This window comes from Ipomoea nil, unplaced genomic scaffold, assembly GCF_001879475.1.
Source record: "Ipomoea nil cultivar Tokyo-kokei standard unplaced genomic scaffold, Asagao_1.1 scaffold0869, whole genome shotgun sequence".
NCBI lineage: Eukaryota > Viridiplantae > Streptophyta > Magnoliopsida > Solanales > Convolvulaceae > Ipomoea > Ipomoea nil.
In genome coordinates this window covers 152,959-225,047 of record NW_017617297.1, presented here as the reverse complement: position 1 = coordinate 225,047, position 72,089 = coordinate 152,959, and the positions used below count along the sequence as shown (strand labels likewise).

The following is a 72,089-nucleotide window of genomic DNA, read 5'->3' as shown; positions in this document are numbered from 1 at the left end:
AAAATGAAACTATAATGTATCTAAAATAAAATTGAATGATATGTCTCACATATTAAATATATATTACGGAGTACTATATCGTCAAATGAAATTATATTTGAATTGAAATGATATTTAGTTGTTCTGAAATAAAACTACATGTATAAAATGAAATTAAATAACACGTCTCACATATTAAGTATATGTCGTCAAATGAAACTGTAGTTGAATTGAAATGATATTTTAATTGTGCTGAAATGAAACTACAATATGTATAAAGTGAAACTGAATAACAGTTTCACATATTTGAGTGTATAATAAGAATGCAGTGTGTATAAAATGAAATTCAATAACATATCTCACATATTGAGTGTATAGTGTCAAATGAAACTATATTTGGAACAAAATGATACTTCATTTGTACTGAAATGAAACTAAAATGTATACAAAATAAAAATTAATACGTCATACAAACATAATTAATTAGACGGAACATGTGCCGTTAATAGAAACGACACCATTTTGGACCATGGTCCACAGTAAAATTTGCCCACAAGCTTAGCGTGACCTCGTGTTACGTTAAAGCCTTAGAATTTGGATTGTGTTGGGCTCCCACTGAGTCGAATCAGTTAATCCGTCAAAAGTTCACATGGACAATTCAACTGGTCGCGCGGAGATAAAATTTGCCACAAGATATCAATAATCGAGTCTCACCAGCGACAATATGGGAGCAACATCTCAAAATGAGGGTGGCTCCGTGTACGAAGTGAGTAAAAGTCTAGTCTCTATTAATCAGTTGAGTCGCCATGATTTACCGCTTCACAAACTATGAAACTAAGATGTGGAGATACCTGAAGTGAGCGATTCTATCTTTTGTCACAAGTTAAACCATGAAATTAAAAAAAAAAAAAAAAAAAGTGACTGTTTTAATTTATTCTTACATTCAGCAAGTGACAGTTTTGGACTTTTGGTCACCCTTTTCACAAAGCCTATACATATTGATAGAAATATATTTTCTTAGAGCATCTTTAGTAGTTGATCCCCGTTACGATTTTAGAGGAATTTTATAAATGTGATTAAGAAAGAAAAAAAAAATATAAGTGAAAAAGAAAAAGAAAGAATTAAACAAATTTTGACTTTAAAAAAATGGTAAAAAGGGTTCAAAAGCCAAAGTGGCCGCCGTGCGCCTGTTGTGGGCACAAGGTGAGCGCCAAGTGTGCATCAGTCTTTTCCTTTTTATTTTTTATTTTTTATTCTGACATGATTTCGTTCTTTGCAGAAGAATAAACTTTGAAAATAACTACACCTCACATCTAGAAAGAACTCCACCCAAATCATTTGACATGACATAAACCTTGTATTATCCTCTAGTAGGGATGCTCTAACTAGAATAAAGTCCACATTTATAAGAAAAACATTCCTTCATACTGGAACTACAATTTAAGATTTAACACTCACAAGAATTAAAATGTCTATTACAACTTTGTCAATTCTTAGTATACTCCCATCCAAATTAGGAAATTCCCTGGACTAATTCTTAACCTTCATAACTCTTGTCCAAGAGTCGTTGGAGGAAGTAAATCGTGAGTCTTCCCTAAGCAAGCTCTCAATCAATTTCTGTCGTTGACTCTGTGTACAAGAAATCTGTCTTCACACTTCCGCCAACTTTGGGAGCTCAATCTCCAACTTAGGGAGGAGCCCAAATTCTAACTCTGGAAGTTCAATCTCCAATCTAAGGAGTCCAAGAGTCCAAACTCTAACTTTAGGAACTATAGTTTTAAGATGTTGCTGGTGAGAGTCGAAATCACATTCTACTACTGAAGTAGTGACTTAAGGTCAAATGGTCTCTCGCTCTCTACCACCTCTCATGCATGTTAGGTTGACCCTACTTTTCCTTGGCTCCACTTCAGTTACCTAAGTCCATTTTTACACTACTATAGCCCACTAATACTCTTGATCTAAGTTCAAGAAAATCCAAACTCATTACTCAATAGTAAATTTTAAAATATTAAGATGTAAAAAAAAAATAAAAAAAAAAAAAAAAAACAAAACAAAAATGGTCCCTGGCCTCAAACTCATTCTGTGATACACACAAACATATATACGTAATATAACTAATGGAATACAATTCAACTAGTCAATCAATTCAAAATAAGTTCATAAATTTTATTTTGCTTATAGTCGCATTCACAAGTCACTTAAGACAAATCTTGTAATCTATCTCCCCATCAATTTTTAAGCAAAAACGATATGAAGCTATACATAATACCTATGTACGTGCACATAAATATGTGTGTATTCACACAAACACACGTTCTTTGTGTGTATATTGTCTAAAACTAGGATATATTTTTGTGAAACAGCAAACTGACTCTTGAGTTATTTTAAGGGAATGGAAATATATTAAAAGGCCACCAAACAACCTATTGGATATTTTTTAAAAATAGTTTTCAAATGGGATTAAACAATAATATTAGTCAGTTGTTATACCATGGACTAGCGGACCATGATCCACCTTGCAAGGACCAGTATTAGAATTGTAAACATATAAAATATAAACTATGTTTCTAAGTTTTGGAAATTTGTGAATACAATGGTAAATTGTGAACTTGTAGTCTTTTCTGAGGTTTTTTTTTTTTTTTTTTTCACAATGAAATTCAAACTTAAGACCTCTCATTTGAGGGGTCACAACTATTCCGCTCGACCACAAGACCTTTGGCACATAATCTTTTTTGGTTTTAATTTGCTCGTAATCAAAATCCATATGCATGCTTAGTCACATTTGACCTTCTAGAAAGAAAGTTGAAACAATATTCTAAGCAATTGACTGATAGAAAACGTTTGAGACAGATGAAGGGGTCATGTATTAATTTGTTAATAAAATAATCAATCATTAATCCACAATTAATCAATTCAAATACATTTAAAGTATTTTTTTAATTCACCAATTATATATATGATCTGTGAAATGTTGCTTATACCTCGATGAGTGGGATCTCTTGCTCCCATATATACATGCCCGGACATTAGTGGCCTTCTCACTAAAATTGTTTTGTTTTCATCCTATGTAGCATGGAAACGAAAAATCAGGAAATAACATTTTCAAAAAATATTAGAAAATAAACGTGAGGGAAATATGTAAATATTTTATTTTAAAAAATGAAGTATATATGTAAATATTTGTTTTTTTAATATGCATAAATATTAATTATTTTATAATTAAAATCTTGAATTAATAAATAAAAGTAGTGCATCAAATCACTACTAAATAGTTAAACAATAAAATATCAATTATCACAAAGTTAATTTAAAATAAAAATATAATATCAAAACTTTAAAATATTTTAAACTTAAAGACATTTTTTTGAGAACAAGCAATTAATTTATTAAGTCAGAAAGAAGACACGCGAAAAGATAAAAAGGAGGATCATCAAATCACTCCCCGCAATCTAATTCAGAAATGACTTCCTAGCAATGCCATTTAAATATTCCAATTGTTTATGTTTTCATTGACATCTTTATAAAAGAAAATACAGATCCTAAATTATGTCCAACCAAAGATAAGTTAACAAATTGAAGGAATCCAAAGTTTTCTATGTTGGCGAATTTATCTTCCCAATGTCTCACATAAATTTTCGAACTAAGAAACACATTTCCACGTTTAAAAAAAAAAAAAAAACATTGGGGAAGAATTTTTTTTTTTTAAGGAAGGGTGGTGAAAAATGCATTTACAAATTTTTTATTTGGGTCAAAAAAATTTAGAAATTTTTGTTAGAAATTTGAAATGAGTTTCTAAATGTTTGGTTATTTATGAGACAACCCAAAACTTTTTTAAAAATTTGTGATTAATTAATAAATTGCATGGAAATGTTTCTAAACTAGTTTCGACAAATTTTAAAGATAAAATATTTTCAAAATAGGGAAATTCTATCTTCACGAAATTTTAATGCAACATAGTTTTCATCTATGTCTTTGAGCAATTATTTACTCGAATTCAAGTAAAGATAACATCAGAAAATATAATTGATCCAACCCATTTCACCAATTTCATTATATAATATTTATTGTTATAATTTATATAATTGTATATCAATCTAAATAATCTTAAAATATTATAACAAATTCATTTCATGTAACACGGATGAAAATACTAATTTTATGTAATAAATAAAATATAAGTGTTAAAAGAACTTTCAGTTAAAGCTAGATGGAAGCTAAATTTGAAAGAAAAAAAAAATCGTTAAAACTCATTTTTATATGATTTTCACTCTTTGTTCATAATTACTCTACAAGAACAAGATTTATGTATGACAACTGAGATGCATTAAAGTACTCTCATTGTGTTTATGCAATGAGATTGTGACTTTGAAGATGGAATTGTGTAATTTTGGAGCCTCGCTGCAATTCTGACTAAATAAATAAATATGCAACAAAACACTAACAAATCAGAGTGGCGCAGCGGAAGCGTGGTGGGCCCATAACCCACAGGTCCCAGGATCGAAACCTGGCTCTGATAAGAGTAGCTTCCTATTGTTTTTGCACCTATATTTATAATAACACATTATATTTAAATTTAGTTGTAATATAAGCATGCAATGGGGATGTAGCTCAAATGGTAGAGCGCTCGCTTTGCATGCGAGAGGCACGGGGTTCGATCCCCCGCATCTCCAAATCTGTTTATGCTGTGACGTGATTGGGCACTTCTCTTTAATCAGTTAATCACATATTTATTTAGAATTTTTATAACATGTATTTTCCTTTAAAAAATAAATGATTTAGTTATTATATAAAAATATTTAAGATATATTTACATTTAATTATTATTTTAAAAATTGAGTTTTCTTTTTGTGCATTTAATTTATACTTCATTAGTTTTAATTTATTTATAAGATAGAAATTGTAAGTATTAACAATGACAACATAAAAGTATATGTGAGTTAAGTTTTTTAAATTTACACTTATGTGTGTGGAATGGAGGCAAAGAAGAATTTTGATATTACAAAGGGGAATGGAACGGTGAATCTAGTAATCTTTGATCATATATGCCCATCTTAACTTTTAGGAGTTAATACCAATTGGAGTCCTTCAAGTTAATACTTGGAGTCTAGCAATATAAATTATAATTAAGAAAATTATATTATAGACTTTGCCTAAATACATGTTAATAAATTTATATACATATACGATGTACTATACAATCATATAAGGAAATTTTTCAAATTAGAATTTAAATTTTACTCATATAAACTTTAAATTTACATCTTTTTTTTTTTTTTTAAAGTAACCAGCTTGGTTGGCGTGAGTGGCCGTGCACTTTCATCCTTAAGAAGGTCGAGAGTTCGAACATTCTCTCGTATGAAAAAATTAATATGTCCAGCATTTATGAGAATCAATCTGAGTATGGTACGTGCTTAATCTCATGGCATGACAAAAAAAAAAAAATTAGAATTTGTAAGTGTACAACAAAAATTAAGCATAATGTACAAGTTATTATTATAACATTATTAACAACTTAAAGGGAAAAGAAAAAGAAAAAAAAAAGGTAAAAAAAAACTCCGAATAAATGTACAAGGAAATATTTATAATTTATTTTAACATTATTAACAACTTAAGGGGAAAAGAAAAAAGAAAAAAAAAAAGGTAAAAAAAAAAAAAAAAAACTCTGAATAAATGTACAAGGAAATATTTATAATGTATATACGTTAATATTGCATTATGAACGGGGATTAATTCGAGTGTGGCAAACAATTGCAATAATTAGTGCTGGAGAAACTAATATGATCAACATTTTGTCTAATATTTAGGTCGGGACGGTGTAAATAAGAATTAGTATGTGTTTAGTACGAGCTTAAAAGTACCTTTTATAGTTAGAGTCTACTCAGAACAGCTCGTAGTCTAACAAAAAAAATTGTAATATGCAAAATCATGTCATTCACTACGAATTAAATCGATCATTTGATACAATATTTAACTAATAAAAGGAATTAGGAAAAACAATATTTTTCATCGCTATATTTATATGAAATTGGGATTTTAGTCATTCAATTACAAATGTGAGCATTATTGACATTTCAATTTTTTGCAAAGTGACAATTTTAGTTTTTTTTTTTTTTTCAACTGTAAGAGACCATTAAAGTCCATTACATTTATATTACACCCTTGTTAGTCAATATTTTTTTTTTTTTTTTTTTTTTGTGAGGAAAGAGAGGCTAGGCCTCACTTGTAAGTCAATATAGGAACAAAAATATAATTCACAATTTTAAACCATTAAAGTCTCTCTTAACAAGTTGATGAAGAACCAAAATTGTCAAAAATTTTACCTCATGAAAAAAGAGACCAAAATCTCCACATCATAAAAAATTAGAAGGCCAATAATACTCGTATATATATGAACAATTGAGGGATTAAAATCGCTATTGAATATAAATAAAGGGGCGGAAATGCTATTTTCTCAAATAATTAATGAGGAATTTTAAGGTGTTTATTGATATTAATGCCCTTTGTACTACATACAATAATACATGATATATTTAATTACATTAGAAAACAAATATTAACAATATGTCAAAGAGTTTATGGTCAAACGACATAAATATAATTCTCTCGAATAAAAAATCAAATATTCGAACCTCAGTGGGCCACTGACTCAAATAACATACATAATTATATTATACTTAAAACAAAAGCACTAATATTTATAACATCTTAAGATTTGTCATAATTTATATACAAAATATCTTCACTTTGCATATTCTGGTGTGTGCAGTGGTGGGACAAAATTAAAGGGAGGTGCAAAAACTAATTAAGTGGGGGCAATGTCACTCCTTTCCAACAAGGCAGTCAAGTTGTAAAAGTATTTGCTTTTCTACATTTAAAGCATAATAGAATATAATTATTTTGTTAATATTGGTGGTTAATGAATTGACCACTTACCATGTATGTTCTACCTCCAGGCCTATTTCTTTTTAATTCTTTTTCATTTTTCTCTTTTAAAGCAAAGTCCCATTGGAAATTGGAGGATATATATATAATGGAAAAGCCTCCAGTGGAGGAATGATTTGTTTACGGAAAATAGTATGGCCCTATTTGGAAAAATAATTAGCCTATAAGTTTATTTTAGCTTGTTTGACCACTATTAGCTGTTTAGTTTGGTTAAATAATTAATATGAGTGTTTGATTAGTTAGATTTTTGTAACAACTTATTGCTGCAAAAAGTTGTTTAAAGTAGTTTTTTTGATCAGTTTTTTGAGAAAGTCATTTTGAATGTAATCAGCTAATAGCTAATTTATCAAACACTTTTCTACGATCAGCTAATGCTATTTACCATACTCACTAACTCAATCCGCTAACAGCTATCAGCTAATAGCCATTTACCAAACACCCCCTATATGTATTCTTTTTTTTTTTTTTTAATTTGTTCCATCATCATCAACTTTTTTTTTTTTTTTTTTGTTTTGAAAAAAGGTTCATCTTATTTAAAACAAAACGGGAACCGGACAGAGTCTTGCCAAGGCCCAAAAGTGACCAAGGCACCAGAAAAGAAAGGACAAGGCCCAAAGTGACCAAGTCAACAAATAAAACAAGAAGGACAAGGCCCAAAAGTGGCCAAGTCTACAAATAAAGCAAGAAGGCATAAAGGCAAACAAGTAAAGGAGAAACTCTAAACTACAAAGTGGGCCCAACACCCATACTGCAAACAACCTGGTACTGAGTGAAAGCTAGACAATTCCCGGGCGTCATGCCCTACACTCAGGGTGGGAACGATGCTCCAACAAACTATGACGAACCAATTCCACCCTCAAGCGTCAGGTCGGTCCCCCGCGGTACAGAGCTCTGCATTTTTATCCGAGGGGACCTATATGACCATCCACAGAAGCAATGAAATCAGCCGCCAAACCCAAACCACCCTCATGCGTTGGACAGATCCCTGCCGGTACAGATCTCTGCATTTTATCCGAAGGGACCGTGAATAGTCCGCCACATGAGCAATGGTACTCACCTCCACCCACCCTTGGAACCCAGGCCACCCCCGTACGTACAGAGCTCTGCATTTTTATCGCAGAGGGCTTCAACGGCCCAAGGTCCCAAGCAATGGCTCCCTAACCACTGGTGCCAACATATATACCACCCTCAAGCGTCAGGCCAGCTCCCACGGTACAGCGTACTGTATTTGACCCGGGGAGCCTATATAGCCATCCACAAAAGCAATAGCATATATGCTAAGTACCAGAACCCACCTCACACCCTCCCAACCCTTAATATAAACAGCCAGCCTTAATTCACCAAACACCATAAACGCAGATATATATATACAAACAAGACTAAAGGAGCACTCCCACCTCAGAGTGTACGCTATGCATGAAACCAACGAATACATCCGGCAAACACACAGCAACACGCAGAAACAGGATAAGCATTGAGAACACAAAGCAGAAAGAGAAACCCGATACCAGAATCCCTTTATGCCCCATGCAAACAAGCTATACATGCGAGAAAAAACTAGCCACAAAATAAAATAATAAAAGACGAGAAAATAAAACGAAAGAGAAATAAAGGAGAGCACCGCCCTCAAGGCGGGTCCGCAAAGTCGAAGAAAACATAGGGCACGTCATCATGGATGAGGACAGCACGCACCCTAGGTGGTAAGGCAGCAAATGTAACGAAGGCAGTCTCCCCAGGTGTATCAAGGGCCCAATCTGCAAGAGCCTGAGTCGGGAGATTCGCCCGGGGAGGACATAGCATGAAACTGATAGTGCCGCAGGAACAGAGAAAATGCAGCCTGGAGACCACGTCATCCATATACCAAGGTGTGGTGGCCGAAGCATCAAAGTAAGCTTCCAGGTCAAGGACAGAGGTCTCCACCACAAGAACCCGATGACCTCCGCAGGAACCCTATATGTATTCTCATTCTCTACTTCCAACTTTTACTCCCATGCTTAGAATTTAGATGTAGACACATTTACAGGGGCCCACATGAAGAAAATAACCTATCAATGTCCGCCACAGAGAGTAAATTTGAGGAAGTAAAATGAACACGTCAGGGAGTAAATTTGAGAAAGTAAAATGGACACATTAAGAAGTAAATTTGAGGAAGTAAGATTTGAGAATACATGTAGTAAAATTCTTTGTTTACCATACATATTGGGGGGGGGGGGGGGGGGGTTGAATGCTGAGATGAGACTGCACTCAAATATGCCCTTCATTCACTTGCCTAGCTTTGACGGTTTATTGTACTATATATATTTACTAGTATTTGTCCCGTGCGATGCACAGACAAAATTTTATAGGTATTGTTGTAATGTTCTAATATTAAGCAGAATTAGTTTTATTAAAAATATAAATATAACTATACAATGTAATATTTAATATTGTTAAAAGTTTAATTATGTTATTATTATGTTGATTTTAAAGTTTAGTGTTACTTGTATTATTATTTGAATTTGAAATAACTAATTTAATTACATAGCTAGCTAGCGTATTTAAATAAAATTTGTAAATAAAATAACATGCAATATTTGTTGAAAATCTCCACCAAAAACTTATTAATTTGAAAAAGATTGTTTAGGTGAGAACTATGTTTATTTTATATCTAATTTCTCCTTTTTATATGAGTGGTAATGTGGAGTCAAATTAATTATAATTGAGGTTTAAATGAATATATACACAAATTATATTAAATATATAAAACTTTACCAATAAATGTGAACATAATAAATGCATTCATATTGCTAATTAATCTCATTTGGCGGAAAATTTTTTCACTATCTCATTTTGCTTTAATATATATAGAGATAGAGATAGAGATATAGAGATTTTAATTTCGTACAACGCTATATAGCTCTTGCATAGGAAATAATTTGATTTAGATATTATACTGATATTTTCATCTCGTAAAATAACATTAATCTAGTTAAGTTTTGATAAGACATATTAGGAACATTTGGTTTTAGTATCTATGAATGAAAAATATGAAGAAAATAGAGGAGGGATCAATTGGGAACATGCTCCTAAATTATTAAAAAAATGAGGATTGATTTTATTTTATTTTTTTTAGTCACACCATACTCAAATTAATCCACATTCACACCGAAATATTATTATAATTAAGGAATTAATTCTATGTACTAACGGGTCGAAATTACCTAAATCATATATAGAAACAAAACAGTTCTAAATCAGGTAATTTAAAACAACATTAAAATATAGTTTGATTCCAATTTTTTTCACAGCATTAAGGAATTAAGGCTCTGTTTGGCAAACCTAGCTGAAAAGCTATAAGCTAGGAGCTGATAGCTGAAAAGGAGCTGAAAGCTGAAAAACTATAAGCTCGGAGCTGAAAATTGAAGAGCTGTTAAGCTAGCTGTTATGATTGAAAGTGTTTGGTAAAATTAGCTTTTTGATAAGCTGATAAATGTAAAAAGACTAAAAAGGACATCTTCATAAAATTTAAATTAGTTTGTTTACATATTAAAATTTAACATTTCGTCTTCCAAAAAAAAGTAAACATATTTTTAAAATAAAACTATTAGCATGATCATGATCTAGCATCCCATAATGAAGTAGCAATATTGTCATTGGTTGAAGCCATATTGCTAATTTAAAAATAACATTAATAATAATAATAATAATAATAATAATAATAATAATAATAATAACAATAACAATAACAATAACAATAACAATAACAATAACAATAACAATAACAATAACAATAACAATAACAATAACAATAACAATAACAATAACAATAACAATAATAATAATAATAATAATAATAATAATAATAATAATAATAATAATAATAATAATAATAATAAGCTAAAGATGAAGGGATTGACGTGAAAGTTGGGATAGGGGAAGAGAAATGGTTTTAATTCATAAGGTTAAAATATGTCATTACTTTAAAATAATAAGGATAAAGATGGAAAAAAAGTTAGGAAGCTAGTAGCTTATTTTGAAACGCCACCTAAAGTAGCGTTCTAAAATAAGCTCTTATTTTAAGCTAGGAGCTTATTTTGAGAACATTATCAAACAGAGCTTATAGCTTATTAGTAGCTTAAAATAAGTTATAAGCTCCTAGCTTAGGTTGCCAAACAGAGCTTAATGTTTTTGTTTTTTTTTTTTTTTTTTTTTTTTTTTTTAATTTTTTAATTTTTTTTTATAAATTATTTCCCCCTTTTCCCATATTTATTTTAGTAATAATATAATTTCCTAAATCATATGACAATATCGATTTTTCCAAAATAATTGCAGACAACCGAGTCATATATTGTTCAATTAATTGGGTGATACTTTTGCACTAATCTTATAATCAAATAAATGTACACTTTCAAATATTAGAATTATTTATAATTTCATCTTTAATTTTATTATCAAAATATATAATAAAATTTTTTATCCGTGTAATATAAAATGGTAAAAATTCAACAAGTGATGATTCTTGATAATGGAACTAGAGGAGTGACTTAGCTTGATGATCAGTTGGTGGGTAGTAACAATTACACTAACCTTCAGCTTCACAATATATGAAGAACAGGCTAGACTGAATAATTCAATAAATTCTTAAACAGAAAAGAATGAAATAATTAAGTGGGCAAATGACAGCATGATGCATATATGGTTAGTCAATATTTGGAATTTAGCCATACATTAGGCATGTGGTGATGTGAATTGGTTCAAAAAGTTTCATCATTTTCCACAAAATGACATTAAATAAATATAATATAATATAATGTAGTTGTATAACACATAATCATGGCCGCAAGAGGGGGGAAATCTTGAAGAAATCTTGGGGAAGAAAGTAACAAGTTCAAATGAAAGCATATATAAGGTAGTCATTAGTCATGATGAATATTGGACAGGCCTGACCAAATTACATTAACGAAATCATATTTACTTTTTGTCTGTTAGTTTCCTGCAGCTATCTCTCTATTTTATTTATTTATTTAGGTAGTTTAGCTCATTGGCAAATTACCAATTTGCATTTAATTACAAAACATTCTACCAGCTTGAGCTAGATTTGGTTGGAGGGAATTTAAATTCCATTCCCACTTAATTCTCATATAATTCTAAAGGTCACTAAATTTCTTAGTTTTGTTGGAAGAAATTGCAATTTCACGGAATTACAATTCCCTTATTTTCATAGAATTAAAATCTCATACCCCCTTGGGATTTTAATTCCATAAATTTTAGAAAGAAAAAAAGATAATGATGAGACAAAATTACCCTCCCCTTTTTTAACCTAAAATTGATGCCTAACAACAACAATGGATATTTTGGACTTTATAATACTTATTCACTTTTCAATTCCCATGTATACCAAATATTGAAATTGAAATTCCCAATAATTTTATTTCTGTAAACCAAATACTGGAATTTAAATTCCCACTATTTCCAATAATTCATCTCCTATGAAATTGCAATTTCTTTCCCACATAATTTCCTCCCTCCAACCAAACTCCCCGTTAACGGTATATTAGTTAATTAATATTTTAAGTGAAAAATAAAAATAAAATAAAAAAAATGAGAATTTTATTCAAAAGAAAAAGAAACGGTTTAAAAAATAAGTCTTTAATCAGAAGAAATTGTCAATCCAAAAGAAATAGTCGACCAGAATAGGACTATTCCAAAAGACTTTTCAATTAGCTCTAAAGACAAATGGACTATATGGTGTTTGGTAGTTAGGAAAGTACAATTTTTTTCTAGGTATTTAAAATGTGGAAAAATATTATCACGATTGATGTAATTTTTGACTTAAAAAAATTCAGGTCAATGAAAATCTAATTGCATGATATTAGATAAATTAAATCCCACCTAGGGAAGGTAAGATTCATTTTTTCAGGTGACTGAGAATCTATCAAATTTATTTAATTACGTATTTATTCTTATTGACGACATGTTAAAAGTCTTTTAAAAATATAAAAAAATGTGTATCTCCCACTATTACGAAGGATAACAACACTATTTAGGAAGAAATTTTTGTAGTCTCCACAATTGTAAATCATTAAGAAATACACCCTCTATGATTTTTGGATAGATACATTAGTATCTAAATGCGTCCTAGTCAATTGATTATCATCCTTGCTGAATTTTCTAACGATTTTATCAATATAATGAGATTTGCTTAACACAAAACTATTTTATCTTCTAATAATTTTAATCTCAAAAATTAAATTAGCCAAACTCATGTCCTTTCATGTCAAATCTCGAATCAAGACAACCAATCTACGCCCAAGGAAATTAATATGAGGAATCAGCTAGATTGAACAGCTGGCAACCTCTTTCTTTAAATAGAATTGAAACCCAACTCTCTAATAAGTTTCTATCATCCTTACAAAAAAAAAAAAAAAAAAAAAAAAATTCTATCACAAATTAAACCATTAAATAAAAAAAGAGTGTAAATGTCATTAGTCTACATAGATATCAAAAATAATTTGGAAGAGCTTTAAAAAGAATTTTGAAACTATTTGACTATTTCTTTTTAACAGTTGACTCAAATATCATTTTGAAATTAAACACTTAACACAAAACTCACTTGGACAAATCTATAAGAACATTTTGGATAAAAGATGAAAAACAAATTTTGCTCACCAAAGGGTATATAGAAGATATGTTTAGAAATATTGAGCTCACAAATACGAAATATAAATATTATGTATCTGCATTAACATATTATGTGCCTTCAATTTATTTACAAACACATAATCTGTTAACTGTAGACACATAATATGTTAACTGCAAACACATAAATTTTGGATTAAAATCTACAATGCTAGGTACCATGGTATAACAATTGAACACTTAATATTGCCTTTAAAAAAAAAAAAAATCCTTTCTCCAATGAAATCATGACATATGCCCACTGTTGCAAAAATCGCGCCTAGACGCTCTAAGCGCTCTAAGCGGTCTCAGGCGCCTAGAGGACGCCTAACGATTTTTTCAACATTGCATATGCCTTCAATCCTTCATGAAAATACATTGAGGGAGCCTTTTGTTCAACCATAGAAATCATAATAGGAATTAGAATTGAACTAATACTTAGTAGTTGGAATGAATTTTACTTTAGTAAAAGTAGTTTGTTCATTTGGTATACAAATTGAAATCAAAATTTGAATTTGAAACAAAAAAAAAAAATGTAAACACAAAAGTTAATTTTTGCATTATGGATTTCAACAAACAAGAACGGCGATGGTTTTTTTTTTTTTTTTTTTTTTCTTGTGATTTTTCCTTATTTTTTTAAATTTCAAAATGCAAACATGAACCTTACCTTTAAAATGAAATTTAATTATTTAAGGGGAATATAAAAATGCCATTTTAGTACATTAAAACTAGACAAATAAACATAAGAATCATATTTAAATACGACTTTCATGTTTAAAAATGGTAAACTAAACACCCCTAGCATTTTCCTTTAAAAATTAATGAAAAAGGATTGCCATGCATGCATTCCTATCCCAAAATAAGACAAGATTTACTCAAGTTGAATTGTGTCAAAACTCAAAATCTCCAGCATCATGCAATTTTTGGGGAAACAACAAAAAACAAAATCCTTTCAAAAAAAACAAAAAACAAAATAATACTATGCGACAATATAATATAATGTTGCATTGTTATCTCTATTATCTATAATTCTAATATTGAATATATGAGTTAATTTCATTTTTGGTCCTATATTTATATATGACAATCTACTTTAAGTTCCCTTTTATTAGAATACTTACTTTTGGTCTAGTATTATTGTGACATTACTATTTTTGTCCTTTATCAACAAAACAGTTTAAATGTCATTAAATAGAATGACATTCTAGTCTTCAGTTATGAATGTTTTTTTTTTTAAATAAAAATAAAAAATATAGTGGTTCAACCTACTTTGTATAAAAAAAAAAGATTAAAATGTCTTTGTATTTCAACAATTTTGTTGATGAAGGACTAAAAATGATCATGTCACAATAATACTAGACTCAAATAAGGATGTTCTAATAAAAATGATTAAAAATAAATTATCACCTATAAATTTATGAGCAAAGATAAATTAACTCATGAATATATTTTAAGTCGATTTTGTTAATGTATACACATTAAAACAAACGCTCCCTCAGCTCTGTCCTATCAACTTCTTTCTGGTATCTTTGTGTCATATCAACTTTATGGAATACGAACAATAATATAAATACAGGAAAATTACATTTTTGTTCTTTAATTGTTCTCCATTTAAAAATTGATATAATTCCTCAATTTTTAAATGATTAGATGTTGTCCCTCTAAATTTACTCAAATTGATTTTTTTTTTATTTTTTATTTTTTTTTTGGCAATGAGCGAGGAAACTATAACGTGTACATTGAATAAATCTTGTTCCTTTATAATATGCCAGGTTCAATAAAGAGAGTGTTGGCAAATATAAAAATCATAATCTTTTAATATAATCGATAATAATGTTTTATCCATTTAGGCACCCCTTTTGTGCCTCAGATCAAATTGTGAATTTGATTTCTTAATTCCATGCATTTTTGTTTTTATTACAATAGTTAGGCAAAGGGATTAAATTAATCTATCTACTATCTACTATACTAATAAGAGCCAATAAAGTTAGACCTATAATAAGAATTAAAAAATGTTCGTCCAATTATTTGATTGAAAGATATTTATATTTAGAAGAAGTGAATTTAAAGGTGTGAGAAATCAAGTTCACAAATATTTTTGCAGAGTGTGATATGACTGACATCCTAAGAATTATTGGCGATTTCAATATGGTTTATACATTATTATAATTTGGTTCTAAATATATAGCTTGAAATCCAACAAGTAAAACATATTTGAAAGCAAATGAGTTGTTAGTGTGGGACTATTTTTTTCTCAAAAAGAGGGAGGGAATGAGGAAAAGAGTTTGGCATTGGGCGTCCCCCACAGAAAAGGTGGTAGTGCCAAAAAAGTTGTTTTTGTACAAACTGCTATTATGGTGGTGATGATGATGATGATGATGCCTACAACACAATTTTACAACCCATTCCCTTTCTCTCTTTCCCTCTCTCCATCCCCCTTAGCTTTATATTATCTTCTCCCTCTCTTCTTCTTCTCCTTCTTCTCCTTCTTCTAATCTATCAACCCAAATGAGAGAGCAAGAGGCCATGGAGAGCAAGTGTGGCTGCTGGGCTGTTCTTCGGCGCAGTGTTAGAGGTGCCTGCAGATCCTCTGATTCCAAGAACTCTCCCAACTCTATACCCAGAACTAGTCTTGTCTATGATGCTGGTAAATTTTTGTAATTTTTAGTTTTATTTAGTGTAGTAATGTTCAAGAATCTTTTGGGTTTGTCTCAATTTGTGTTCATATTCAGGAATTTTCTGCTTAGTTTTAACGCTTAACAGGTGGGAGTGAGTGAATTGAATGATTTCATATTTTCATTCCTATTGGTATAAATGTAGAGTTTCTCTCACTTGCCTTTTATAGATTTGTTGCCTTTTTCTAGCTTCTATGCCTCTCAGTCTCCATTTCTTTTTTAACTTGTTTTTTGTCACCATATATTGAAAGATGCATAAGGAAAGCTAATAGCTATAGTTTTTGGCAAACTGTGGTTACTTGTTTTGAACTTTCGACATTAGAACAAGTTGAACAAGAAGATCCTAGTGCTAATTAACTCTTGGCAAATGATGTAGTGATAATTGAAGTCTGATATCAAATTAAAGTATGTGCTCATCTCAATTAAAAGTTTAAGCTGATAGTTGGATTGCACATTAATGGCTATATGCTCAACAGTGATGACTGCTGGTTGATTTCCATGAACATACCAAGATTTTCTTTACATTTTTATTTTATTTTTACAAATTTTACAGTTATGATTCCTTCAAATTGTAATTTCATTTTCACTAAAAGAGGGTAGAAATTAAAGGATGAAAGTGTGTGGAATACTGGAATTTCGAGTTGTTTACTAGGATGATTAATTGTGATACTGCAGCAACCGAGACACGATATCTTAATGCCAGCAACAGGGAGATGAGTGCACCAGATGAAGCCCGAGACTCTTCTGATAATCAGGCACCCGAGGCGAAAAACAAAGTGCCCCGCAAATTACTTGAGTTCAGCTTTCAAGAACTTAAATCTGCAACGGGGAACTTCAGGCCGGATAGTATTCTTGGCGAGGGTGGATTTGGGTATGTCTTCAAAGGGTGGATAGAGGAGAACGGGACTGCTCCAGCGAAACCGGGCTCGGGAGTTACTGTGGCAGTCAAGAGTTTGAAGCCCGATGGCCTTCAAGGCCATAGAGAATGGGTGGTTAGTAGACTATATGACTCGTGGTTAGTAGTTGTAAGAATGTTGAGAGGAATAAGTAAGATGGTTAGTATACGTCGGGTAATGTAATGATTTTAGTGCAGGCAGAAGTGCACTTCCTTGGACAGCTTCACCATCCCAATCTCGTGAAGCTAATTGGATATTGCAGCGAGGATGATCAAAGGCTGCTCGTGTATGAGTTTATGACCCGTGGAAGCCTCGAAAATCATCTTTTCAGAAGTGAGTTTTACCGAATGTTCTTGCTTTATTGTCAGTGGCTTAATTATTAGTTTTCGTTTATGCAATTTGTTTGAACTATTGAAGGGACCATACCTCTCCCCTGGTCGAGCAGGATCAAAATTGCCCTCGGTGCAGCCAAAGGTCTAGCTTTTCTCCATGCAGGCACTGAACCCGTCATTTATAGAGATTTCAAGACATCAAACATTTTGCTTGATTCGGTAAGTGCTAAATGAATCATATATGGCGTTAACATTGTAGTTTCGTATGACAGAATTTATATCTGCAGGAATATAACGCCAAGCTCTCCGATTTTGGCTTGGCAAAAGCCGGTCCTCAAGGAGACAAAACACACGTTTCAACGAGAGTTGTTGGCACATATGGCTATGCTGCTCCAGAATACGTGATGACAGGTAAGGGAACCAAACTGTATTGCTTCTCTGAATCTGTTCTAGAACGTAACCCTGTTTGGTAAATGGCTGTTAGCTGATTGGGTTGGAAGGTATGACTAGTTGATAACATTAGCTGATTGTAGAAAGGTGTTTGGTAAATTAGCTGTTAGCTGATAGCTGTTTGGTATAATTTCTTTTCTCAAAAAGCTAATTGAAAAAGTTGCTTTAAGCAGCTTTTTGAATTTTAACATTTTGGAGTTACAAAAAGCTGATTAACCAAACAGTTATAACCAAGTCAAACAGCTAATAGTGATCAAATGAACCAAAATTGGCTGATAAGCTAGCTATTTTACCAAACAGGGCCAATAGATGAACTGATTTTTAGCATTTTAGCTTCGATTTTGAATGTTCTGAGAACAATATATAGTAAGTTGAGAACAATATGTTGTGCAAATTTGTGTTTAGGACACTTGACTGCAAAGAGCGATGTTTATAGCTTCGGGGTTGTGCTATTGGAAATTTTAACGGGCAGGAGGTCGATGGACAAGAAGCGGCCGAGTGGAGAACAGAACCTCGTTACATGGGCGAGGCCATATTTAGCTGACAAACGAAAGGTGTACCAAGTAGTAGACCCCCGGCTCGAGCTCAACTACTCGGTTAAAGGGGTGCAGAAGGTGTCACAGATAGCTCACGTATGTCTAAGCCGGGACTCCAAATCACGCCCTTCAATGGAAGAAGTCGTGAAGGCCCTCACCCCGCTTCAGGATTTCAACGACCTGGCTATTCTGTCCAACAACGCCCGCATAATTCAGTCGGGAAGGCGCAAGAAGAAGCCCGAAGGGATGCATTCGCAGCAGATGAACTATAATAAGCAATGCAGGAGCATAAGGGAATCTCCCCTCCACTCTGCAGGTAGGCATCCTTGTAAGTAATGTATGTATGTTCTCCATAGGGGTGAGATGAAGCCTCAAAGCTCTACTTTGAGGGAAACATTATTGTCATTTGAAAACCTTAAAATTCTATTCTAATTACTGATGTGGAATGCTTAGCTTTCTGTGTTTCTGTCCGGTAATTGGAACTGTAGTTTTGGATTGTAAGTACACTTTTTGATCCATATTTTGAGTTTTTTGTGTCCATTGTTTGGAAAAGGGTTAAATAGGCCCGGAATGTTACTCAAGAAGTCAATTAATCACTTAAACTTTCAAAGGTTGTAATTAAACTCTTAAACATGTTATTTTAGAGCATTGGGACCCAAAAATCGGTTGGTGACTTATAATTACAGATCACTAGGTTCCGGCAAACCTCTGACGGGATTTTGATATTATTCCGGCAAAAAACACTAGTGAAACTGTGGCCAGTGTCATTTGGTTGCCTTCTCCAGCGAAGGAGAAGGCAGACCAAACCATTTGGAACAACTTCCTTGAAATCAAAGCTAAGCATATATGTACAAGAAAGCATAACGGCTTGTGCACAGAGTGTAAAGACAGGGGTGAAAATTGAGGATTAAACCTCATTCAGCGCCTTTTTGCATGGATTCTACGAGTTTAAGATTAGTTTAGCATAAACTGTGAAACCATATATTAAAAAAAAAAAACGCTTAGAATTAAAGCAACCCCCATCAACAAAATCCTCAAATGATGTCTGACAACAATTCAACTCTAAATTAGTTAGGAATCGAAAAATCAATCTATGAGATATCGTAATAACTTAACTTTGAATTAGTTAGAAAGCAGTCTATTGATTATCGGGGTTATGGTAAAAAAAGTGGAAAAGGAAGAGCAAAATTTAAGGATATGATGATGTTGTGGCATATATGTCTGGGGCAAAATTAAAGGGCCGACAACGTCATAGAAATTGAGCAACTATATGATGTGAAAAGCATATAATGTTGTTGATGGTGTGATGCTAAATTAACGATCAGTCTGTGGAGACAATGCATTAGTATCGCAAATATAATATTCGATCTGCTAAAGATTCTAATTAGTGTGAAGTTGAAGCAAGAATCACGACTAACTTTTACATGCATACATATATCTAGAATATATGTTTTAAGTATATTTAGCTTTATATCGAATTTACAACACATGATGATGATTGTTCGTTTAAGGTCAAATATAATATTCTCCTGAATCAACTTGTTTTGTCGCCAAAACATTTTGTTTTCTTCCCCCATTTATTGAATTTCTGCCTATCAAAGTTACATTTGAAAATGACACTCCAGAATAGACTTATTAGCTTAGATTTTGATTGACTTAAAGTCTCTGGATCGGAAATAGTGATCCGAGCTAAAGTCATATACATAACATCTCCTCTTTACACCGCCAGTGGCCTCCAACCACAACTCTACATCCGATACATCAGTCAGAGTTTGTCTTAGCTCATTTATTGTATCCTATAAAATAAAACAAATTAAAGAATTTTCATCTGCTAAAATGATTCCATGTAATAATTTTAATAGAATTTATTTTAGAAAGATTTATTATTACAACAACTTTTTGAGCTTTTAGACAAACATATGCTCCACCTCCATTTTTTGTTTTGTTTTGTTTATGAGTCTATTGCTCTTGTGGTTTGTGTTTGTTATTTGCCAAATCCTCCCAAACCTCCCGAAAATGGTCTGTAAGCTACTTTATAGTTCTTTTCTCAAAGATTCGGTGTATGAAGGAAAGAAAAAAAAAATTACTCGTTTGAGTATATTAGGCTCTGATACCCTATGAAGGTTTGAATGAGAATGTATTATTGAAAGAGAATAATACAACATAATATATAGAGCTATGCACCAGGAATCTAAGGGAAGTTACAGCAAATTGCATGCTCAGTCTAAGACTAACAAAATAGAGAAAGAGTAGGACAACATCATATAAATAATACTAATTATAATTAGTCCTAAATAATACTAATTATAATTAGTCCTTAATACGGTGTACAATATCTTTCTCTAGTAGATCCCATTGATAGCTTTTCTATCATCATCAAAACTCCAAATTAACAAAATACAAGTAATGTGCAAATTAAACTAAATATACAAGACAGTAAACAATGCACTTCCTAATGTTTCTTTTTCATGTATGCTTCCTTTCACTATATAGTAACTAAATCATTAAACAATACACTTCCCTTGTCATCCAATTACTAGCCTTAAAAAAGACAAACTATTACCTATAGAGTGAGATATTCTATAGTTTTGTCAATGAGCACATGCAATACTACGTTTTGCAAAATGCTTATGCTATATATATATATATATATATATATATATATATATATCATGGTACATATTAGTAAGGTGTTTGGTTTGTAACTTACCCTAAACTCATAAACCCACACATCTTTTAAATGTTGATGAACGTCGTTAAAAGATTTTATAGCCAATGGGAATATCCATTGTATGCAAGAGATGATCGGAAGGTGTGTTGTATGAGGCAAACTATGTTGTCTCTTTAACTAAGTATGTATCACATATCAACCCTTCAACATATTTCTTATTTTTCATTTTAGATTTGAGATGATTAATGAACCTTTCAAATAGATACATGAAACGATATTGGACTAGTACACGTAATTGTGTTTCATTATATTGGCCAAAGTGTATAGGCAAGTGCTCTATGCAATCAAACATTGCCGGCAGAAAAATACGCTCAAGCTTGCAGAGTATAAGGACAATGAAAATATTTATTTCATTCAATGTGTCGACCCTGAGAGAAGTTGAGGATAGACTTCAGAAAATGTGCTTAACTCAACTAAAGCTTGCCAATGTGGTTTTGGTAAAAAGAAAAAGACAATTGGCAAAAGACACTACATAAAAATGTGGCAATCATTGAGTTTTCATCCCACATAATTTTGAACACATTAAATCAACACAGTTACGTACTTTTATTTGGAAAAAAAAAAAACGATCATGTAACTTTAGAGTTCTTAACCACTAGTAAATAACAATATGATGATCTCGAGATCGGCTCAAAGTATAGCTCGCCTTCGACATAAGATATCGTCCATTATGTTCCACCAATTCCAGTGTGACATATGACATAAATCCTTTATATTCAAACGAGGAGCTAGACCTCACATATATTTATATCACAAAATAACTACTAAAAATGTCATTTTTTTCTAAAATTTCTTACAACTACTACACATGAAATTGTTGTGCTCTAAGCTGTGTACTGAGTTGTTATATGATTCTAAGGATCCAATAGTGTTTACTCGCTATTGTTGATGTACTTACTATACATGAAATTGCTGTGCTCTAAGTTGTTTGCTGAGTTGCTATCTTATTCTAAGGATCCAATGGTGTTTTCGGATGGAACTTCTTTTAATTAGTTTTTATATCATTTTTTTTTAATATCTTTCACTAATTGAGACTTGATTATGAAAGGAATTAGTTAAGTGTTTTCGTGATCACAATTACTTACAAAATGATGAATAGTTAATTGTTGTCGGCAAATTATGCCCTGGACCCGTGTCCACAGTGAATTGTGGACACGGGCCCAAACCACGTCGTTTTTCAAAAAAAACGCGTCATTTAGTTATAAAAAAAAAAAAAAAAAATCGCGCACGTTTTGTCGTTAACGGCGTTATTATTATTATTTTTTTTGGATTATGAATGTACAGTTATGCCGTTATGAATGTACAGTTATGCAATTATGAAATTATGAACACAGAGCTCTAACATTATGAACTTACAATTATGAACATATATAGTGATAAAATTATGACCATGGAGCTTTAAAATTGTGAATATAGAGCTTCGAAGATTATGAATGTATAGTTATGGAGTTATGAATCTACAGTTATGGAGTTATGAATCTACAGTTATGAGATTATGAATCTACAGTTATGGAATTATGAATGTACAGTTATTGATTGAATTATGAACAAAGAGCTCTAACATTACGAACTTACAATTATGAACATATAGTGATAAAATTATGAACATAGAGCTCTAAAATTGTGAACATAGAGCTTCGAAAATTATGAATGTACAATTATGGAGTTATGAATGTACAGTTATGGAGTTATGAATGTACAGTTATGGAGTTATGAATGTACAGTTATAGAGTTATGAACGTACAATTATGGAGTTATGAATGTACAGTTATTAATAATATAGTAATAAAATTATGAATATATACTCCTATAACAAAGCGGTCTGAAATTAAAAAAAAAAAAAAAAAAAAGAGATAACAGTGCCTAACGGCACTGTTACCCGTGTCCAGCAAGCATGCTGGACACGGGTCCAACGCATAACGATTGATTGTTGTCCGCATGGACAGCCAACTGGTATAGAGGTAAAGTTTGAAAAGAATGAATACTTAATTGTTGTGTTCATATATTTGGGATTTGACTAAAAAAATTTAGACATCAGAGCTATAAAATTTTGGAAATAAGCCTAAGTTGGATGGGCTGGTCCATTTCAAACATATCAACTTCTTACACTTCTAGTTTTCATTGAGTTTTAGCCCATTTACTCATATCTCAACAACAAAAAATATTGCTAACTCCAATAAGTCTACGTGCAAATACTCTGCAAATGAAAGATGAACAATACCTACCCTCTTTCCATATAATCTATATAGAAATTCATGTGTGGTTTGCTGACTATTACACAAAAGCGGAATTTATCATCAATTGTACGTAATTGTAGGTTTTCTTCGTCACCCCCTCCTCCCAAAAAAGAAGAAAAATATGGTGTAGGACTTGAATCTAATATCCCAACTAATAAAGAGACATATGCATGCCACCTCCGGGGCAAATTATAACAACTGTGTGGATCATGGTTCAAAACGACGTCGTTGAATTTTATGAGTTAGAATAATGTACATTATGTGTTAGAATAATGTATTTTATGTGTTGAATAATGTAAATGTGTTTTTAGAATAATGAAACTTCTAGGGTAAAATAATGTATATTATTAATAATGTATATTATGCTTTAAAATAATGTACATTATGAGTTATAAAATATATGTTGCAGTGGATCGCGTGAAAAAAATACATGGAACGACGTCGTTTTTGGGCCGTGGTCTACGATCCATGTAATAACTATTTCACCTCATGGGTGTTGGCAATGAGGCACAAATCAATAAACCATATATATAATTTTTGTTTTCTATATGGAAATTAAAGATTTGATGGGAAGTTGAAACTAGTTATCAATATATTAGCAACACTATAATATAATGATTCTTGTTAAGTAAATCATAAAAGTAAAACAACTGCAAATTTGCAATGCTGCTTTTGCATGCAATTATAAATAGTGAAGAAAAGGGGGTGGGATGATGCAGGAAGTATATATGGCCTACTAAGCTAAGGTTGTATTTTAGGTTTTATATTGTATATTCTCTGTTTTAGGGTGCATTCTGTTTTGATTTTAAATTTTATTCTATTATTTTATAAATTAATTAATTCATTATATCTTATGCCTTTTATATTTATTTAAAATAATAATAGTATACTTACCATTTTAATTTTTTTTTAAAAAAATAAAGATTTGATATGGAAATGAACTAAAAAATCAATCAATGTATAAACATTTGGTATAGAATAAGTTAAGAGCCAAAACTTGTATGTGGAGTAGTTAAGTTGATTTCTAGATTCTTTGATTACAAAAATATTTTAAATTTGAATATTATTTTATATTAAAAATATTATTTGTGGTCCTTCCAAGATAATCTTTTAAATAAATAGATTATAAATCACAATACTGCCGCATAAATATTAAAGCAAAAAAAGTTAAGCGACATTATGTTGTATTCCTAACAGGGGCAAAGCTTGACATAAATATTAGGTGGATGTCACTCTATATATATAAAATTCAACTTTCTTACAAATACTCAACAATTAGTATATTGTGCATCAAAAGTTATATCCACTATTGTAAAAAAAAATTATTTATCTTCGTATTTTTGTTTGATCAAGTTAAATAAATAAACTATCAAGATCATTCCAACTCCTGACATGCTCTAATATACCAATTGTTAAATCAAGAGCGCTTACCACTACACCAAAATCTACTGCTAGTAGTGCGCGCGCACACACATATATATGCATGCATGTGTTTAAATACTTAGCTTGTTAATGTAGACAAATGTGGTGGAATATAATTGAAGAAATTTGAGACGACCATATTAGATTCTTAAAAAAAAAAAACAAAAGAAAAAAAGATGAGAAACATGTAACATTACCTGAGAAAGATATGTATGTCCAACTCGAAATGCAATAGAAAAGTGATATTGGCGCGGCTCAATCTGAGATGGATGTTTACATAAAGCAAGTGTAAACTCGTCTTCGGATTGAACCTCACCAATATCGCTTTATTCCTTAATGTTGCCTCATTTGTATGTATAGTAGGAACCATTGCATGCGCTGTCACCAAAACACTTAGGTTGCTGCCAGCCAAAGTCGCATGATATATATGATGATGTTCGCAGGTTTTGCAGCCATTTGCGACGTCCAGAGATTTTTTGGGACGACATGATCAGTTTGACTTGGGAGGGAATGGTCCCATGTTGTTTAACAACACAACAACAATATGATCCTAGTCTAAACAACTGTGGGGACGAGAAATATCTGCACGCAAGCTTTGTTCCTCGTTGGCCAGGGTATGTAGCCACTTTTAGGGATAAAAGGAAAAATAATGATAATAAAGTCATATCATTCTAGGTAGGGATTGATCAAAATAAATATATCTTTTTGAAAATATGCTTTTAGACCATGGATTTTAAGGTTGGCAACAAAGGAATTGGATAAAACAGTAATCCATTTGATTTTTTTTTTTTTTTTTTTTAAAGAAAGTAGTACTATGTTTGTGTGTATCAAGAAAGTCTCATGAACTTTGATGTAAATGGGTGAAAAACATTGTTTCCAAGAGATCATTGTCAAAACATGGAATAGTTAATTCAAACCTAATACCCAACAACAAGAAAGAGAAGTATTATATTGCTAATAAGATGAAGAGAACAACTTGTTTTAATTTGAAATGGAAATAATGGAAAGTTTAATTTGGGAGAAAGATGTAATAGATGAATTGACTATATATCCTCTATTACTAAATATGTCTTGCTGAAATACATGCAAAACCTTTTATGGACAAGAAAAGAGAGACTTATCACGAAGAAAGCTAAGTTAGCGGGCGTAGCAATCTTTAAATACATGAATGGACCGTTCCTGAAATTGATAAAAATAGAGAGAATCGTACCAGTAAGATCGAGTAAAACTGATTGAAAGGGAAGAGAGGTATGAGAAGAAGCTATATAGGAAAGAAAGGAAAGGAAAGGGTGTATATATGGAGATGATGAGAGTGAAGTGTGGAGCAAAGAGGGGAATTGGAGATTATAAGAGAGATGAAGGGCAGGGTTAGGGTTTGCCTCGGGATGGGAAGGAGAAGAATGTGAGGGGAATGATGTCAAATGGGGAGCAAACTTTTGCTTTTAGGGTTAGTAGTCATGCTTAGTTTGTACTCAAAAACTTTCTTTTTTTTTTTTTCTCCTTTGGGTCTTTAATTTGCGCATGCACCTGAAAATATTCTCCACACATATCACTACTCTCCCAAACAACCACTTTTCATCCCTTTCTGTCCATTGGAATTCTATAAACCAAGCTTTAAGATCATGCTTGCATTTTGTTAATCATGTTTTCAGACCACCAAATACTTGTGTTGGCTTATTTGTAACTCTTATCATGCATAACTTAATCATCATTATATCCACTTCTCTCTCCCTACTTTTGGTGCATTGAATGATCAAAGTAGCTAAAACCCAGTTTGGTAACATAGTTAGTTTATTAGCCAATTTTAACTTATCTGACCCTATTAACTGTTTGACTTGTTTAAACAATCAATATAAGTGTTTGATTGATTAGTTTTTTGTAATAGCTTATTGCTCCAAAACGCTAAAATTCAAAAAATTGCTCAAAGTAGGTTTTTCGATAAGCTTTTTGAGAAAATTATTTTACATGTAATCAATTATTAGTTAACAGTTAATTTATCAAACACTTTTCTACAATCAGCTAATGTTATCAACTAGTCAATCTATAAGTTAATTTATCTCTAATATACAGAAGTCAAATATTAAAAAAAAAAAATTATGAGTCACTAATATATTAAATTAAAAATAACATTTTGGTAAGCAATAATTTAAAGCGGTGATTTTTTTTAAAAAAAATTTATTTTGGGGATGATGATATATCTTCACAACCCCAGTGATATATGGAGCTAGTTGATAAAAGAACAAACATGATTGATTGTGTCTCGGATAGTGGTTGCCAATCGACCAACCAATTCCCTAAAATCTAAAACACAGCTTAACACTCTTGCCTCTTGGCAAAAATATAATTAGAAATGACTCAAATGTTGACCAAACAAAATTGAAAAACAAGATTTGCAAGTTGTGTTGTACACCTCCAACTCACTTACTCCTTTAATTAACTAATATTATATATATATATATATATATATATATATATATATATATATATATATATATATATATATAAAAGATGTACTCCGTATAAGATATTTAAGTCAACCATCATATTTGAATTGGTAGTTCAGGTCTTTGTCCTAGACAAAATTTAATATATGAGTCTATAATTGGTTCAGATAGAACTTTAAAATCACAATCTTATATTACTCGACTATAAAGTTATTTGACTATATGAATAAAAATTATATTATATCACTATATATAATACATATACAAATAAGTCTTATGTAAAATCATTTAGAAACATCTTGTGTAAAGTTGACTCACTGTGAAACATGTAATACTTTTTATGACTGTAAAAAAATATTATATTTTAATTAAAAAAATATTACACATCTCATATTAGAATGACTCGTACCAGAATTAGAAGAATTGAAGAAGCTAAGAATCTTGAAAACATGAGTGCAGAATGTCAGCAATGGATTTGTCTAGAAAGAAGATTGTAAAGAGCGTGTAGTACAAAGATGATTTATTTGATATTTAGAAAAAATTTAATTTATTTGAGTTATTATTATTATTACACAAACTTTTGTTGCAAGCATAAAGAAATGTATGTTGTAATAGAATAGAGGCAAAGCGGAGACACCGGCGCCAAAGGAGCCTTGCCTTGGGCCTGCCTGAGGAGACACTCTTCTTGGTATGCTACCCATCCACCCTCACAAACCCACCTTTTTCTATGGCCCATCCTTTGCCTCTCATGATTTTGGAAGTCTCAAAAGCCCCTTCCATGCATGAAAATATGCTTCACTTTCTACACTCAACTTGACTCATTCTTTTATTAATTTCAACTTTTTTTCATATGCGGAAAAGAAAGAGATAATACCCAATTTAGTCCTGATTATAATGATTTTTTTTGATTTAGTTCTAAACGACTCTCTGCTTAATTAGGTCATAGACTTTGATAGTTTTACCCAATTGAGTTCTCGACTGTTAGAATCAATGACTGAATCGAGAAAAATCACTATAGTCGAGGCTGACTTGGGTAAAATACTATAGTCGATGACTAAATTGAGCATTAATGCATCTTAACATAGAATTCAATTGAGTAAAACCATCAAATTCGAGGACCTAATTAAATACAAAAAAGTCGTTTAGGACTAAATCGAAAAAACTCACTCTAATCGAGGACTAAATTGGGTATAACTCGGAAAAGAAATATTAATCGAGTAAAAGCCTATGCAAATTCAGGCATAGCGATGCCCACAATAAAAGCAAACAATATCGGGCCTACGTTTGCTAACGTGAGAGTGGTTATGATGTTTCTTCCAACAAAGTAATATATAGTTCGCACAGTATAGGTCGGCTTATGCCATGACTCTTATTGCGAAGATATATACAACTATATTCTCTTATACTTGTATAACAGTCAACGTCATATTTCGATGCCAAGATATTAGACTTTACCCTCCAAAACTCCACCTAACAATATATAAAATCACATAAATACTCTCCCAAACAATTTCTCACAACTCTTAAGTGCAATGATTCCCAATTACAGTCATACATATGTTGGGTTGGTTATATATATAGAGGTTGGTTTTCTTTAAATAAAATCTTTAATTTTCTAGTTTTGTGAAATAACAAGTGTTGAGAAAACCTTTATAAATGAGACTCAAGTGCAACTTATCAATTAACTCTAAATTTGACTATTATTGAATCAAAATATTGTGATATTGTGCACACTGGTAGCTCAGTTGACCTCACCTAACTAATAAGTTGTTGAGTTGATCACCATTATTTTGTCCTTCATAATTATAAGGGGTTGGGAGCATAGTCTTTGAGGCGAGAGATTTTACTTTTTGTAAATAAAATATTGTGATACCAAAAAATAACATCCAAGATTTTGTTTATAAATTCTTGGCAAATTATATAGAAATCACGTGGCAAACTCAACTATTCAACTGTAATAAGCCGACCACTCAATCTTACATACTCTTATAGACTGGAATGCATTTGTTCATATCATAGTGTGACTTTACAAAGGCAAGATGACACTTTAGTTTTCTAATTGTAATTAATATGTAAATTTAGTCATTCAATTACTTAAGTGTAAATTTAATTCCTTAATTATTATCAAAATGATATATTTGATCCCTTAAGGACTAAATTAAATCAGTCACTTGCCAAGGACCTTGTAGTCCAATGACACCAAGTTGCTCCTTTATAAGGAGGTTGTGGGATTAAGTCTCAGTGAAAGCGATTTGATCATGTGTCATTTTATGTTTTATTCATAGATCAGTGAATAAGTTTGCATGTTTTAGCAAGAGAACTTTCTTCTCAGTATGGTCCTCGTATTTGGTTTTCAGTCTATTCGTCATGTATTCAACATTTATCCTTATCCATCATGTATTCAACATTTAGCCTTTAATAATTAATATATCTGCTCATTTACCTTTCAAAAAAAAAAAACTAAAAATAATTAAACAGCTAATTTACCAAACATTTTGCTATAACTAGCTAATACAATTAGTTTGGCAAACCAATCAACACAATCAACTATTAGCTAATTGCCAAACACCACATTAATCTTTCATATGTAATTTTAAATATTTAAATTTTATTCTTTAACATTAATTAAATATTAAAAACAAATTCCAAATATCTACAATCAAACTTCATAATTGAACACACGCACAATGCTTCATTTTTTTACTTGCACATAGCTTATTTACTTACACGCCATAAAAAGAATATTGGTGCTAATTTAATATATATGATATTCCTAACATAAGCAATATAAACTAAAAAAGTAATAGTAAATTAATAATAAAAAAAATTAAAGCATCCATCTCATGATTTGGATATAAAAAGTAGGCGTGCCACCAGCCAAACTGATTCCCCCACGCCTTAAGACCATTCCATTTCAGCACACTTGATGGATGCTTTAATCACCAGATCCCAGGACACTACTACTTAATTATTTTTAATTTACTACCTTTAAAAAAAAAAAAAAAAAAAAGCTACTCAATTATAATTGTTGAGGATTTAAGAAATATGATTACTGCTCCACATACTTGATATTTTGGTGGTTACATTCATATATAAATAATAATGAGTAATTACAACCAAACTAGATATATAGCCTAGCTAGGTGTAAATGTATTGATTTTATCAATATATTTTAGTATTGGCTTCTAGCAAATATTAGTTTGTATTAGTAGTTTTTATTGGGTCAAAATATATGTAAGTTCTCCGTATTATATGGTTTTATGCAATTTGTTTTTTTTTTTTAATGTTATTAACTCTATTACAGTATCTATTCATAACTATTTTTTCAACCTACTGAAGTAGAGAGAGTCAACACATAACCTCCCACATGGGAGTTCAACTTAGTGCTATTGAACCAGAAGGTCCTTGGCACAATTTAATTAATTACGTGTATTTTAATTTTATACAACTTAGTTCATGTTCTTTTAAAAAATTGTATAGTTAAAGATAATTATTAACAGTGTTAAAAGTGACACGTTAACTCTATTAACGTGACATTAATGTCATCAGTGCTACATCAACATTATAGGATGTGGCATGCCAATTCATATCTCTAATTCAACAATATAAATAATTAACACACTTCTCATTAAATACACACCATCATCTAGATAGATCATGTAGCATATATAGACAATAGACCCATATCTCCGAAATAAATTACAGTATCAACTATCAAGACTAATATTTAAGTACTTTTACTTTTATTAATTTAAAGTACATAATATATTGATTGCATGCAGATACATAATCTGAATGTTCTTTTGGATCAAGATCCACATGCAAAATAGACGACCATGATTATGTTATAACAATTGCGTGATCTCTATTAGAATAAAAATTAAAGAAAAAAGCAAACATGATTTCTTAACTTGTAAAGTCCCACTCAAAAAAGAATAAATTGCACTACCTTCTCTTATCAATTTTCTCTTTTTTCCTCGACAATAACTACTCTCTGGGGCCTAATTAAAGGTATGTATGTATTATTGTGGATTATCCTTTTGTATACACATAAAGAGGCTTGGTAGGATCAAGTTTTTCCCTATTCTTATGCTTCCCAACAAAAAAGATTCAAATGCAGTTAAAACATAATAATTCTTCGCACTTCAAAGCTCTACACATATAATGGATTTCTCCTTTTTCACTTTTTTTTTTTTTTTTAATTAAAGTAGTTAAGTCTTATTCGATATCCATTATATGATAAATAGAAACTCTTAAGGAAGACTATTTTTGTGTGTTGGAACACATTTTCATATTATAAACTTACCTGAAATTTCTCAAAACAATTAGATAGAATAAAATAAATAGTATCTTGTGTGAGTAAAGGCCTGGAGAGTCAAATCTAGCATTATGCAATTGAAACGTGACGCTAACTGTTACATAAGTATAATGAAATAAAATTGTACGGTCATTGCTTATTATAAATTTTGACAGTACTAAACGATTTATCCTAAAAATTGATATCATAGCAAAGCATGATGGAAAATGAATTATCTTTTGACATAGTAATAAGAAATATAGTATATATTCCCTAACTGTACTCACTAAGTTTTCAATCTCCACCTTGTACTACATCCTTAGTTTGAAATGCCACGATATGCATGCCCTATCAACTGATTTTTGTGGTATTGGATTTACAAGATAAACATATATACTAGTTAACATACACAAAGATTTGTGTGTGCGTTTTTTTTTTTTTTTTTTTTTACTAATTTTCAAATGCATATATCAACTAACTTAACTAATTTTACAAAAAACATTTGAACCCCAATCACATAGTCTAAAGGCTTTCGATCTTCAACATCTAATTGTAAAGTGTAATAGTAGTAAGTTTATGGATTGCATAGAAAATAGTAATTAATATATAGCCGCAAGATTAAAAAAAATGACTACTAGTGTAAAAAAAAGTTATCAAGAATTATATTGTGTTAGATTTTGAAGATGTTAACTCTGGTAAGATAACGAATTAGACTCTCAAATTGTATGTAATCTTTCATTCTATATAAAATTATTTGTAAAGACCAAAATAGGACTTAACTCTTTTATCAAGCCTTTTTTCAACAAATCTTGTTCGGAAAGGTACACCCTTTAGTAAAATCTACCATTGGAAGATGTTATTCGACATATCACTCAGAAGGATTCTAACAAATCTTGCTAGTTAGTCCGACATATCTTTTCAACTGACTCAATCAGAAGATTCTAAGCTTGCTATAAGCTTTAGTCAACATCAGACCACATCATTCATATGCTAAGGTTTTCCGATAGATGTTTTATCATCTGATATTAGTTGGAATCAGAAGAAGTATCTAAGTTAGGGTACGATAGATCCTCTTTGAGTAGCAAATCCAAGATCTACTGGCAATAGTACGATAAGTTATTACAAGGAATATATGCTTGTCCCTTGTGAAAAAGAGTTTTTGGACACATCTCTCAAGATATCTTGACATCAAGATATGTTATGATAAGACGCAGACATACTTTTACGACAAAATCATTCCTTTCAGCTAAAGACATTTTGGAAAACCCACAGGTCAATTACATGTAACGGAAAAGGTAGAGATTGCAGGTTTTGTATACCTACCATTTTAGAGGGCGTCGACTGGCAAATTTAAAGACATTCAAATTTTTTACTCGGTCTATAAATAGAGCTCAGTTTGAAGCAATGGAAGAACTTGATTAACCTGAACTTTTGCGTGCAAGCTAAAGTTATTCAAAGTTTTCCAAAGCTTCAAGAATCATCTAAATTATGTCTAGTAGTTTTCTAAAGACAAACACCAATCCTTCATTGCAAAGTTAGAGATCTTCTCTCTAAACAATTTGGTGGACGACTCTTGACGTTGAAGATCAGACAGTGAAGAACATGCAACTTAGTGACCAAAGTCATTTCTAGGACTGTCAAGATGGGTTCAGCAAGTACCTTAGTTGGCTTAGTTTTGTTAGTTTATAGTATATAAAAATGCTACAACTCAAATTAAACAAGGCAAGCTAAAGTCTTACCCACATCGTTTTAAAGAAAATTCACATTATTTGAGAAATATTATTAAAATATGAAGAAATTTAAATGAAAGATGCAATGACTACTTCTTCTTCAAGCATCAATTTTGGATAAAACATCATTTTGGGAAAATATGCATTATTTTACACTAACGCACATTAGGCTGACTCATTTTATACACATTATTTTAGACCAAATACGTACCATCCAGACTTGCTCTGTTTCAAATTAAAGATGCAATATTTTAGGCTAAAAGTTCATTAGGTTGACTTCTTTTAAAAGCATTGTTTTAGTCTTTTAGACTAAATATGCACAGTTCAAATACGCATTCTTTCAGTCAAATATCCATCATGTTCATCTAAATACACATTAACTGATTAGGAAGTTCAACACACTCATCATTTTTATATTTAAAAACAAAAATCTAAATACACATTATTTGGGATAAATATGCATGATTTATTCATTTAAACTTCTACTTATATTTATAGAAATGTTATCATTTTTAAGGAGAAAAATGCTTTTTGAAAAAAAAAATGTAAAATAATCTCATACATTCATCTTGGTTGATTAAAAGTTTTTTTTTTTTTAAAAAAGAGAAATAATGTGGTAACATTTTAATAATTATTTAGGTGCACTAAGCAAATCAAAGTTTCATAGAGCACTCGCTAATATATTACGGTGCATCCAACTTAAGTACATTTTTACAAATCATGAGTACATTTTCACATATCAGTGAATGCACTCTGTAACATTATCCACTACACCATAATAATCATGAAAATTCCATCGCAGCCTTTTTTTTTTTTTTTTTTTTTTTTTTTTTTTTTACATTTTTCATTATTTTCCCGCCCTTGAACCACCTAAATGGACAAATGAGATTATTTAATTTCATATTTTTCAGGAAACATTGTTCTTATTATACGATCCTAATTCTGTACACACACATATAGGAGTGAGTTCAAATGAGAATAATTTCCAACTGTAAAAATTGAGGACTGATCATAGCTGCTTATCATGGTTCATTAATAGTAATTATTGAGAGTTTTATTTAGTAAAAATGCACGGAGCTAATTTTATAATTATTGTAAACTTTTAAGTTTGCAATATTTTATTTTTTTTTGAAAATAAGTTTGCAATATTTATTATTAAACTGACCCTACCATTTTTTCTTATTCTTCAACAACCCTCAATTATTTATTTTTCAAATAAATAGGTCAGTTTAATCTTCACTTTTTACCTTGAAGCATGTTCGTTCTCATCTGATCCCTCTCATATATATATATATATATATATATATATATATATATATATATATATATATATATATATATATGAGTTGTGACATGACATAAGGGCTCATTTTGTTCGCGGAAAATATTTTAACGGAAGTGGAATTGGAATTCCATGGAAAAATAATTACTAGGAAGATAAATTTTATTGTTTGGTTGGTGGAAAAAGAATTACTAGGAATACTAATTCTATTGTTTGGTTAGATTTGGAATTGTAAGGAATAATGAGTATAAAGACCTATATGCCCCTACAAATTAATAAAAGTAATATAATTAAAAAAGAAAGCAAGGGGCATTCAAAAAAAAAAAAAGTAAGCAAGGGTAAAATAGGCAATCTAATCTTTCATGGAAAACAAAATCCTTGGTCCAACCAAGGATTTTGTTTTCCTCAAATTTGAGGAATTTATTTTCCAATGAAAAATGAATTCCATGAACCAAACACTAGAAAACAACATTTTCCTTCACTTTAAGTAAGGTTGGAAAACATTTTCCATGAACCAAACATCCCCTAAATGTTGAAATACTACATTTTCCATTTCCATGCTACTTTGATTGTAATGATTATATCAAACAACATTAACCAAAACGATGAATCTGCTGGTAAACTTTGAAAAGCGCATAGATCTGCATTAATGTATGTTCCTTCAACAACTCAGAAGAATGAAATCTGTGATCACAGGAAAAAGAAAATAGAAGTGAACTTGAAAGCACTGTAAAGTGGAGTGTTGTATGTTTCAAATGTAGATGGCAACTAGGGCAACATAACTTTGTCAACTTGTGGAGACATCAAAAGACATTTCTCCCTTCACAAACTCGAGTTGCTGCAACACCCACCCCACCCCACCCCTGCATGCACAAAAAAAAAAAAAAAAAAAAAAAAAAAAGCAGCTAAGTTTGATCATTATTTATATTGTATGTTCCTACAATTATATATGCTATCTTTTTTCTTTGCCCGTGAATCCAGACATTTTACCCTCCTAGAATTGTGCCCATAGTTGTCAAAATCAAGATTGAAATTACAAACCTTGTAATTTAAAGGTCTAGCGCCTAAGATTTACATCCGTTTTCAGGAAGAGATTGTTGAAAAATTGATATAAATTTGGCACATGAGTATTCATTTTGAAATATAATGTCGATTTTGATTGAGTTAAAGTGAATCCAGATTCTCTTATGTGAGGAGATGAATTGCATATATTTATTCATTTTAATTAATTTGAAAAAGTCTTTGTCCCACAATGAAAATTAAAGAACGTGGATTTGACGTAATTAATGTAAATATGAACCTCTAGTAATGACTTTATATATAAACCTAAATTTATACTAATGACTTTATGAATTATGAACATAATAGTGATTTTATCAACTTACAATAATGACTTTATGTACCTGTATTATTTATTTATTTATGTATTCATTTATATTTAAAAGATCTCAATAAAAACTTTTTAATAATATATTTTTTAAACATTAAGTTTATTTGTTCAAAAAGAAAAATGAAAAAATAAATTGAAGTTTTTTTTTTTGAAGAAAAAATAAATTGAAGTTAAATAGTTAGGAAGAAAAATTATGGATGACTTGGATTCATGATGCAATATGACCCTAGTCCATGATATAATTATTGTTGTTTAGTAAACAAGGCGACTATATAACAAAATTGTTTAATACAAAAAACTTGCTGCATGCCTGCATATATAATATGATGTATGTAAAAATTTGTATATTATGATATAAAGATTTACAGGCTGGGTTAAATCAATATTATAGTTATTCAATACAATTAAAAAGTTTGTATGTTGTTGTGTAAAGACTTGCACATTCATATAAGAAGTTGCACGTACTTAATACTATATTAGGTACAATTCAAATTTGCACATAAACTGATAAAAGTATCCATCGTTATACCCTACACCACGGCGCATATAGCATTGTGCACCGCGCGCCTCTCAAAACGACGTCGTTTTGGGGTCGTTTTGGGAGGCGCGGTAGGAAGTTGCTGGGATTATGTGTATTTGTTCACACAGTTATGTGTATTTGTTCATACAATTATGTGTATTGGTTCATACAGTTATGTACATTTTTTATACAATTATGTACATTCTTTTTATACAATTATGTACATCCGAATCAGAAAATTTGTGTGTATTATGTTAATAGTTGATGTGTATTATGTTAAAAGTTTATGTTTATTATGTATTATGTTAGATTATGTGTATTATCTTTTAAAAAGAGTATGTATATTTTGTTATATAATTATGTACATTCATGTATACAATTATGTGTATTCTAGTATAACATTATGTACATTCTTGAGCAGCGAGTTTTTTTTTAAAGAAAAAACTACTGCCATTCACTGGGGCAGAAAATTTCAAAAAAAAAAATAATAATAAAACGACGTCGTTTTGCATCTGGACGCATAGTGCAACGCGCGCCGTGGTGTAGGATATAAATTGCCTAAAAGTATAGTTGTCTACTTTGCGCAACAATATGGGTTGAAAGTAATTGGACTTATTTGGGCTGATCTTTGTTTTTTTTTTTGGAACAATTTGGGCTGATCTTTTAACAAATTATTGTGTGGGTCTAAAACGACGTCACTTGACGTTTAAAAAATATTTTGTGCTCCACACACTTATGTGTTAAAATAATAAACTGTTCAAGGTAAGATAATGTATTTTATAAGTTAGCTTAATGTACTTTGTGTTAGAATAAAATTTCTGATATAAGATAATGTACTTTAGGACTTTATTAAAAATCGGTTGAAAAATATGGTTACTAAAAATCAGAAGTTATCTAAAGTTCTAAACCAATTAAACCGGTTGAAATAAAAAATAATAATAATAAAAGAAAAATATGAATAGACAAAATGCCCTTACTAAAAAATAGAAAAAGTCACGAAAAGGACTAAAAGTGTCCAAAAAATAATAGTTTGGGATATTAAATGACAAAAATGATAGTTGAGACTAAATTTAAAATTGTCACCAAATAACCTCGGGTGGAAATAGGGATGGCAATTTCAACCCGCCCCGCGGATATCCACCCGAATCCACCCCCCATGGATCGGGTTTTTTTGGGTGATAATGGGTGGTGGGTCGGGAGTGGGTCTTAAAAAAGTAAACGCGCAGTGGGTCGGGTTGGGTTCGGATTCTATGTACAAAATCCGCCTAGAACCCCACCCGACCCACCATGTGTGTGTGTCTATATATATAATAATAAAATAAGTACTAGTATGTAATTATTTATAAAAATTTATATAACTTTGTGTATCTTTTTACTATTTTTATATCTAAACTATTAAGTTTATTTTTAAAACTTAACAATTTAGTTATTATATTTAAATATTTATATTATTTTATATTTTAGTACCACTAATGAATTTTATTATTTTATTATGTGTAAGTAATTTAAATATTATTTTTTGAAAAAAATAATAAAATGATAAGTGGTGGGTACCCATAGTGGACACCCGCACCCGGTGGGAGTGGGGGTGGATTTTGAAAAAGTTCACCCGAGCGGGTTGGGGTAGAGAAAATGTAAGGTGGGTCGAATGATGAATGTAGCCCTCCCCGACCCACACCCGACCCATTGTCATCCCTAGGTGGAATTAATAACTCTTTATTCAATTACATATTTAATATTATAATAAACATAACTCTTTTTGCAATGGATTCATAATGAAAAGAAGCAACTTAACTCTTTGTATTAATTTATAAAATTTCTCAAGGCTTACAAGAAGCATCATCCAACAAAAAATGCAAATATTAAAAAAAAAAAAAAAAACAGAATTAGGCTAATGAGTTATGGAACCTCAGGAAGGGGAAAAAAGTTTGCAATTTCTTTAAGATTATTGCCTCGATCAGACAGAAATGATGATGAACAGCTGAGCAGCCCTGCCTGCCAAGAATCTATTTCCCTTTGAGCTTGCAGTAGGCATAGAGACCAGACCCCATAAACCCCATACATTGCCCCACCACGTTCAACTGGATAAGAAAATTTATATTATACACCACACATACATAAATACCCAACTATATATAAAACTTTGTCCTCACCAGATCAAAGGGCAGCCCTCCAAAAACCAGCCACCCAAATCCAATTGTAAAGAAGTCCTAAAAACAACAACAACCATAACATCAGAATCACAGGACTACAATCACTACTCAAGGGTGTGCATTGAATAAACTCTATCTTGTAACCCTATAAACCAGTCTAGCTAGGTTGTCCATAGCTGACCGGCTCAATTGCTCAAACCAAGAAGGTCAATAGGCCGCTCCCATGAGGAGTTAACTTATAACCTTGTGGTTACCAAGTCAGCAACCTAACCAATTTGGCTGGCGATGCCCTGTATGTGATGATGTGTTCTAGGAACTGATATGTGTATATATATACCTTTAGGTTTCCACAGATTGTCTGTGTAAGAGCAGAATTGAGAGTTGTATTCAGATACACACAATAGTTTAGGAGGAAAGCCATGGCACATGATAAAACCATCAAAGCCTGCAGATTTATGTAAATTTTCATGTACCTCATTGTTATCTGCACAATTTCCATAACCACAAGTCCACAAAAGTGTTTAAATTGATAACTTGATCAAATCACCTGAAACCCAGAAGTGTAGAAATATGGAAACTCTAATGTCACCCCCAAATCTCCTTCAAAAGCTGTCCAAATTAGCAAGACTGGTGCACATATTATCCCTACAAAAAAAAAAAAAAAAAAAAATCAGATACATACATTTCTGCAATAACTTCTCTGTCTGGAAAACTGAAAATTGGAATATAAAAAATGAAAATTTGCATTACCATTGCACCACATTAGACCAAAGCTGTTAAGCCCACTGGATTCTCCTAATGAAATGACCAAAAATTTGTTTACTAAGCTACACAACACGCGATCAATGCAGAAGGTATATATGCAGGGAGTGTAACTATATATAATAGCCTTACCAACGCGGGCTATACAAGCGAGATAGATTGCTGTTGTGATGTTCGATGTGAAAACGATAGCATAGCTATAGAAATCGAACGAGAGGTCTCGAGATCCAGCAATGAAGGCCCCGAGTATGATTATCCCTACACTGATTGTCATCCTTATCACTATCAGTCTTTCATTGGAACTTGGCAGAATTATTGAAGCTAATAATCGCGACGGGTATAAAGACTTACCAGGCAACAATATGAGAAGTATGTTTTCTGCCAACAATTATGTACTCTGCCACCATTGTGAACGCGACAGTCGTCCTTCTGAGAGTGGTGTACATGGGAATGCTGATTCCTCGAATGGATTCCATAGAAACCAGCTTTTCATAGAATCACAGACAACATAGTTAGTTGTAACAAGGTTTGCAGAAAATGATGAAATAATGTATGGTTATGATGACTTAATTACCATGTAAACCAAATATGAAAATGCAACTGGTAGAGTGTGAACAAGGGTCTTGAATGGTACAATCAAAGGTGTGTTGGTCAGTGCTGTCTGTGATGCTTGAACTGTGAAAGAGATTATCTTCCAGCGTCTCAGGGCATACAGTAATGCAGTTGAAGACAGCATCTGCAAGTTTGTTCAACAAAAATTATATTGAATGCTCATCAATACAAAACTGACTATTTATCGGAGCCAAATTCATCAGACTGTTGACTTGGTAACCACAATGTTTACAAGTTCAACTTCCGGTGAGGGCAAGCTATTGGCATTTTTAGTTTGAGCCGGTCAACTATGAGTAACTTAGATTGGTTTACCTGATTGGTCTTTTGAAACTAGAGTCACGAGGCAAGGTTTACCCGATAATTGGTTGGTTTACCTGCTTATTGGTCTTTTGACCGTTAGAAGACAGGATTTACCCGATGCATTGGTTTAACCCGATCAGCTATGAACAACTTAGATTGTGGTTTACAGTTTACCTGATTAATTATTTGGTTTAAGAATGGCACTTTCACAACCACGACCCACCCTGACCAGTTGTTGACACTCAATTCCACTTTGGTGCGTGTCACATCAATCCTAATCTCTTGTTCATTCCACTGAGTTATGGGCAACAATCCTGCCTTGACCGTACCCCACACCACCATATCTCCTTAATCCCAACCAATCCCCGCCAACCAACATTGTAATTAATGTTATCAAAACTATTATATTATAGTAAAATGCTGTTATCATCTCATATTGTCATGCTAAGAAAATCTTTTCTCATTGGTCATCTATCATGTCATAAAGCCACAATTTCTGGATATGATTAAACCCACTTAAGAGTTAAGATGGAAATTAAAATTATTGCTCAATGAAGACATCCTAAACTAAGGCCTTTTCATCCATCATCTCGTGAAACCCACTAAACTTGTTCAATTATTGCAACTTGGAAATAAAACATTAAAAAAAAAAAAAGTGAAGTTTATGTCTAAGATAAGGACATTGGTTTCTTTTCTAGTGGAGATATTAATTTCAATTTCAATCCCCTACTATTGTGTTTTCAGTTTTTTTTTTTAATACTTAAATTCAAAATTAAATATATTTGATTTCTTACTATTAAAAGTTCGTTTGTCAAATATAATGCTAAAATAGTAAAATGTGTCATTCTTCTCCCAAAAGGTTTAATCCCTAACTCCAAGGACCCCCACATCCTGACCCGACAGAATATTTGAGGGTGACTCAATGGTTCAGCAGACAGAGTCAATGCCGGTGCGCACAATGAGTCATTCTTGATCCTCCATTAGGATTAAAGTTTTTAACTGATGGGAATCAAATTTTGTTGATTTCAAACATATTAGCCAAAAGTAAATTAAAAAATAATAGTTAAAGGACCAAAAATTAGAATTAATCCTTTTCTAGTGTTATTGTACTCCTTAGTCCATTTTGTTTGTATTTTTAATACTTAAGTTCAAAATCAACTACATTTGATTCCAAACTATCAAAAAATCTGTCAATTTTAGTGCTAAAATATGTCATTCTTAGTCCTTCATCAAGAGTAAAAGAAACACATTTTCAATTGTTATGAATCATTTTTTTTTTAATACTTGAGGAACCAAAAGTGTAAAAGCACAATAGTTAAATGACCAAAATTAGAAACAACCATTTTCTAGTGTTATTGCACCCCTCAACTCATTTTCTTACTTTAATTTGCCCAAAAATAATTGTTGCATAAAGCTATTATTGTTCACAAATTTGTATAAGTTGATGTCCACAACTGATTGAATTAGTCACTATACAACATATATGCAACGTAACATATTCCATGTGGTCGTTTCATGCAAGGTGGTCAGCTGTTTTTATGGATGATTATATTTCATAACAGTAACTACTGTTTAAATAGATAAAGATGTGCAAGTAAGGAAGCTGGAAAACATGAATAAATTAAAAATTCAACTAAATAATAACGCCCATATATACATACAAGTGCAAAAAGGATAGATATATGTACTTGCCTGAAAAAGTGTGATCACATTTGCACATGGAAAGTTGTATGATGAAAGTGCTGCTTTGTTGAACATGACCAAGAGTACTGGAAACCCACAACCATTAACAACAACAGTAAAAACAAAACTAAAAAAAAAAAAAAAAAAAAGTACTGTTTCCATAAACAAAAACCACAAAACTCTTTAATTGATTCCACGTGTGCACTCGAAATTCTAACACATGGCATGCATTTCACCAAATTTAAATTAATTAGCTCATCTCCATAACTCTAGCTTGATCACCATTTATTAAACCTCAGGCATTCCCGTTATTTATTTAATAAATAAAATTATAAACGTATGTTACGGCATACATACTTATCGACTATCAAAATTTAGACTGGAATTCTGAATTAGACCCTCCCCGATCAAGAATAACACGATAGATAGATCTTTCAATCCATAAATTATTATTCACGATATAAAAAGCACAAAATCATGATGCATGTAGAGCTTAATGGGCAAATTAAAATACAAATAACGTTTATGACGGTCTGAAACAGAAATAATGTTAGGATTAGTCTAAACTGAGAAACTTAAACACATCAAGCATGCAGGTGAGGGTGGGGGCAGAAGAAAGGGGACAAATAGTATGTACATATATATATGCAATAATGAAGGAGGAATGTTTGTTTTGTGGGAAAAAACTAACAAAATTAAAGTAAACAAACCTACCAGCGCAAGCCATGTAAGAGATGGCAACACAGACACCCTTTTTGGACATGGCGGCGGCGGCGGGGCTGCTCTTTCTCTCCGCCGCATCTCGGGACACCACCGGCAGAACGGCCGGCGGCAACTTGTCGGAGGAATGGACCGGCACGGCCACCATATTTATTTTCTGGGGAATTGAAATGAATTGAAGAAGAAAGGAAGGAGAGGAATAGTGTATAGTGGGTGTTTGTTTGAGTTGGCAGATTATATATTATGGGTTAGGTGGAAGATTGGGAGAATGATGTTGCCTTTTCAGGAAGAAAGTGGCGCTACCTGTAAACTCAGGACCCACTTAGATATCTTCTGTCTTCTTCCTCGTTTACTCCTTTCAATTCTCACTCAAAATTTAAAATTAAAAATTAAAAATTAAAATTATTCTCTTTACTATATTAGGACATCTAAAAACTACTCCGTATCTAATTTAGTAAATATCAATCAAATACGGTAATATTTTCTGGACAAAAGAAGTAATTAATTAAATGCATGTTGTTCACTTGTTCGCGTAATACCATTGTTTGTAATAATTTAATATCATCGATGTAATCAATTATATATATTGAAACCCATTAGCTATATATATTAATTGCCTTTTAATTTCTTTCCAAATATTTGTGATATTTTTTGTGCTACTGAATTTCTCTAATGGTGTTATTAAATTCGAAGATTTTGGCGAATAAAGGTAGCAATTTAAATGATTTGATTGAGTCAATTTTAGAGGGAATGAAACTCTAGTGACAAATTCAATGGACAATGGCCCATAACTTAAATTTTTGTATTATTATTTGTCATGGTTTTATTTGATTAATTATTGAAAAAAAAATTAGTCAATTCATGGAACAAATAATACTCTTATTATTTCTAACATTTGGAGGGGGGATAAGGGGTATATATATTACGGGTCTTCAATCTCATATTTTTGTTACCGATAATGTGAAAAGAGTATGAGTATAAAACAACATTACAGACCAATTAATAATATAAAAAGTTATTATTATTATATTTATCATTCTTCCTACATGAACCATAGAGGCTAAACCGGTGCTCACTGCGCACAAGGAGCCCCCTCACTTTCAGAGGTTGCTCCTACACAGCCGCTGGTAAGACTCGATCTCTGGTCATTCTTCCAAAGTTTCACCTCTATGACCAGTTGAGCTACCCATGCGGGCTATATTATATTTATCATAATTCATAGTAAAATCGATTACTTTATAACTAGTCAATGAAAATAATATATATATATATATATATATATATATATATATATATATATATATATATTCAATTACACACTAAGTCAGGAATACTATGCAGTAATTAATCTTAATAAAGAAAAGTAGCAAAAAAAATAATAATAAATTATTTGTTATAATCTTTATTACAAAAAATATTTTTTGAATACTATTAACTTTATTACAATGTAGCATATGTTCATACCAAATTCTGTGCACATACTAAACTAGTTACGTTTTTTTTTTTTTTTTTCTGAAATGAGAACAAAACAAATTGGGTTACAAGTGAAAAGGGGCTAGTAAAAAAACAATCATGAATTTTCAAAATTAACCTTTTTATATTCGTCTAGTTAAGAATATAAAAATTTATAGATGATGAAGCATTCAAGTAATGGAATTATATTTTATTATTTTATGTGAGTGGTCCACTGCTTTTGGAACCATTCTAATAGTGCTCGTATTGTTTAGGAATTAACGACCACAGCAATGTAGTAGTAGTACAGTAGTCGGCAAATTTTTCAGTGTACTCGATTCAAATAGAGTTAATTCCAGCAATGGTCTTCCGACTATATTGATTTTCCAAAATTAGTCCTCGATTTTTAATTTGGACACTTTATGTCAATTGACTTTCAATTTCTTTCCAATTGAGGTCCTTTCGTCAAATTACGATAAAGTTGACTTTAAATGAAAGGGTAAAGTAGTCATTTCATCTGCCTAATGTATAATTCTTCATATTTCTTCCTTGTATACGCGACTTCGGACATCAGATTCACTTAATTGCTTAATCCCTAATTGAATTTTGTTCTTCGAGTGGATTTAGGGATTAAGCAATTAAGTGAATCTGATGTCTGAAGTTGCGCATACAAGGGGGAAATACGAAGAATTATACATTAGGTAGATAAAATGAATACTTTACCCTTTCATTTAAAGTCCAATTTACCTTAATTTGACGAAAGGACCTCAATTGGAAAAAAATTAAAAGTCAAAGGACGTAAAGTGTCCAAATTAAAAGTCGAGGACTAAAGTTGGAAAATCAAGATAGTCGGAGGACCATTGCTGGAATTAACTCATTCAAATATTCACAATTTATATATTTAATGTTCACAATTTACCGTTAGAAAATTCACAATTTGTATACTACGAACACACAATGTTAATATATATGTAATTGATTACCTTATTTTGTGTTCACAAGTTCATTTCAAATACTGCACTCACACAATATTTACAGGTTAGGATTTGATGATCTGTATTTTACTCACAAATTCCCTTTACAGTTGTTATGTGTTTTGATTTAGAAACACAATTTATATTCTAAAAATTCACAATTCCAATACTAAAAATACACAATTTATTGGACCAGTATTCACCTTACCAGGTGGACCCTGGTCCTGGTATGACAACTCTCGTTTAAGCTATTCAATCACAATTATATAATAAGATATACTTTTTTGTACTTTCTCATTTTGTATATCGAATTCAGTTGATGACACATGAGGTAAACTATTAATTTAATTTTTTAGTGTTTAATTTAGTATTAGTATATAAAATTCATATATTAAAAATTACATAAAAATATTATTAAAGAAAAAAAACACTGAATTTCAAAATCGTTAAATAATATTAAAGAAAATGAATAAATAAGAGTTGATTTAACCAATAAATAGTAAATAAGACAGATAAAATGTAATAGAAAGTGATAAAATATATGACACACAGTATAAGTAATAAAATATGCATGTATTACTCTTTTTAATTTTGAAATATGATATTTTTGTATATAAAAATTATTTTCACTTTAGTCTTGCGACTAATATAATAAGTCGTCATTTCCACATTTGGTCTTCATTTTTTTTTTTTTTTTTACCATCACATTTGATGCAAAACTATCAGTTTTTGTCACTAGTAATTCACACTAAATCTCATTTAGAAAATAACCATACCATAATGCATTACATTTCCAATTCAAATCATATCGACATAAACATCTCAACGCTTTTTGGAGAAAAAATATATAATTTTGAATTGAAAATGGGACATATTCCAAGTATTTTTTTTTTACTATAAATATGATCGAAATGAATAAATGTGGCAAGAATAATAATTATTGATTAAATATGAAATAACTTAATAGTTGAGGGGATATAAAGTGAACCCGGCCGGTTTTTGATTTTTTGTGGCCCTGTTCTTATAAATAAATGAGGTCTTACCAAAAGTATAAGCGGAATCTTTAAAATAATATCGTAAAATATAGCAATAAAGTACAAATAAGCCACTGAACTATTTGTGAAAACAACAATTAAGCCAGCAAACTCAAATAACCTCCAAATAAACCATTGAACCCGGAAAAAGGAGCTAATAAGTCATTAAACCTGGAAAAAAGAGCAATTAACATTTTTAACAGGTTAGCTCCAGGATTTTTGTTGACTAGATTGCCAAATGTTTATTTTATTTACATTTTGTTTTATTATAATCTACGTACATAGTAATATACTTTAAAGTAATTATAACCAAAATAGTTTTATCTTGTCGAGATTTGATTGATTTATTTATTTATTATTATTATTTTTTCACTAGATCTTCTGTTTAAAAAATAATAATAAATAAAGAAATTAGATCTAGACAACACAAAACTATTTTAATTGATTATAATTACTTTAAAATATATTACTATGTAGGTGGATTATATTTAAAAAAAAAAACGAAAATAAAATATACATTTGATAATCTAGTCAGCAAAAATCTGGAGTTAACCTGTTAAAAATGTTAATTGCTCTTTTTTTCCGGGTTCAATGACTTATTTGAGGGTTATTTGAGTTCGATGGCTTAGTTGTTGTTTCCCAAATAGTTTAGTGACTTATTTGTACTTTATGACTCTTCTTTTCAGTTACAAAATGGTTTTGCCATGCACAAAGAAACATGGTAGAGTAGATGGAGTAAGGCCACTTCTATGTTAGAGGTTTAAGTTTTGGTGGTTGTGTTTCTTTCTCTTTTTGCTAGTTTTAGCTTAACTTGAACTATGCAACAGTTTAGACTCCCTTTGACTTAATTGTCGTTAGGCTCAAACTCCATGGCTCCATCATATTTAAATATAAAGTTAGCAAATTTGACCATTTTATATCAAGTTGATCAAACCACTAAGATTTTTAATAAACACCCATTTTTATTAGTGTTTTTTTTAATAAAAAATGCTAAAACTTAAAAATGTTACTTAGATCAATATTTTTGACTTGGTGTAAAAAAAAAAAAAAAACAGTATTATAACCATAACTAATTAAGTTATTAAATTATTAAATAAAAATTACTTTGTTACAAGTACATAATATGTTAATTAAATGTATATAATATGTTAACTGTATGTACATAATTTGAATATTTTTATGGACCAGAATAAATGCAAGATGAGCCTTGGTCGTTTATGATATAATTTTTCAATAAACATATTTTTATTAGAAATACATATGGATAAATTATATGTGTAATAACAAATAATAATTAAATCTTGTTAATATAAACATAAAAACTAAGTTAATAATTAATCATTTTAATATAATATAGATTACATGGTTTTTGTTTTTTTGTTTTGTTTTTTAATTTTAATATAATCATAAGTTTAACATTGAACATTAATATTATCGTGTTGATAAATACTAGTTTAAATAATATAAGTAAAATTGTTTTTTTCCTTTTTAATAAAAAGGAATAAGGCTCACATAAGTTATCAAACTGCACATTGTAATGTAATTATGTCACTGAACCTAAAACACTACAATTAAATCTCTAAACTAACCAATTCTATGCAATTCCTCCAATTTGTAGATTTTTTTATCGCCGAAATTTAAAATATTTTTTAATTTTTTTTTAAAAAAGACTTCGTCTCTGGCCACTACTGGATCAGGAGCCCGGTTCTGTGGAAAGAGTCCCCCTTAGAACTGACAAAGCAAGGCCGGTTTATCAAAAAATTTGCACACATTGGAAAATCTTATGGATTTCTGCATTTGGGTGCAAATTGGAATGGTGTGTCTAAGCAAGCTGGTTAGCCTTGTTTCTCTTTTCTGGGTAAGTTGGTTGCTGATAGGCCTTAGGAGGATTGATCAGGTTCCTGAAACGAAACGAGAAGTCTATATGAAGAAACATTCTACGTCTCACAGCCGGAGACGAAGAAACTCTTCGTCCTTTTGTCTTCGGTCATAGAGTCGAAGTTCCTTTTTTTAAAAAAAAAAAATTAATAATTATTTTTTTAAAAATAGTTTAAATTTGGGTTAACCTGTTAAAAACCTACAAATTAGAAGAATTGTATAAAATTGATTAGTTTAAATTCAATTGTAAGTTTTTTAAGTTCAGTAGCCTAATTACATTTGTGCACTTGATGATCTATTTGACCTTATAATTATTATTCCTAATAAAAATTATGAAATGAACAATAAATTAGGGATGAGTTCTACTACATGTACTCATAAATCTTACTCTTTAAATTTTACTTTTCGATATGGTAAATTCTGATAAGCTATGTTTTTCATGTGGATCCCAATACAAGTGTTTACATCAAAATTTTGTATGTAGAAGTACAAATTGAGTGTGAAAATGAGAGTACACTATCATTTTCCATTAGGATAGAGATGACGACTTCAGTTTGACTCGTTTACTTTTTCGTCAAAATGGATACGGATGACTAACTAACGCGTTTCCAATATGGCAATTACTCCAATGGTAATAACCGTCCCAGCAATATAAATATAAATATGTAATTAATAAACCAAATCACCTGTCCGGCCTCATAGTTTCCGCGCCATCTGACTCACTGTGTACCCAACCACCCGCACGGGTTCGTCTCCGGCCTCCGTGTCTCTCTGCTGATCCAGAGGCGATGCTGGCCAGGGAGATCATCGATCCCTCCGACAACATCTATTACGCCGCCTCCATCCAACAAGTATGCCATTTCATATATCTGTATGCCTATTCGTTTATGTATGCGTTGATGAACGTATGTGAAAATGGATGCATGGCTTTGGATTGCATTGAATTGAATTGAATTGAGGATTTCCGTCTTATATATGATTCGTGCGGTGATCTATGGAGTGAAATTTAATCCGATTACTTGCGTTTGTAGTCAATCGAACCGTTTCAATTTGATTACCAGCTTTGAGGATTGATTATAGCGTTAATTAAATTCGAATGTTTGGCTAATGCTTTGAGCAATTCAGCTGGCTTTGCTCTTATGAATTTTGAAGCATATTATTGTTTTTTAAAAAAAATGTGATTAATGTATTCTAATTTGAATGGTTTGCAGTTGCTCATTGATTCAAAATCATTGCATTGAATTGTGAGTTGGTGTTTTGTGTTAGGGTTCAGCGAGTATGACTCGGAGTAATATTAGGAAATGGAGTACATCCAACAAGTCAGATGATGTGGGAATAGCGTGCTTGAATGATAAGGTGGCAGTTAATCCAATGCAGTATGCTTCGGATTGGATTAACAATCAATTGAGGCAGATCAATCAAGGAAAACCTATACTCACGGTATTGCTTACTGTCTAATGGTTGAAGGCTTTGTAATATGTGATTCTAATGTGGAGTTTTTTTCAATAGTTATTTTTATTCATTATGCCTCGTGGAATTAATTTTTAAATGATTCGGCAATGTGTTTTTTTTTTATCTAATAATTTTAATTCAACTTATTATTTTGGTAGTGGCACAATGAATGATAAGGTTGATGGTCAGTGGGGTAATAAAAGTTGTGTGTTTGATTTATGAACAAAAAATAGCTTTTGAAATCTTCCATTCTACTCGCTCCAGCCATTTATATTCCCACAATAACATGCTATGCACTTGATGCTTTTATAAGGCAGGAAGGAAAAGGTAGTCTTATTGTTTCTAAATCTTTAATGAGATCTCAAAATAACATTTGTTATTATAAAATTGGAGAAAATAATTGCATTCAGTGCTTCTGATGCTCTCTTGAAAAAACTACAAGGTCAGTGATATATTGATATGCTTTGGCCCCAAGAAATACTGAAATAGATAAGCAAACTTAATTTATTAGCTTTATACTGAAATTTCAGTTTCCAATATAAGCCTACCAGATATATTATTTTTCACTACATAAATGCCCATCTGTAGGCTGATTGATGTTGGCTCCTATCCTTCTTAAACAGAAATCTTCTTTTCGGAAGCACGATCACGATGAAGAGCCTGCCACAAAAGTTCAACCTCTTATCAATTATAACAAGGTATGAGAAGGAGCAACTGCTTTTTATTTAGATGATTATGTTACTACATGTGTTGCTTGCATCCATCCATGAGTGAAAACCTTCTAGCACTCAACTTTCTTGGTGAATATCCTATTAAATCCTTTTCATAACATGCTTGCCTGCATCATATATGAGATCTAAACAAATTAATTCACAATACAGAAACAGCTTTGAATCATTGAATGTCATCTGAGGTCTAGGTAATGGCTGTCATATTCAAGAGTAAAACACAGAAAATTGGAAAATGAGTTGGTAATATGAGGGAATAAGGAAGGGAAATAATACTGTGGTCCACCCTGTTGGAGATATCAAATAAAGAAGAATACTCTATTATACTGTAAGAATTTATGGTTAAAAGTATGCAATTCAAAATTTAAGTTTAGTGAGTTTGAAAGTCACATTCAATTTTAGTTTGAGCAAATGGTTTACACTTCATTCTTTTTTTTTCTTTCTTCTTTTTTAACTGTTATCTTTTGTTTTTTTCACTTGCAGTTTGACAATGTTTCACTAGTATGGGGCAAACCACGTCAACCTTCCATGGGGCCGCAGGAGGTAAAGGGCTTAACTTTTTTGCACATTACAATACTTTTGGGAATTGTTAATGTGATAGACACTTCTATTTTATCATAAAGTCATCATTTTGAGATCCGCTCCTGGGTCTCTTATGTTGCAGAAATCATACCCTTTGATTATTTGTGTAATGTGCAACTATGGTAGTTGACAAGGACACAAGATAAATCCACAGTATCACTCTCAGTTTCTGCCAAGCCTTTTTCTCCTATATGGATGTTTATCAATGCACGTTCTCAGTCAAAACTTGTAACCAATATACAACCTAATAATATGGAACCATTGCTTAGACATGATGTTAGACTGGTTTGTAGAGAAAGAGAACTACTTAAGAACACTCAATATGGAAACAAATTAGCCAACACAAAGCGTGGGGACATGATTTTTTGTGGGAGGAAGAGAAGAATTGTAGGGAAAATTTTTTGTTCTTGAATAGGTGGTGAAACAACCCAGAACTGCCTTGAACAGGATCCATTACTAAACCTCCTATAGGTGGTTTGTTATGGTTTCTCGTGCCACAGAACTGAAACCAGTGGTTCAAGAACCTTCATCACCCCAACTTGATTAATCTTTTTATTTTTAAATTTCTTTCTTTCATTTTTTCCTGATTTATGCTCCTATGCAGTGGGCCACTTTCTTGGATTCTGAAGGAAGAGTTATGAACCCCCAAGCACTGAGAAAGAGGATCTTCTATGGGGGGCTTGAAAATAGCCTGCGGAAAGAGGTTTTCTTTTCTTTTCTTTTATTTTAATGTATAAATCTGCTCTGTTTTTTTTTTTTTTTTTGGTTTTTTTTTTTTTTTTTTTTTTTTTTTTAAAAAAAATTTCTTATATTTATTTATTTTTTTAAATTCGATGTAGAATATATACTTATATGTTTAGTCAAGGTTGCAGGTATGGAAATTCTTGTTGGGATACCATTCATATGATTCAACTTATGCAGAAAGGAAGCTTCTTGCTTCAGTTAAAAAGTCAGAATATGAAACCATAAAAAATCAGTGGAAGGTCTGTTATTCTCTTAGCTATGGTTCTTTCGGACTTTAGTCCAAGAAGAAGTTATGTAAATCACTTCTTATTGTGGTCAAGGATGGTTTAGCAGTATCTATGTAAAGATTAGTAGTTGATTGGGTTAGAACACATTGTTTCATACTTTATCAATTTTGCTTTCTTTGGTTGCTTATAGAACACAGTAGTATGAGAAGAATCTATAAACCATAAAGTGGTATTGACCTGAAAAAACCAGGATAGAAGAACTGAAAAAGTTGAAGCAAAAAGGAAAAAGATTGAAGGAATGGGAATCAGTAGAACTCTCCTATTTTCTCCAATCTCAGATTAGAATAGCTGTACCTATAGCTATACTATGCTTTAAAAATCTTACATAAGATGTGTTGCAAGAGGGCATACTTTCTTGGTAATTGTTTTTTGGTGTTGCTTTCAATATTTGATGCTGTGCACCATGCTTTATTTTAGACGTCTAGTACTATGCCCTTGTTCTGTGAAACAAGCAAAGATTGTTTCTTATTTCAGTTGTATGTGCTAGTTAAAACCAATTCAATTACATTATGCCATGTAATGAACTGATGTATAGTCAAATGATTGTCTGTCAGATAAACATTTGGAGAAACCCTATCATATTTTATATCAATTGGTGCCATAAATATTCAATTTCTTCCCCTCCAACTTGTGATGTTTTTTTTTAATTGGATTTATTTTTGGACATCATGTTCCTATTTATTATTGAGAGAGGTGGGAGGTAGTTGTTTCCAGAATATAGTTATAAACCAGATATAATTACATGATGTGATCTATTGAGACACTAAAATATTCGGCTAATGTGATGTTCTGACTTATAGAATGTAATTTTTTTTTAAAACTTTTTATACTGTGTTGTATATGTATTGTTTTGCATACCTTGTTATCCATGAACTCTCTCCTATGCAGAGCATCTCAAGAGAGCAAGCCAAGAGATTTTCAAAATTCCGGGAAAGGAAAGACCTTATTGATAAAGATGTGGTATGCAACTATGCATTGCATTTAATATCTCATCTCCTTGACATTTCCCCAACTCTACTTGACTCAACTAAGCTTTGACATCAATCTAGCTGGGTTGGCTACTTAGATTCTAGTTTTCATTCAGACATTCTATTAAGTGCTAAAATAGTCATCCCTTGAGCTTAATTATTTCCATACTAACTAACCTATGGTTTTATATACATCGTCTTCCAACTTATATTGCCACCATAGTATCATTGTTTCTAACTGCTGCATCCATATAAAATCTTGGTTCTTTTCCACCCTGCAATTGTGCAATTTAATAGAAACTGTTAGAATTTTTCTTTCAACTCCTGAGTTTTTTACAATCACTTAAAACACATGTTGCAAAGGGTTTGATGTTTTTAATCCCCAGAAACAACCTTAAGCCGTCTGGGAAAATAAAAGAAAAGTAAGATAAGATTGTTTACATCTTCCTCTGCTATTACTACATGATGTGGATTGTGGAAGCCTCAAGCGGTAGCTCTGACCCTTATAAAGTTTTGGCTGTAACTCCCCTGTCACTATATGACATGGGAGCCTTGATGATAAACTTGAGAAAGTTCATTCTGTCCAATTAATTGTCTTTTTTCTTCAATTTAGTGGTCTTCAAATTGCAGTGCATGTACTGAGTGTAGTTATACTCAGTTTGAACCTATCTCTCTCCAAAGTGTATACCATGCTTTCAATATTTGCCTCGTGGTTTCTTTAATTTAATAATGAGGGGTTTATCTTTGTGAAAAGGCACACACCATGAAACAGCATCTTGAATATGTGTAGTTAACTCATTGACATTAAAATGAAAAGGCAACTATTTACATAGTAGTATTTAACCTTATTGTACACATGGTTGCAATAGGCGCTAGTCATTCAGTAGAGTAGCTCCTACCGCCTAGGCGGCTAACTAAAAAAAAAAACAGTGCACGTGTGTGGGTGTATGTCATATTATATATATATATATATATATATATATATATATATATATATATATATATATATATATATATATATATATATATATATATATATATATAAAAATAAAAAATAAATAAAAATTAGCAAGGCCGACTCAGTCGAGTTAACTCATCTAACTTGGCCGAGTTCGCTGCCAACTTGACCGAGTTGGGCGCCGAGGTGGCCGGCCGCCTAGTGGGTAATTTGCCTCGGCCTAGGGGTGCCTAGCGCCTAGGCCGATTTTTGCAAGAGTGATTGTACACCAGCTGCAATAGGATGGGCGTCTAATTTTCTTTCAATTGTTCTCACATTGTAACTATCCTCTCATGTGTCCTTTATAAATTTAATATAACTGGGGTACTTCGTTTTCCCTAACACCTACTGCATCACAATACCTATTTTGGTACTCCGTAATATGGTTTTTCTATGGTGGTAGAAGTGTATGGGAATCTCTCTTCTTTACCTGGTACTTTTGAAGTAATCCATTTATTAGATAAATAGGGAATATAAACCAAACTAGTGTTTAAAATTTCTGTGAACCTCATTGTCTTGAGTTCTACTTTGATCACTATCTTCTGAAGTTCCACAGCATAGCTTATCAACTTGAACACTTGATGCCTTTAGAACTTATGCAGTCTTGGATATCAATATTTTTTTGAAATAGGTACTGTGGTGCACTTTTTTCCGTTCCTCTGATATCTGTTCTGTTTTCAAGATCATGTTGGAAAGTTGAGCTTCCTAACTAAAGCATATTCCATAACTTTTTCATACTCATTAGGGCATTAAGCCACAAGATTCATCTTTCTCAAAACATGCAAACATATCAACGTAATTTCTCTATCTCAACATCACATCACTTCCTTTCTTTTATTGTAGTTAGTTCATAGCACCCTCTCATGCTGCTTGTTTTGCCCTACTAGCTAATCTGTATATCCAATAATCAATATATGCTTCTCTTTTTACAATTGGGAAAATTCCTATACCTATACTTTGCACTTTATCATTGCAGCACCACATTTCTTTTGTTGGGGTCCAATACCTTTTGATTCTCTTAATATTTTCTGGGTCACCTTTTCTACTACCTTGCTATTGTTTCTTACCAGTGACAACAGGATTGTAATGACTTTTATTCTTCTTCTGATTCTTTCTTTTTGTTTTCAATTTGAAGGTGAGGACTGATAAGTCAATCTCATTCTACGATGGGAATGATAATCCTAATGTGAATGTTTTACGAGACATATTGATGACTTATTCATTCTACAACTTCGATTTGGGTTATTGTCAGGTAACATAATTCCCTTTTGTAATTTACTTTTCCTTGCTAATTAATAGATTCGGCACAGTTATAAACTATTTGGGGGGTTGGGGGTTGCTTCGTTTGAACATTGGAATTGGACCAAATATATAGTAATCAGATTGGATTTTAGTAAACGCAACATATCCATTTGTTAGTAAACAGGAATTAGAATCAGTATTTAAATTGTTGGTAGCGATTGAAGGAGATGAAGTGGAGTAGGAGTCATTAATTACCAAAAGTTATTGATGGGTGATTTGATTCCGATTCCGAAGTATTAAAATCAAGTAAACAACTAAACAAGCTCCTCAATCACTTTGGGTTCTGATTCCAGTATCAAAAGTAACAAATCAAATGGCCCCTTGGCCTTAGTATTCATATGTTCTTCTAAAGATGTCAATTATATGCATATTTGTGTATCAGTGGCTTTATTATGCCCCCTCTGACAAAGTTCACATTATTAGTCCCCAAAATTAGAGTAGTCTCAATTTCATTCCCATACTTAATGACAGTTATTGCTTTTCCTCTTTTCTTAATAATTGAAAATAATATGTGCTTTTCCTTTTACTCATAGGGCATGAGTGATCTCCTTTCTCCTATATTATATGTTATGAGAGACGAATCAGAATCTTTTTGGTGCTTTGTTGCACTAATGGAGCGACTTGGACCAAATTTTCAGCTTGATCAAAATGGAATGAACACTCAGCTTTTTGCACTATCAAAGGTTCTCCTCTCTCTCACTCTCACTCTCACTCTCACTCTCACAGACACAGAGCTGAGCCCACATGCATTACATCACATCTAGTATTGCATATGAAAATTTATTTATCATCTGATATTCTGATTGATCTGATCAATTTGGTGTTGGTTTATGTTTGAGTATACATGCAATCATGTTGACAAAAAGAGTAAGCTTGGATAGAATTTAGACAGTACCATTCCGTCACTATTCTTAAATTTTACCATTTTCTTTGTCCAAGAAATGCACATTCAACTTGCTATTTTTTATGCTGAACTGTTGCAGTTGGTGGAGTTGTTAGACGGCCTGTTGCATAATTACTTTAAACAGAAGGACTGCTTGAACTATTTATTCTGCTTCCGTTGGATTCTCATACAATTCAAAAGGCATGTGATACCATTTCCTGATTTTCTTTATACAAATTAAAGTTCCATTTGCTTTAATAATATTTATTTCCATTTTGAGATAAACTAGTTGCTCTAGTGAAGAAGACAATGTAGTGCTATGCATCCATTCCTGTAAAGTTATAATATGTGCAGTGGTGCTAATGGATAAAGCTATTTACTGTTCTGAAAATGTGTTCCTTACTTTATTAAGTAGAAAGAAAATAAAACAAAAGAATAGGAAGATAATGGTAGAAAAGAACCTATCAATGAATCATTAGATCTGAAGATTTCAAGTCAATCCGTGGTTTCCAATGCATATGCATATTCTTTTTTACATTTTGTTGTTCTTGCTTGTGGGTAGCAGTTGTGGGAGTCTGAAAGTAGTACCTTCGAAACTGTGAGTGTAGTTTCTAGTGGGAGGTTTTGATCTTCAACTAGATTGTATGCATGTTACTAAATGTGTTCCACCTTGGTGAAGGTTAAGTTGTCTGGATTGTATGCCTGTTACTAAATGGCATTCTCCACCTTGGTAAAGCTTAAGTTGTTGGTGAGGATACAAATTCATGTTTTTATGTTTTATCCTCAACAAGCCCCCAGAAAACATGGAAATATTTTGTTAATGGGTAGTGCTTCAATTTACTTTTCTAGGTCTCTTAAATTTGTCTCGCCTTTGATAGGGAATTTGAATTTGAGAAAACACTGCGGTTGTGGGAGGTTTTGTGGACACAGCATTTGACTGAGCATCTGCACCTTTATGTATGTGTTGCAATCCTGAAAAGATATCGGAGCAAAATAATCGGAGAGAAGATGGATTTTGACACTCTACTGGAGTTTATAAATGAGCTGGGTGGTCATATTGACCTCGAAACAACCCTTAGGGATGCAGAGGCATTATGTCTTTGTGCTGGTGAATATGGTGCTGCTCGCATCCCTCCTGGAACTCCACCCTCCTTGCCTATTCAGAATCTTCTGCTATTCTCTCAAGAGGATGATGATGTAATGTAAGCTGAATTTTTGTGGAGTAAGACTTCTAACATGATGGGGCATGATAGTTCTAGGCTCCTAGAAAATCATTGGGGTATATTAAACCATTGTAAGTATATGGTTTCAATAATTTCTGATTGAACCGGATCAACTTTCTTTTGTTAATTAGGAATTGCCATTTTGTATCATTTGTTGAAATGCATATAAAATTATCTGCAGTTGGTAATTCTGATTTCTGTTTGTAAAAACTAATTTGCCCGTTTGAAATGCCATGGCTATTTTTTGTTGTTGTTGAAGGATTTCCTTTACAGTGTATATATACAGCAAAATTCCTTAGTGTATTGTTATTGTAGCAGGAAGCAGACTTGAGTAATAAAGCTTATACTGAAATTCAAATTCTACCATTAATTGTTCATCTCTTGGTACATGAATAGAATGGTTTCGCAACTAAGCTGGTGCGATTTTCTTTAGCTGATTAAGCACCAGCTCGGGCACGAAACCCCTATCATGACTGTTAATACAATCTCAGGCAAATCTCATACTTTTATTTGTTGGAAACTCTTTAGCTGGATTTATAGCAGGAATGGGTGGATGCCATCAAGCAAGGTTTCATCTCCAGTGCTTTGGAATGCATCAAGCAAAACGTCGTCCAGGATGGGAATCAAAGGCACATCTTCAAATATCCAAGGCAAGTTGTTTGTTGAAATTGATGAATTTATGTTGCAGTTTTCTATTCCCATATGTTCCATCCATGAATTCATGATTGAATCCATTTCATCTTCTTGTTTGCTAGAGCCATCAACCAGGTTTGGGTTTTCCATGCTTTGTGTGGGGATGGATGCTGAAATGCTGTCATCGTCTTTGGGAGTTATTTTCATCCTCTTGCCTCTACGAGACCTCTTGTTCAAATGGGTATTCCAGAAATTCTTGACTTCATTGTCGGTTCGGCCAGGAAGCCTACCTGCAATTAGTGACCATCTGTGCAGAAAAGGAACACAGAAACTCACTGAGAATTTGTGATTAACAGGTAAGGTGTTGATTTTACCTGCATTTTTAGCTTGGGCAAAATGTCCATTTGAATCCCGTTTGGTCATTTAAAAATTACATATTAATATCAACTGATCAAATGGGTTGCAAACAATCTATCTCATCCATTCTTACTTTTTTGATACACAACAGCATATTTGGTCCTCCTTAACAACCTTTCCAACTTTTTTTATTCAAAATATTTCCAATCCATCTTTGGTCTTCCCCACTTAATTGTTAATTCCAATAGATTAATTGAAAGCCTATTTTTTCCATCAATCCGACTTTTACCTGCCCAAATCTAATCCAAACCCCCATTGGCTACGTATATCTTTAGTCAAAGTCTTAATTATTATAGTCTTAGGTAAAAATAGACTTGACTTGACAATTAAGCTCACTGACCGGTTGCCAAGAAGTTTATGCATTCTGATGATGAGGTCTTTTTCGTCTTCTGACATCATACCACGTTTGATGTTTGGTCTAAGGTAATTTTTCCACCTGAGCCTGCAGCTCTTTCCACTTCTCATCAAACCTGAAACACAGTGAAACTGATGAACATACCAATATGTCTAAAGAAGTTGATCTGTGTGACTGTCAATTGGTCTAGTTACACTATATATCCATAAGGACCTTAACTAGTATGCATGGCTACAATGTATTTTTTTTTTTTTTTTTTTTTATAACAGATAATGAATGCATTCAATTAAGGTAATGACAAGCTGAGTAGATTAAACACATTTATATATAGTGAAAATTGTATCACTTCTAGAGATGGAGAAAGACAATTACCCGATTTCTTGGAGATGGTTGCCCAATTACCCTCCCCATGTGTTTCAACACATTTCTTCAGTGTCAAATCCTCTTCTGGAGTCCAAAAACCTCTCTTCAACCCTGCCTTCACTTCTTTAGCCTTCATTGGATTTGAGTCCTCTGAAAACTCAACTTTTATGGTGAAATCTGACAGTGGATTCATGATGAGTTAAATATATAGATGAAAGTGCATGGGGGGGATGTTTTGAGTTTGAACGGTAGATGATTACACGTACTAGAGGCCGGGGCCCTATGTTGATTCACTTTTGTGCTTTCTTTGCTAGCTACTTTTTTGATCTTGAAGTAAAGCTCATTTCTGCTCCACTTGTTAACCCCACTGAATCTATCCACATCTGAGATAAATCTTGCTAATATACTACGTAGGACCGACACAACTGAACATGCAATGCTAGCAAGTTTTCACTATAACACGTTTCTTGTTTCTGTCTGTTTTTAATCTCAAATAATTATACATACTCTGTAAACACGTTTGTCACGTATTAACCAAGAAATAAGAAATGATATACATTGCTTCTGCCAAAGACCTTGTGGTCGAGCCACATAAATGTGGCTCTCTTAAATGAGAGATCACAAGTTCGAATTTCAGTGGGGGCATTGACTCTTTGTGCTCCAGTAGGTTGAAAAAGTAATATACATTGCTTCTAATTTAAACCAAAGACCTTGTGGTCGAGCCACATAAATGTGGCTCTCTTAAATGATAAATCACAAGTTCGAACTCCAGTCGGGGCATTGACTCTTTGTGCTCTCCAGTAGGTTGAAAAAGTAATATACATTGCTTCTAATTTAAATAATGGTATTAATTAGCATCTATTGTACATTACAGTTTTCCACAGTGCTTTATACACGAAAAGGAAAACTCCTTGTTTAGAAGACTAGAAGAGTTATATTTCTTCCTTCCTCTTTCATGACAAAGTGAAAAGTATAATTATATGCTTAAATATATATATATTTTTTAAATAAAAAAGGAAAAGATGGGGGTACATGCATTATATAAACCAGTATATATTGCTATGACAATCTCCTTTATTTGCTTTAGTTTCTGGCCATGCACAAATTACAGCTAATTGTAACACTTCTATGTACTATACTTTTTTTGCATAGAATTTTTTGAAAGAAGTGATTTGTTCTTATTTTCTGTTTCATGCCCCACGTGCATGTGCACATGTAGTTATCATTACAAAATTTAACTAGACATAAATAAATAGATGGCATTAATAAAATTGTTTGCAAACTCTGTCATGAACTCGGGATCAATGTTCAGAATTAAGTATAATATTCATTAACTTTTAATTAAATATTTAATATCATATTTGATTGAACTAAAAATGTTAATCAGATCAGATGCATTAATTAATTTGGTGCTGTAGTTAGGGACTTAGGGTACTGTTTTATGAGGGGGAAATAAACCCCACTCAAAATTTAGGCATGAGTGAGGGTAGTGTGTAAAAGTGGGACATGTCCAAAAGGTGATGGGTACTTGGTGCATAAATTGAAAGTGATTGAACACATGCTGCGTATTACACCAATCATGAAGCACAAAAGTACTGTTCATTCCCTTCAATCATTGATCGCAAAAGCACTAACTTATGTCTGGTTTCCACATTGTTCACAAAGACTTCAGATCAGAGTTCATTAATATCCAAAATTGCATTGATTCATGAAGCCAACACTAAAGTGTCATTCAAATTAAACCACCAATACTAGAATGATTGACACCAGTACTCTCATCTTCCTGTGGCTATGGCAAACCCCCCTAGCTAAATGGTGATTTGCAACTTTAGTATAGAGAGTTTGCTTGAATTTTATTTTATGCAAAGGATATGACAAAGATAGTTAGACTAGCCACATCCCTGAAAGGATGAGCTTTAATTTCAACATTAACACGTTACATTATTTATTTATTAATAATTTTTTGTTCTTGCAATATAATGAAAGCCGTTCAAACCTTAAAATGTTTGCATTAACACATTACATTATTTATTTATTTATTTATTTATTGTTCTTGCGGTATAATGAAAGCCTTTCAAACCTTACCGGGATGTTTGGTTGGAGGGGAGGAATTATGTGGGAAAGGAATTGTAATTCCATGGGAGTTGAATTACTGGGAATAAAGTGAGAATTTAAATTCCAGTGTTTGGTTGACAGGAATAGAATTACTGGGAATTTCAATTTCAATGTTTGGTATACATGGGAATTGAAAGGGAATAAGTAGTATAAAGTCAAAAATGTCCATTATTGTTGTTAGACATTAATTTTAGGTTAAAAAAGGAGGGGCAATTTTGACTAATCACTATCTTTTTTTCCCAGGAATTAAAATCCCGGGGGGGACATGGGATTTTAATTCCATGAAAATGGGGGAATTGCAATTCCATGGAATTGCATTTCCCTCCAACCAAACTACGGAATTTAATGGCCTTTGGAATTAGGTGGGAATTAAGTGGGAAGGGAATTTAAAATCCCTTCAACCAAACACCCTGTAAAATGTTTGCATAACTTGAAAGGCATACAAATTAGAGTTTTGGCACAAAGTTTTTTAAATGTTATTATTATATCGTATTTTAAAGAAGTTGAGATTTCAAGGATATAGAGAAAAATAGTGTTGAATTGTAAATGTTATAATATGTCAGTAGGATCAACTTTTGAAAGTGAGAGAATTATGGATAGAGATGTCAATCGTATTCAAGTTGACTCAATAAGATAAAAAAAAAAAAAAAAAAAAAAAATTATAGGGTTAAGACACAAAAAATTAGCTCAATAAGAAAGCTGTGCTAGTCAGGCCAACTAGTTTAGTCTAATTAGCAAGAGTCACACCCTACTATATGATTAATTTGATATATGATTCAAAAATAAACTCAACTCATCCAAATATTTTTCCCATATATATAGGAGTGAGTTCAAATAATAACTCATTTGGTAAAAAGTGAAGTTGATCTTAGTTGCCTATCAAGATCAAAATTGAGTTTCCCAGCTTACACCAGAGTAATCTTCAGCCCCCAAAACTCCTACCCAAGAGACAAGAGTAGTAGTCTTTGTGCACAAGGGATCCATCTCTAGCTCCCCTATCATGCTATTGGAGTGGTGACTTTAGGTCAGGTGATTTACCACTCGAGCTAGCCCCGCTGGACATCAATTTTATAATTTAAAAGTTTACAATATTTATAAAAATTACTCTATTATTTTCCCCCTTATTTTTTGAAAACTCTCAACTTTTTATATACCCAACTAGATGAATCAGATCAATCATCACTTTTTACCTAGGAAGATGCTTTCACATGAACCCTCCCCCAACCACCACCACACACAATATTTTTCTTCTTTTTTTTTTTAGTTTAAGTTTATATTTATTCATATAAAAGATGCTACTTAAAAGTTTAGAACCTTAATTTTAAAATGTCAAAAATTTTATTAGCTGAACTCACCAAATAAGCGTGATAGTTTGAGATTTTAATATTAGAACAAAATATTTTGAACCCAAAAAGAAAAATCAATAAATTCAAATCGAAAAACCTAACAGCCAGATATGATTAGCTCGAAACAAAGCTAACTTGCTTGATTGACATCTCTATGTAGGGATGTAGATAGCCTTATAGTTAGGCCAATGGCCTCTAGCCATGGCGTCATCCTTGACCAAAAGGACCCCCCCACCCCCCAGGCATATATAACATTGTAGTACGTATATATTCCATATATTCTTGAGTTATATTATATAGAGAAAAGGGTCAAATAGGTCATAAAAAGTTAATTAATTACGTCCATAAATTTATAAAGTTGTAATAAAATTCAAAAAACAATTAGTGACCTGCTATTACATGTTACTAGGGTTCCGGTCAACATTTTGACAACCTCAGACTGACTCTGGCGACATTTTCAACAACAAATCAATTGACGACCACCGTAGAGGCAGTTGCCTTCTCCGGTAGATGGCAACAACGGTGGTTGCTTTCTGTCGGAGAAGGTAACCCACGAGTTGCCTTCTCGGAGAAGGCAACTCTGTTGATTCAAAATCGACCAACAACCTAGAATGGTCGCTCGTCGATTTGTTGCAAAAAATGTCATTGGAGTTTGTCGAAATGTTGATCGGAACCTTAGTGACCTGTAATAGCCGGTCACTAATTGGTTTTTGGGCTTTATTGCACTAAAATAAGATGTTGATATGTTTAGTTGCAACTTTAAAAAGTTTAAGAACCTAATTGACTTTTTTAGGTAAAATTTGATGACCTATTTGACCATTTCCCCATTATTTAATATAATCCTCAATTTGAGAAATTTTTTTAAAATAGTAATTATGTTGTTGTCATTATCTTTTTAAAATCCAAAAAGATAAAGAAGAAGAAGATGGAAGATAGTTTTAATTAGTAAACTAAAAGTTTCCATTTCCTTTAGAAAAGCTATCTAGCTAGGTAGAATTAAAATAATCATAATTATATATCCATCCCTACCTCCAAGTGAATTTGTGGTGTGATGGGGTGTGGGACTTGGAGGAAGATGATAGTGGGTTTTGCAGAGAGCACAAATTGAAGAAAGTGTACACTAAGTTTGTCGCTTTTAGGCTGGCATGTTTGGATTTTTGGTATTACGATGATACATTTTTCCCTTTATCTTTTCCCAATCATCTGCACAATGATATTCCCTTGTTTCCTATACTCAACCAAATCTTTCCGTCTTTATTAATCTTTTTCATGTTTCACCACCTCCATTATATATATTTACTGTCTGTAACTTATAACATGGAAGATAGATTATAATGATGCTGCCACATATATATATAGCCTTAGCTTGTGGATAGGGATTACACCAAAGCCTACCAAACTGTCAATAAAGATCAGAGATTCATATATAGTGGGCTGGTCTTATTACAAAGCCATTCTCATCAGATCAGGTTAATTGTACTGTGTTGCCCCCACACAGTTTTGTAATTGAGACATGCATAATGAGATGTAGTACGCCAAACAAACTTTATTTTCTGAGAGGCATTAAAACATCTGAGATATTTAGATGCATGTTTGCTCATTGCATTGCCATGTTAATTCTCACATAGTTTTTTTGTGTTGAAACGAACATATATTGGGTATAACAAAAAAGCTAGGTTTTAATGAAATCATGCATGGTCTGTTTAATTTATGTGTTACAATTCAAACTCATAAACAATTTGCTTAATAAATGTATTACACAACATACATAAACTAACTAGCTTGTTAAGTAACCGGGTTAATTAGTAAATATGTCAGGATAAGTGTAAACCTATGGAAAATAAAGATTTTAGTCTCCAATTATGAGAAAATAGTTGATTCAGTTTTTCAATTATTACTGTCTTGTGGGAAAACAGTTGATTCAGTTTTTGAATTACTACCGTCTTCGCATTTATCTCTCAATTATAATCTCGGTGGTAGCTAGATATAATCCTTCAATGACAAATTTTGTTAAGCATCAATGTTTACTCCTCAATTGGAGAAAAAAAAATGGGAAGACTTAGAAATTATAAAAGTAATAACCTTATGGAGTTAGGACTTTGAAGAGCAAATTTCTATATTTATAATAAAATTTGTCATCACCAAGGAATTATATTCACGTCCAAGATATATAATAATTGAGAAACTTAATATGGAGGCCTTAATAATTGGGGGCCAAGTTAACTATTTCTCCATAATTATATTGAGGGACTAATTTAAATTGTCACTTTCCAGGTAAACATATTTAACATTTTACATTCTAATATTTACCATGCCTTTTGGTGTATGTGATAATGAAACATTTTATATTCATTAACTGCTCATAAGATGTGAATATCATAAGGTAAATTTGCGAGGAAATGCAATATCATTTTTTAACTGATAGAGCAAATTAAATATCATGGCAACATGACTAAATAAACTTAGCATAAAAAGTAGGTACAACTAAACTAGTTGGAAGTATTTGGGCTATATACTCTTTCTCATTAAATTAATAAAGGTTTGGTTGTCAAGTCATCCAAATGTTGATCACCTTCTTCGGCTTTAATTTGTTCCCTTTGGGAAAAATCTATTCTTCATCATGCCTAAAGCCTACAAGATTGCAAAAAAGCTAAGTTATCATGATATTCTATCCTATTGATTTAAAAGCATTTGGCCTTTAACATTTAAGACATACAATAATTGTTACCCATCTAAGATACACATATATTCATTTTTATGCATTTGAGAATTGAGACTACTAATCATTACAAAATCATGTACTTTTACCTATTCTCTTTTATTTTTAACTACTATAATATTTAATTTTCTATTTTAACAAATATTATTTAAATACGATATATTGATTTTTTTTTTCATTTTTTTTTGTGATGACAAAAAAAACCTGCATCCACTACTCAAAGAGTGTATGCATTGAGTAAATTAAATCTCACTCTTACATAATAACGCGCAAACTCTCTCTGTTTCAATCCAAGATATGATGTACAACTTTTGCTTTCTTTGTTTTCTCATTAGGTTCAAATGTTTGTGCACCAATTGACATTAACTTAATTTTTAGCTCCTTACAAAGATATTTTTAATGAAATGTATACTATTTTCTTTCAAGTGTATTCCAATAGAATAAAAATTAATTAGATGTTTATAATATTGTTTGAAATTTAATTATTAGTAAAAAATATTCAAATCTTTATGCAACAATTTTAGTCCAACCTTTTAAAGTTGGTAACGTAGTACCAAAATTTAAATGTTTGGGCAATTTTAACATTTTTTATTTTGACTTGATCATATCGAGTCCTCCCCTTCTATTTTATTCATAAAAAAAGAAAATATTATCGAGTCCTATTTAGAAGAGTTCACTCCATGAACTAGGGTTATGCAAAATCCAAGGAATTCGATGAACCCGACCAACCCGAAACTCGAGGATCTGTCACATTATTGAAACCGAATCCGACACTAGTTATCTGATCCGTTTTGCTATTGACATCAGATAATGAAAATTGGGTTGGGGGTATTAAATATTCCTCTCGAATATGTGAAACTGTTATTCAGTTTCATTTTATATACACTGTAGTTTCATTACAACACAATTAAAGTATCATTTCTATATAACTACAGTTCATTTGACAATATACATTCAATATGTGAGACATATTATTCAGTTTTTTTTTTTTTATATACATACTGTAGTTTCATTTCAGCAAACTAAAGTATTATTTGAATTCAACTACAGTTTTATTTGACAATATACATTCAATATGTGAGACATGTTATTCAGTTTCATTTCAACACAACTAATATATCATTTCAATTCAATTACAGTTTCATTTGATAATATAAAAATAATATGAGAGGCAAGTTATTCAATTTCATTTTAGATACCCTATAGTTTCATTTTGTTCTGAACACGCAAAAAATATGAGATTTGTTAAAATTTAATGACTCCCATTTTCAAACCATGGTCCACCATATCAGGGCTGGTTTTCTTGGCTGTCAAGACTCAAAAGGCCCAAGAACTTTTTTTTTTTTTTTTTTTTTAAAAAAAAAAACAAACAAACAAAATAAAGCAAAACCAGGATGAAGAGGTATTGCATTTCAGCAAAAAATTTAGCGATGTAAGTAAACAAATTTCACGGCATCGTCAAGTTTATATAGATAACCTATTGGTCACATGTGAAATATAGTTTTTTTTTTTTTTGAAAAACATGTGAAATATAGTTTAATTTCACATTCTTTTTTTTTTTTTTTTCAAATTTAAGAGTTTAATTGAAATTTTTTTTAAATTAATAACTTAATTACTGTTTCGATTATAATTGAAGTATTTATTTAATTCTTTTTTATTTATAATTTTTATTGGGGCAGCCCAAGCCCATGGTACAGTATGGCTGTCAAAGCCCAATATTTTGAGTTAGAGTACACTAGTCCCAATAGTTATGCTATCAATCGTTATATCCTACACCACGGCGCACATAGCACTGTGCGCCGCGCGCCTCCCAAAATGACGTCGTTTTGGGGTCGTGTTGGGAGGCGCGGTAGGAAGTTGTTGAGATTATGTGTATTCGTTCACAACGTTATGTGTATTCGTTCACAACGTTATGTGTATTGGTTCATACAATTATGTGTATTTTTTATACAATTATGTACATTGTTTTTATACAATTATGTACATCCGAATCAGAAAATTTGTGTGTATTATGTTAAGAGTTGATGTGTATTATGTTAAAAGTTTATGTTTATTATGTATTATGTTAGATTATGTGTATTATCTTTTAAAAAGAGTATGTATATTTTGTTATAACATTATGTGTATTCATGTATAACATTATGTGTATTCAAGTATAACATTATGTACATTCTTGAACAGCGGGTTTTTTTTTTAAAGAAAAGCCTACTGCCATTCACTGGGGCGGGAAATTTCAAAAAAAAAATAAATAATTAAAACGACGTCGTTTTGCATCTGGGCGCATAGTGCAATGTACGCCGTGGTGTAGGATATAAATTGCCTTATGCTATGCAACTGTGTGCACCATGCACGGTGCACACGGTTGCAAAACGACGTCGTTTTGATTAAAAACGCGCGTCCCATTTAAAAAAATTCAGTTTCGATTCCCCTCAACAGCATTATGTTGTTCATTCATTATGGATTTTTAGTTCATTCATTGTGAATATTTAGTTCATTCATTGTGGATATTTAGTTCATTCATTCTGGATTTTGTGTTATTCATTCACTGTGGATATATAGTTATGAATTTGTGGATATATAATTCAAATTATGCACACAAAAAATGCTATTACCAGGAATCGAACCTAAATTTTTTTATTTTTTAAAGTGGGACGCGCGTTTTTAATCAAAACGACGTCGTTTTTGCAACCGTGTGCATCATATACATGGTGCAGACGGTTGCACAGTATAATTTGCGCACTAGTCCAATGTCCAATTCCTGCGTTGGATATGTTTCTGCGATTTTGTATACTTTGAAAAAATGGAGAGAGAAGACGTGAGTTATGTGAATTTATGGCAATAGAATATTGTGGATTATAATAAATAGTACATTTTTAATATATTAAAAGTACATTATTTGTGTATAGAATGTACATTATATAAAATAATATATTTTCAGCATTCAAATAATGTATTGTTCTGAATATAATATATATTTTTATATATTAAATGTACATTATTTATATACCGAATGTACATTATTTGATAGTAATGTGTGGACTATGACTAATGAGTTATGTTGAAACCTAAAATGTTTCAGAATATTATGAAATAATATTGTGGATAACTTCTTAACTTAATGATTGAAACAAGGCTTTATGCACTAGTTTTCGTAATATAATACGTAGTAGTACATTTTATGTAAATAAATTATATACATATACCACATGTATGGTTCATGAAATAAATTCAGAATGAAATCACATTTCTATAAATAGTCATATTATGTTATTTGGCAAGTCATTTTATTTCCGAGAATTAGTTATTCCCCTTGCGAGAAGAATAGCTATTCCGAGAGGAGTCCTGATATTCGGTTATATATTCTCGACCCCGAATTTTCAAAAGTTTATTATTTTATAGAGGAGCTTAACCCCATCTTTAAGTCCTCAAAGGCTCTGCTTTAAGCCTTTAAGTGCATCGTTCGACATGCTCTGTCTGACCGCTACTATTTGACTGCATCAATTGCTTTGATTCCTCCATGTTAGAATAATAGCACCGGGGTTACAATCTCTTTAAAGATGGGGATTAAGCTCCTCTATAAAATAACCCCCCCCCCCCCCCCCCCCCTTCCCTCCCGCCCTCCCGTCCCGTTGTTGTTACGTGTGATCAACCTTTATATTGGAGAACTCTTTTACCAAAACACAATAAATTTTGAGATTCTAACAATTAAGAGCAAAAAGCAAAATATTTATTTTAATGTTTTGTCTTGATCATAAAAAATGTTGCGTGAATTGTTTCAACTTTAGAATTCTATTTGTAATACGATTTGTTATAAGATCTCATGTAATATAAAATCTAACACAAAGCAAACCTTTCTTTTAGACCAAAATTTTCAAAATAGGCAGTGGCACCAACCTAACAAGGAGTCAATGAGTATATCCATCACACCCCTAACCCATTGTATACGTTTTGGCAATTTGTATTAAATGGCACTCATATGACTTGTTGACCCATTGTATACGTTTGGCCCCCCACTGCACCTTAATCTCATGTCTCAGACCCTGTCTAATTCAAATAATTTTTTTTTCTTTCTAAATTTATCTTGTAATTCCCAACGGGTCCCTCCAAATCTCCAATATAAGATTACCTCCATTTCATACACACACGCACCACAGAACAACTCTATCTGTCTTATATTATAAGACTTGCTCTTAAATTTTAAAGTTTAAAAGAAGTTTTAATTAGTAGTGGGTTAGGATTGTATTATTGGGTAAGTTTGATGCTCACAAAATGGTGAGCAGTAGAAAGTGAATTGGATAACGAAGGAATGGTTACATCGGAGACAGTCCGTTAAGATTAGGATTGTATTATTGGATGATCAAATTGTATAAGATTATACTATTATAGATGGAACATATATACAAACTATATAGAGTTATGTAGACAAACTAGAACTAGAATTCAATAAGAATCCTAACATAGTGGATTAGGCGATGAAGTGCTATAAATAAAAAATTTATGTTATGAGTGCAAAGTCACGCTAATCAGATTGTTGATGTAGTAATTACAAAGTTATAAGTTTGAACTTTCAAAAAAAAATGATCAATTGATCTTCTTAATTATCTAGTATACATCATTGAATAGTGAGTTTGCTTTATCATTTAAAAAACAACCTCATGTTCTTCTTTTTACTTACTCTTTACATCTAAATAAGTGCATGTACTTTTCATTGTAACTTCAATGCTTAATTTTAATAGAACTTTATGTTTTTTTTGGTGGAAATAGAATTTTATGTTGAATCAATTACAATAAAAATCTTACAATAAAAAAATAACTTTATACTTGTTTTACTCTACTTTTTAGCTATGGTATTTATTATTATTATTATTATTTTAGTACTACTGACTTTATTACAATGTAGTATTTGTTCATACGGCCTTCACTAGAGCTCAAACTTATGATCTCCCAAAGAGGCTTAAACTCATAATCTTTTATTTGGGAGAGTCACTTTATATCACTCACTACAAGATCATTAGCTGTTATTTATTATGTTATGTTTCTCAAATTACAATAATAAATATTTATCTCTACATTTATTAGTTTACGACTTCAAAAAGTGATTTATGATTGGAAACTTACACAAATAAATCATATAGAAAATTGATTTATCTATTTTAATATTATTATGCAACATCCATGGGAAACTCCGATAGGGAAAGCTTTACAACAAATTTGATGATAGCTATGCTTCTTGCTAGCATCTTTTTATTGGTTGAGATGCCGACTGCTATGATCTTGAGCGTAGAGAATCACAGCCTCTCTTCCCTCTGCCATTTCTTACCTCACCCCTAACTTCACTCCTGCACCAGAAGTCTTCTCTCTCTCTCTCTCTCTCTCTCTCTCCTCTCCATACACATTTTTTTTTTTCTTTTTTCCCTATCTGTAACATATTCAAAACCAGTTGGAATACACATGTAAATAGATATAAACGCAAATACAATATTGTTGTTTATATCCCAACATATAGATGTTGGTGATAGGTTGACCTTGGGTTCCTAAGTCTGTGCAACCCAGATGAGAGGTATTAAAGTTTGAATCTTTATTTGTTTTCTCTCTAGATTTCTTGGTAATGTTAGGGCTTTTATTCAATTTGAATTTGCTATTCTGGGTTGATTTAAGGAAGGAAGCTTGGGTTTCTGGTTTTTTTCATTCAATCCTTTTCTTGAGTTGACTTTTCTTCATTCATGCATTTCCATGAATTGGGAGCTAAAAAAAACAATGAAGTGTATTAAAGCAATAAAGATTCAATTTTTAAATTTTTTTTTTTTGCTTTAATGGTAGATAAATTAAAGTTTGGGTTTCCCTTTCTGCCCTTCATGAACAGCAGCATTCTGATGCTTTATAGATTCAATGAGCTTTTCTTTCTGGAATAGAAATTCTGGAATGTAGTGTGGGCTTAACAGGGCATATTCTTATGAAAAAGGGTAAATTTAGTGGTGTTATGGGAATTTCATTGGTGGGTTCTGTATAAGTTGAGAGAATCTGAACAAATCAATTGAAATTATAGAGCTTGAAAAAGAATGCCAGAATCCCAGATACCATATCTCAGTTTTTATTGCTTAGATATAATTCTATGATGGTTATTGTACAGTAAGAAATGCTTACATTTTTGGTTTAGTCTTTGTTCTATCTCCTAGGATAGGGCAGATAGAGATAAAGGACTTTTCTATAGTCCTAAATGGCTTAAGAAGTTCCTATCTTTGCTTGATACTTATGGTAGGCTTGTTTCAATTGATTTGAGAGATAAATTGAGTTTTAAGTCATAAGTGAACTTAATTCTTTACTGATCCAATTGGGCTATCTGTTGTGAATTACCAATCCGCTATGGCCTTCGAGTTTTTACAAAAGTTCCAATTTTTCCCTTGCAGAAGCAAATGCTAGTGAGATAAAGAAGTGTAGCATAGCTTTCTTCTTGTGTGTTTACTTGATCAACTGAATCTAAATTTTCGTTATTTCATAGTCGTTGTAAGGTTTAATTTAAAACTAAGCATGATTGTTAATGGCTAATGAATGTTAATTTGCCTTTAGTTTGATGGCTAGACGAAACATTTGACTGTTGTTTCTGCATTTCCAATAGAACAGTGATGTCTGATAGTTTTTGGTGTTTATGATTTTGTTTGGTTGTTTACTTCGTTTTCAGATTTCTAACTTGAACTTGAAAATGTGGCAATGTGCAGATCAGAACAGAAATAACAATGACACAATGTTAGTCGAGCCTTTGAATCGTGGTCTCTTACAGCATGGCCCGAAGACCTTTCTGCATTACCACCAGACGATCTCCTCGGAGATACTATTTCGTTCTACTCTTTCTACTTGTCCCGATTTGTGTCATTGGAATCTTAAACCAT

At 31.7% G+C, this 72,089-nt stretch overlaps 5 protein-coding genes and 2 non-coding genes across 8 annotated transcripts in view; 5 read left to right on the top strand and 2 right to left on the bottom strand.

Moving 5' to 3' along the window:
- The first annotated feature begins 4,423 nt into the window (after positions 1–4,423).
- Positions 4,424–4,495, top strand: TRNAM-CAU. Its single transcript has one exon. It is a non-coding gene; the product is annotated as a tRNA-Met (tRNA).
- Positions 4,496–4,576: 81 nt separating this feature from the next.
- Positions 4,577–4,649, top strand: TRNAA-UGC. The gene has a single exon. It is a non-coding gene; the product is annotated as a tRNA-Ala (tRNA).
- Positions 4,650–15,821: 11,172 nt separating this feature from the next.
- On the top strand, positions 15,822–18,937 carry LOC109178778 (probable receptor-like protein kinase At5g15080). The gene is made up of 6 exons (XM_019328335.1): positions 15,822–16,225; positions 16,929–17,245; positions 17,347–17,482; positions 17,567–17,700; positions 17,769–17,892; positions 18,337–18,937. Exons 1-6 carry the CDS (start codon positions 16,087–16,089, stop codon positions 18,801–18,803), a joined length of 1,317 nt encoding a protein of 438 aa, XP_019183880.1. The 5' UTR covers positions 15,822–16,086; the 3' UTR covers positions 18,804–18,937.
- A 19,370-nt stretch (positions 18,938–38,307) lies between these two features.
- Positions 38,308–42,972, bottom strand: LOC109178748 (putative UDP-sugar transporter DDB_G0278631). The gene is made up of 10 exons (XM_019328290.1): positions 42,745–42,972; positions 42,040–42,116; positions 40,010–40,171; positions 39,787–39,920; positions 39,568–39,698; positions 39,424–39,468; positions 39,221–39,318; positions 39,011–39,118; positions 38,674–38,730; positions 38,308–38,601 (listed from the first exon to the last, which is right to left on the bottom strand). Exons 1-10 carry the CDS (start codon positions 42,896–42,898, stop codon positions 38,527–38,529), a joined length of 1,041 nt encoding a protein of 346 aa, XP_019183835.1. The 5' UTR covers positions 42,899–42,972; the 3' UTR covers positions 38,308–38,526.
- Positions 42,973–48,704: 5,732 nt separating this feature from the next.
- Positions 48,705–57,512, top strand: LOC109178800 (TBC1 domain family member 15-like). 2 transcript variants are annotated; one of them, XM_019328365.1, is made up of 11 exons: positions 48,706–48,939; positions 49,355–49,528; positions 50,164–50,238; positions 50,752–50,811; positions 51,455–51,553; positions 51,723–51,833; positions 52,770–52,841; positions 54,982–55,098; positions 55,682–55,831; positions 56,132–56,232; positions 56,910–57,512. In XM_019328365.1, the coding sequence occupies exons 1-11, from the start codon at positions 48,877–48,879 to the stop codon at positions 57,235–57,237; spliced, it is 1,350 nt and encodes a 449-aa protein (XP_019183910.1). In that variant the 5' UTR covers positions 48,706–48,876; the 3' UTR covers positions 57,238–57,512. The 2 variants fall into 2 exon arrangements, with proteins under 2 accessions (XP_019183911.1, XP_019183910.1); XM_019328366.1 differs by lacking the exon at positions 51,723–51,833 and having other exon boundaries at positions 48,705–48,939.
- Positions 57,513–57,535: 23 nt separating this feature from the next.
- On the bottom strand, positions 57,536–59,490 carry LOC109178801 (transcription factor MYB82-like). Its single transcript, XM_019328367.1, has 3 exons — positions 59,032–59,490; positions 58,645–58,774; positions 57,536–58,194 (listed from the first exon to the last, which is right to left on the bottom strand). Exons 1-3 carry the CDS (start codon positions 59,213–59,215, stop codon positions 57,789–57,791), a joined length of 720 nt encoding a protein of 239 aa, XP_019183912.1. The 5' UTR covers positions 59,216–59,490; the 3' UTR covers positions 57,536–57,788.
- A 10,933-nt stretch (positions 59,491–70,423) lies between these two features.
- The window catches only part of LOC109178803 (beta-1,4-mannosyl-glycoprotein 4-beta-N-acetylglucosaminyltransferase), a 2,929-nt gene continuing 1,263 nt past the window's right edge, over positions 70,424–72,089 (top strand). The window contains exons 1-2 of the mRNA XM_019328371.1: positions 70,424–70,762; positions 71,919–72,089. The exon at positions 71,919–72,089 is cut by the window's right edge and continues 1,263 nt beyond it. Coding sequence (XP_019183916.1) covers positions 71,982–72,089 — 108 coding nt within the window. The 5' untranslated portion in view covers positions 70,424–70,762; positions 71,919–71,981. The remainder of the gene's footprint in view (positions 70,763–71,918) is intronic.

Excerpts from the sequence above, each read along its gene's own strand:
- LOC109178778 (XM_019328335.1), top strand. The coding sequence starts at position 16,087 with ATGAGAGAGCAAGAGGCCATGGAGAGCAAGTGTGGCTGCTGGGCTGTT. Across the intron at positions 16,226-16,928 it reads TAGTCTTGTCTATGATGCTG|CAACCGAGACACGATATCTT; the intron begins GTAAATTTTTGT and ends GTGATACTGCAG. Across the intron at positions 17,893-18,336 it reads TCCAGAATACGTGATGACAG|GACACTTGACTGCAAAGAGC; the intron begins GTAAGGGAACCA and ends ATTTGTGTTTAG.
- LOC109178748 (XM_019328290.1), bottom strand. The coding sequence starts at position 42,898 with ATGGTGGCCGTGCCGGTCCATTCCTCCGACAAGTTGCCGCCGGCCGTT. Across the intron at positions 39,319-39,423 it reads TGGTCTAATGTGGTGCAATG|GGATAATATGTGCACCAGTC; the intron begins GTAATGCAAATT and ends TTTTTTTTGTAG. Across the intron at positions 38,602-38,673 it reads GAGGGCTGCCCTTTGATCTG|TTGAACGTGGTGGGGCAATG; the intron begins GTGAGGACAAAG and ends TTTCTTATCCAG.
- LOC109178800 (XM_019328365.1), top strand. The coding sequence starts at position 48,877 with ATGCTGGCCAGGGAGATCATCGATCCCTCCGACAACATCTATTACGCC. Across the intron at positions 50,239-50,751 it reads CTCTTATCAATTATAACAAG|TTTGACAATGTTTCACTAGT; the intron begins GTATGAGAAGGA and ends TTTCACTTGCAG. Across the intron at positions 56,233-56,909 it reads ATTCTCATACAATTCAAAAG|GGAATTTGAATTTGAGAAAA; the intron begins GCATGTGATACC and ends CGCCTTTGATAG.
- LOC109178801 (XM_019328367.1), bottom strand. The coding sequence starts at position 59,215 with ATGAATCCACTGTCAGATTTCACCATAAAAGTTGAGTTTTCAGAGGAC. Across the intron at positions 58,775-59,031 it reads AACCATCTCCAAGAAATCGG|GTTTGATGAGAAGTGGAAAG; the intron begins GTAATTGTCTTT and ends ACTGTGTTTCAG. Across the intron at positions 58,195-58,644 it reads CATAAACTTCTTGGCAACCG|ATGGTCACTAATTGCAGGTA; the intron begins GTCAGTGAGCTT and ends TTTTCTGCACAG.